The following is a 71,283-nucleotide window of genomic DNA, read 5'->3' as shown; positions in this document are numbered from 1 at the left end:
CAAAATAGGGAAATATAGAAAATCACAAAATTTGAGGGAGAATTTCTACAAAATGTATCTACGTTGGTATATTACCCCAGAAAAATTGGCCAAAATGTATAAGAACAACTCAAATTTATGTTGGAAATGTAACCAAGAGCCAGGGACATTCTGCCATTTTTGGCAGACATGAAGCAAAGCAAAGCAATCCTGGAAGAATATCAATAGTGTTGGAGAAAAGATTCTAGAGAAAAAATACAACTAAAACCCGAATTTCATTTACTAAACACGTGGGGCCCTGAAGTAGAAAAAAAACCACAAAAAAATTGTTTTTATACGACTACAACGGAACAAATATTGTTTGCACAGAATTGGAAATTAAAAATAGTATCTGAAACAATGAATTGGCTGACCAAATTAAATGATATGTTAGAAATGGACATATTGCCCCCCCAAAATGCCCCTAAAACTGCCAGAGGAAGAGTGGGAACCAGTTTTAACATATATGGAAAAGAGAAAGAATATTAACTAGCAAATGATCCTAAAATGTATTTATTAAGAGAATTAGAGAAAATTAAATTGTGGAAAGCATTGGAAGAAACGTAAGAAACTACAAGAGAATGAGGGAGAGAATTTTAGCACGTACTTTCCATATATATATATATATATATATATATGGATGAAAAATTATAGGTCTAGTTAGTCTTCTGTGTTACAATAAACATGTAAACAAATGATTATACAATTATAGTATATAACTGAATAAGGACATAATCCACCATTTTCTTTTCTTTTACAATAGTAGCAAAGATATCAATTGTGGTATTAAAAGATAAAGATAAGCAAACAAAGAATTAAAAACAAGCTAGCTAAATAATACTAATCTTGGAAATCCATAAGAGCAGAGGTTAAGAAACTGTCAAGATTCGAGAAGGAAGTTGGTATGCGAGGAGTTTTGAATGAAATAAAGGAAAGATAGTAAGAAGGTAAGAGTGGAGGAAGAGAATGATTGAGATTTAGTTGATGATGGTTGAAAGAAGAGGCGAAGGAGAAGAAGGATTTAAGTAGGTTGGAGTATGTAAGGAGAAGGTTTGAGAAGGGATAAGAACAAGATGAAGAAGGACGATGAAAGAAGACACCAGTAAACGCGCATGAGATGCCCAGAATATGAAGATAAGAAGAAAACTCAACAAGAGATGTAGTTTACTTTTTTGTCTTCTTAACCTCTATGGACCAACCAAAGACTTGCTTTGTTTGTTTGTTTTATGTGATGAAAGTGATGTGATGTTATTTTAACCAATAAAATTTAAAAAAAAAAAAAAAAAAAAAGAAAAAAAAAAAAGGATTTAGCCAAAAAAAGGAGCAAGGTTTCTTTTCTCCTGCTTCTTGGAATGCCAAAATGGCCACTTTTGTGGCTTCGTTTATTTGTTACGGAATACACACTAGTCTGTCTATTGGCTTATAATAGGTTTATTAGGTCTGGCTGACCTGAATGCAGCCCCCTCCACAAGGCTTTTGGTTGCAACTGTCTGTTCTAGCTGCTTCCCTGAGATTGCAAAAGTGGATAACTCTCTGCAGAGTCATCAGAGGAGGATGGAGGGAGTATCAACCAACTGATGGTATCCACTCAATTGGCGTTTGGTGGTTCTGTGGTTGACTTGGCAGATTCTTGATTAATCTGTTCTCTAGGTCCTCCCACACAACTTTGCCAGAAGTTGACCATAGAGCTGTGCTGGAGAACTTAGAAGTTCCTAGAGAAAACAGTTCTGTAGGCATATGTAGTCCTCCAGCATGATTCTAGGATCAACATCTGCTAAATGTTGACCATAGAGTTTTACTGGGGAACCTGGTGATTCCTAGCGAGTTGTTAGTTTAGGTAAAAAGAACAGTGTTGTTGTTTTTTTGTGTGTGGTTTTTCCACATTCACAGGAGTCCTTCATTCCTAAATTCAGAAAGTGTGGAGGGTCCTGGGCTATATCCCCCCCCCCTATTTAATTTCACACTTGCAGCCCCTTGCAATGTAGGCTTGCTCAAAAGTCCAGGACACTGGCTTCAGCTGACCTTTCCATATCTCTGTCTGATATGCAAACTGCCACTTCACTGCAAGCTCTCACTTGCAATACAGTATTGTGATTTCTCCTCCTGGACTTTTAAAAATTTCACAACAGTTCCCCAAACCAAGCGACTGCCCCTTTAGGACAGGCGTGGGCAACCGTGGTGGACCTAGGGCCCAGTTTTCTGCCAGGAATGCATACCCTCCAAGATTTCACAAACCAAAACCAGGACAACATCAGAGTGTGCTCAAAATGACAAAAATTAACAGACAAGCTATGAGAGTCTACAGCAGTTTGCTTTGGCCTGAGCCTACTGGGAAGGGAAGGATTCTTCTACCTCCCAGCTGCTAAGTGAATTGAGTACAAACTACCTTTGCACTTTGGACTGAAATTGCAGCAACTGAAGAAAGCTGGGGGAAGGGGGGGAGAGGAGAGAAAAACTGGGACACTTTTAAAGCATTAAAATTTGCACTCAGTTACTTAACTCAGGAGGGGAGAGAAGAGGGCAAACTATTTCCCTTCCCTGTACACTCAGGCAAAAGCAAACTTCCACTGGAGTGTCTGTAGAAGCCTGATTCCCTGCAAAATGTTGTGTCTCAGTGCATCGGCTTTTTCATCATCCTAACTCATCTGCAATTAATGAACGACAAGAGCTACCATCTTCTGGATGTTTTTCTCAGCAAGTTCCTTTAAAAATATTAAGCTGCCTACTGTCTCACTGGCACAGAGCTGTCTGTTATGCTGACTGGCAGAGACTGCCCAAAATCTCTGGCTGTTTAAAGGGTGAAAAACTGGAAAATGCAACCAGTTGAGCTTTGATCCTTCTGTGGGCAAAGCACGGCCTCTTGCAGTCAGTCCCATTGGGAGAGAAGGAATGTGTTTCTTGTGAAACTCCCAGTCACTTCAGTGGGACTTAGCACAGCAGAATTTATTGGTGGATCTGGTCCAATGGAAAGAGCGTGTTGCAGGCAAAAGTCCAGATCTGGGAAGGAAAAACATAGAACCAACGCTCCCTTGAGCCTTTTATCTTTTAACTTGAAATGTGAAATGATGAATCATCCCTTCATGGCCCTTAAAATAGATTGTCAGACTATTTTTTTAAGGGCACATTTTAAAATAATCTCTGCCCCCCCTCCCTCCCTCCTTCCCTGGGTTCTGTCTCCATTCAAAATTTTGATGGAGTCAGGAGAACACGCAGGAAGCAAAACAGCTGAAGGCATCGTGGAGAAGATGCTAAAAACATATGATGCATCCCCTTTGTTTTAGCAATGGGAAAACTTGCCCAGGATGTGGGAAAGGTTTGCCTCATGACAGTGTCCAATGCAGACATTTGACAATGTAGATTGCAAGTGGAGTCAAAGGATTCTGCCCTTAAAAGGCAACTTTAAAAAATATGATGACGATGATTATCATCATCGTCATAATAGTTATTTATTTATTTATTTAACATTTTACATGTACATGGGACTTTACAACTGTTATTTTGACAGCTGTCTGCCCTCTTCCAATCTAAAAAGACAGAACGCACAAGAAAAAGGGGTTGGCAGTGAGGGAAGACATAGAGGTCCAGTTGATGCTGGTTGCTCTTTTCTCCCTTCAAGGCCAGGACAGTGGCATCAACATCTTTATCAATGACTTGGATGACAGAATACAGGACATGCTTTTGAAGTGTGCGGATTTGCATGTTGCAATGCATTGTCCTCCTTTGCAGTTATGGCATCTGACCACTCTGTTTCCACTGATAAAGTCCCCCATTAAATTTTTGCAAGCAAGCGAGTAAAATATGGAGTAGACAATGCAACTGTTAGATGGATTTGTAATTGGGTGACTGGCCAAACCCAAAGGGTGATCAGCAATGGCTCCTCTTCTTCATCCTGGAGAGAAGTGACCAGTGGAGTCCCACAAGGCTCTGTCCTGGGCCCAGTTTGCTATTCAACATCTTTATCAGTGACTTGGATGAAGGAATAGAGGGCATGCTTATCAAATTTGCAGATGACACTAAATTAGGAGGAGTAGCTAATACCCCAGCGAAGAGGATCAAAATTCAGAATGACCTTAATAGGTTAGAAAAGTGGGCCACAACTAACAAAATGAACTTCAACAGGGAGAAAAGTAAGATACTGCACTTAGGGAGAAAAAATTAAATGCACAGATAAAGGATGGGGGACACCTGGTTTGACAACAGTACATGTGAAATGGATCCAAGAGTCCTAGTACAGCATAAACTGAACATGAGTCAATCTGTGATTGAGCAGCTAAAAAAGCCAATGTGATTCTATAGAAGTATAGTAACTCTAGTACAGTCATTTTCAGACTTAGCTATAAGCCTCCCTCCCATAGTAAAGGCAGCCAAGGCAGCTTTCTAATGATACAACAAGGTTAGGATTTGGCCTACTCAGTTACACAGTCACCTAGCTCAGACATCACTCCCAAGTATATAAACATAATAAAACCTAAGTAAAGTGGGGAGGAACATCCTTCCATCCAGGAGCCAGAGAGATGCTGCTTTGGAAACAAGCCAGAAAAGGGAGGAGGTATTCCAAAGGGAAACAAACATTCCAGCCAGTTTTCCAGAGATCTTTGGCCTCTTTCCAAGTACGTGGAACATCTGATTTCATTTACAAGGCAGTTTCACTGGGGGCACCCAGCTGGATTTGGAAAGAAGAAGAAGGTCCCAGAGAGAGAGGCAAACCACAGAGAAAGTCTGGGTTTGTGTATTCATCAGAAGCAACTGCTTGGAAACGGAAGGACGCAGGAGCATGGGATTTTGTGGGAATCTGGTAGCCTGAAGCGGCTTTCCGCAGGATCTGGCTGATGTCAGCCGTACAGAGAAACGTGCAAAACAAGTTCACCTCTTTCACAAAACGTAAATAGCAAACAACAACAACCTTAAGGCATCTCCCAAAACTAGGATTTGTTTATGGGTGGTACAAAAATATAACCCACCAAAACCATGCAATGTTGTGTTGAGAGAAGAGTGCACTTTAATTCATACTTTTAAAAGAAAATGGACCAGTGCATAGCATTAAAAACATGTAAAGTCTATAAAAATGTATAGTATGAAACTGAACCAGTGTGGTGTAGTCATTGGACTGTGGCTCTGGATGCTAGGGTTTGATTCCCAGCTTGGCCATGAAACCCACTGAGTGACCTTGGGCAAGTCACACTCTCTTAGCCTCAAGGAAAGGCAATGGCAAACCTCCTCTGAACAAACCTTGACAAGAAAATTCCTTTAGGGCTGAAAATGACTTGAAAGTAAACATCACACACATGAAAGTGAACATTTTTATTGATGCTACACGTCTTTCTACTTTATGCATGCCCTACAACTGTCCTGACTTGGCAGGGATGATCCCCATTAATCCCCTGGCATCCTGCTTTTCAGCTATTTTTAAAATGTCCCAATTTCTTTCTCCTCCTCCCTTTGTCCTCAGCTTCCTTCTAGTTGCTGAAAACTGGGTTCAAAGTTTAAAAAGAGTTTGCAGTCAATTAACTCAGTAGGAGGGAAATGAGAGGCGAGGGAGGAATCTTGCTCTTCCCAGTAGACTCAGGCAAAAGCAAATTGCTGCACCCTCTCCTTGCTTGTGTGATCCTCTTTAATACCGTTTACTATAATGACCACAGAGTGATGTTGTTTAGTCCCATACGTCTCAGTTTTCACCTGTGAAATGTTGGCAGGCATGTTACATATTCCCAGCTTGTCCATGAAACCCACTGGGTGACCTTGGGCAAGTCACATACTCTCAGCCTCAGGGGAAGGCAATGGCAAAACTCCTTTGAGCAAAGCTTGCCAAGAACACGCTATGACTGGATTGCCAGAAGTCAGAAATGAAGGCACACAACAACAACAACAACAACAACAGCAACTCCTATGTATTGGTAGCTGATATTTTTGCACCATCTTCAGAAAGTTCCTCAAGTCAAATGTTTGCATCTCCTTGATTTTGCTGTTTCCTCTTTGCCCTTTTAGCATTGCAGGGCAGGGAGAAGGTTTTGCAATGATATCTTTGAAACTGGTCAGACTATGGGAAGTTTCACATACGCTGCTTCCCATGAGGCACCGTACCCCTTGGGTTTTCATTTTCCATCTGCAATAAGCCATTCCGCTCATGCAGGAATCCAAACAAAGGAAGAACGTGTCAGATGGACTAATGGCTGCCAGGATGGTTGTTCTTCAGTTCATTCCCTCCAGTGACCACAACAATAATGCTATCCTCACAGCTTGTTGCCAAACACACACACTCTTTCCTTCCTTCCATCTCTGCTAAGTATCTTTCTGCCACGCAGCTGTCAGACCTCTAGCAGGAAAATGTAAAACTCCAAGGGTGCGTATGGAGAAAGGAGTGATAGTTTTAGCCTCGATGAAGAAGGGAGTGGAAGTTGATATATCTGATAATGGTGTGGGCTTGCTCTTTAACTACTTTCAGAAATACATATTGGCTGAGTTTCTGCATTGGGTTTGCATAGTTAATGGAATAGCAACACTGTGCAATTGAACCAAGATGCCAAATGTGCAAGTGAGCACACAGTCAAGTGCACATGTGCAGCCCATGCACCACATTACACACCCAGGCACAAATTTACACATCAATGTGTAATGCCCCCCACATGGGCAACTCTACTTCCACAACATTGAACTAATGGCAGCTGTTCTGTAACAAGGCAAAAATATCAAATCGGCTATGTAGGACTTATGCCTGCATTACACACCACTGGCCATTGTGTTGTTGTTGTTGTTGTTGTTGTTGTGATGAGCCTCTGACTTATGGGTAAATTCATCATAGAGTTTCAAGATCTCTTCAGAGGTTTGCTCTTGCTTTTCTCTGAGGCTGAGAGAGTGCCACTTGTCCAAAGTCACCAGGTGGGTTTACGTGGTTCATCAAGGATCTGAATCGTTATCCTCAAGAGTCCTAGTTCAGTGCTCAAACCATGATGCTGTTCTGGTTCTCTGTTTTAGGATTTTCTTGGCCCGACTGCTTCAGAGGATGTTTGCCATTGACTTCCTCTGAGGCTGAGAGAGTGTGACCTGCTCAATGTCAGTGGGGTTCCACGGCTGAGGTGCGTTGAGAACCCTGTTGTTGTTGTTGTTGTTGTTGTTGTTGTGTGCCTTCAAGTTATTTCTGACTTATGGCAACCCTAAAGTGAGCCTATCACAGGGTTTTCTGGGGCTGAGAGAGTGGGATTTTTAAAAAAATTGGAAAGAAATAATTTCAAAATACAACAAAATTAAAATCAATGGAACAGCAGAGATTAAGAGCCTTTGCAGCCAGTTTCTAAAAGTGTATACAGTTGGCCCTCCACACCTGCGGCTTTGACTTCTATGGATTTTATGATTTATTATTTTGATTAGTTTGTTCTCTCTAGGAATTGCTAAGTGCTCCAGCGCAACTTTGCCAGAAGTTGACCATAGAGTTGCGCTGGAGAGCCTAGAGGTTCCTAGAGAAAATGCTTCTTTCGGCATTGGTAGGTCCTCCATCATGATTCTATCAGAGGACAAAATGGGGCCAGTGACGGCGGGAGCACACTGCCATTCAAGCCAATGGGATTGAATATCAGCGACTTTCCATTTTCGCAGGGATGGCGGTGTCCGGAACGGATCCCCCGTGAAAACGGAGGGACAACTGTATATTAAAACGACGGGATGGTCTGGAAATATGGCGGGGGGGACTGGTACTATCTCATTTAAAATGATACATATGGTCAGCTTATAATGAACTGTCCTAAAATTAAAATGCTACAGGAACACTTTTTTAGGGTTTAGAGAGCAATGGACTGGAGACTGGTAAATTTGGGACTGGCCTTCCTGACCTCCCTAGGGGCCAGTCCATGTCCAAGCCATGGGTTTGTGCTGCCCTCTAGTGGCCATGGTACACAACAGAAATGGTGCCCACTCACATCCTGCTTTTGTTAATACAGTATTGTTGTTGTTGTTGTGTGCTTTCATGTCGTTTCCGACTTATGGCAACGCTAAGGCAACCCTAATATAGGGTTTTCTTGGCAAGATCTGTTCAGAGGAGGTTTGCCATTGCCATCCTCTGAGGCTGAGAGAGTGGGACTTGCCCAAGGTCTCCCAGTGGGTTTCCATTCTCGCTTTATTTGTGGGATGCTTTAAATGTGCTTTAATATCTCTTTAATGCCAAGATTAGCCCCACTGTGATAAACTCGCCTCTCACACTTTTGTTATTATATGCCAACAAGTTGACTTCAACTTATGGCAGCCCTATGAAGGAAAGACCTCCAAGAAGACCTCTATTCATCCACAATCCTGCTCAGGTTTTGCAAACTTAGGGCAGCTGCAGTTTCCTTGATTGAATCAGTCCATGCATAATATGGTCTTCCACTTTTTTCTCTCTTCTGCATAGTTTTTAACACCTTGCCTGATGAAGAAGCCAGTGGGGCTTTGAAAAAGCTTGCAACATGTATATTGCGCTTTTTGGTGGAATTCAAAAATATTGCTATGTTATTTGTCTGTAGAATCAGTCTTGTAGCACCTTTGAGACTTACTGAAAGAAAGCAATTAGCAGCATGAGCATTTGTTGACTTCAGTCTACTTCCTCAGGTACATTTATGTAACGTAATGTCCAGATGTACGTAGAGAGACCTTGTAGCGCCTTTGAGACTCACTGAAAGAAAGCAATTGGCAGCATGAGCTTTCCTAGGCTTCAGTCTACTTCCTCAGGTGCATTTGGTGGAGTGGAAGCCAGGCCCTGACATAGATGTGCCATTGGTACAGTATGTGAGGAGGTCAATTCCAATTCAAAATCCTTTGGGTACAGAAATGAAGTAGCAACTTTCCATACCCAAAGGATTTTGAATTTGAATTGACCTCCTCACATACCAATGGCATGCATATCTATGTCAGGGCCTGGCTTCCACTCCACCAAATGCACCTGAGGAAGTAGACTGAAGCCTAGGAAACCTCCTGCTGCCAACTTCTTTCTTTCAGTGAGTTTCAAAGGTGCTACAAGTTCTCTCATTGTGCATTTTGGTTGGCCCAAGAAAGGGATCACTGTGAAGCTGAAGGCTTTCATATTTTTTGTGGGTTTTTCGAGCTATGTGGCCACGTTCTATAAGTTTATTCCTGACATTTCCCCAGCACCAGATGGAAGGGTGGTGACTTTCCATTTAAGTTCACCAAGCAGAGGTTCCTCTTTCATATGGGTGACTTCACAGCCAGGAAGCATAGAATCATAGAATCGTAGAATCCTAGAGTTGGAACAGACCGCAAGGGCTCTGATCCAGTCCAACCCCTTCTTCTGCCATGCAGGAACTCTCAATCTAAGCATCCCTGACAGATGGCCATCCAGCCTCTGTTTAAAGACCTCCAAGGAGGGAGACTCCACTACATTCTGACTCCGAGGAAGATCCTAAACCTCCCCTTTGGTGTGAAGTCAGAGGCTGGCATTTTGTGGGTTTTTTGGCCAATGTGGCCATGTTCTGGAAGAGTTCATTCCTGACGTTTCGCCAGCATCTGTGGCTGGCACCTTCAGAGAAATGCTAAGAAGCGATGGAATATGAATGCAGCATTATAATCCTGTTTGTGTGAAAATGTAATAAATAATAATAAATAAATAAAACTTTTATTTATATCCCGTTTTTCTGTGACAGGACAATCAAAGCGGGTTACAGCACGTTAAAGTCCACATTTACAAATTTATGTCCCAAATTCTCCCCCTTAAAACAGGATTAAACAAATTACAATTAAAACTTCTATTAAAAACACAATAAAATGCAGCGAGGGCAGAGCGGGGGCTGATCCATGATGCGGGGGGCAGTCATTCTGTGGCCGGGCACTTTATTCAGGAAAGGCCTGCCAGAAGAGATCCATCTTGACAGCTTGGCAGACCGTTCCATCGTTTGGGAGCCATTGCAGAGAAGGCCCTCTGGGAGGGAGCAGTTAGTCTGGTCTTTAAAGGCTGCAATGGATTCCTCCCAGAGGACCTGAGGGTGCAGCGGGGCGGATAATATGGAAGCAGGCGATCCCTCAAATAGGTTGGACCCAAGCCATGTAGGGCTTTAAAGGTGATACTGTGACACACACCTTGTTCTGTGCCCGGAAACTAATAGGCAGCCAGTGAAGAGATTTTAAGATGAATGTAATTCGGTCACTCCTAGTTTTTCCGGCGACCAGCCTGGCTGCCATATTTTGCACTAGATGAAGTTTCCAGACTAGGCTCAAGGGTAGCCCCATGTAGAGCGCATTACAGAAATCAAGTTGTGAAGTTACCAGTGAATGTACAACAGTTTCTAGGTCCTTTATGTCCAGGAAAGGGCGCAGCTGGCGTATCAGCCGAAGCTGATAGCAGGCACTCCTGATGGTCGCATTCACCTGATTTCTCATGTGAAGCGATGGATGTAGGAGCACCCCCAGACTGCGAACACATTCCTTTGTGGAGAGCGTGGCCCCATCTAGGACTGGAGGTTGCAACCCTATACCTGGTTTGGGGGCCCCTACTTTAAGTACCACCATTTGGTCTGGATTCAGCCTGAGTCTGGTTTTCCTCATCCAGCCCATTGCTGCTTCAAGACACTGATTGAGGGGAGAAGTGCCATCTGTTGTCATAGCTGCTGATTGGGACATGGAGAAATATATTTGGGTGTCATCAGCGTACTGATAACACCTGCCCCATGTCTGCGAATGATTTCCCCCAGCGGTTTCATATAAATGTTGAATAGCATTGGGGACAGTACGGTGCCTTCTGGGACGCCACATTTAAGCTCCCTTTTCGAGGAGCGACTCTCTCTGAGCATCACCCTCCGGAATCTGCCCAAGAGGAAGGACCAGAAGCACTGGAGCACAGTGCCACCGATTCCTTTAAACACTACTGTAATTAAAGAAGAAGACGAAGAAGCTCGTTGACATGTATCTTGTGCATTTTTTGGTTGGCATGAACAAGGCGGAATAAATGGATATATAATAGTTATAACACAGTTGGATAACACAGGTCTTGAAGAGGAATGGTTGGCCCAACAAAGGGATCTCTCTGTTTGGTGGGTTTGGGAGGGTTATTGGACTTTGGGCTACTTTGGGCTCCCCCTGAAAAGGAAGGCTACCAGCATCCACACTGGAGAATAACTCAGTTTGGTACAGCTCTAACTTGTTGTCTGGCTCAAAGGCTATGGAATTCTGGGAGTTGGAGTTTGTTGTGGGACATAACAAACTCCATCTCCCAGAATTCCATAGCCTTTGAGCCAGAGATAGTTAAAGCGGTGCCAAACCGGGTTATTTCCCCAGTGTGGATATAACCAAACCTTTCTAAGGCTTCGCGCGGCCTACTAGGCCTTAAACTCCTTAGCAACGGAGCGTGCAGGACGGTAACTAAGGGGCGTGGCCCCGGCGGTGTCCGGCGGCGCATGCGCAGTGCGGCACTTCCGTCTCGGAAGGGAACGTGTCCCTGAGCGCTGGCGGCGTCGGGGCCGGAAGTGCGGAGAGCGAGGCGGGGAGGCGATGGAGCAGCAGCAGGCCGTCGAGGCGCACAACGTCAGCGGGCCTGTCTCCGCCGCCGCCGCCGGGGATGGCTCTTCCTCGGCCGGGGCTCGGCCCCCTGCCACCGCGGAGGGCATGGCGCTGGCCTACGGGAGCCTGGTGGTGATGGCGCTGCTGCCCATCTTCTTCGGGGCGCTGCGCTCCGTCGCCTGCGCCAAAGGGAAGGTGGGTCTCGCACAGCTCCAGGTCCGGCCTCTTTGGGACTGGGAACTGGACTTGGCTTTCAGATAGGAGCCCAAGTGGAGCACAAGCGGGACCTGAGTCGACAGTGCGATTCTAGGCTGCAGCAATAGAAGAAGTGTCTAGATCAAGGGAAGTCCTAGTGCCACTCTGTTCTGCTCTGGTCAGACTCCATCTGGGATCCTGTGTCCAGCTCTGGGCACCACAATTCAGAAAGAGAAACGGGAGCCCTGTGTCCAAAGGAGGGCGGCTAAAAGGGTGAAGGGTCTGGAGACCATGAAGCCCTATGAGGAAGGACTCAGGGAGCGGGGGATGTTTAGCCTGGAGAAGAGAAGGTGAAGAGGGGATATGATGAGAGCCCTGTTTAAATATCTGAAGGGGTGTCACATTGAGGAGGGAGCAAGCTTGTTTTCTGCTGCTCCAGAGACTAAGACCCAATGGAGCAATGGATGCAAGCTGCAGGAAAAGAGGTTCCAGCTCAACATTAGGAGGAGCTTCCTGACAGTCAGAGCTGTTCGACAGAAGAACACACTTCCTCAATGGAGAGCAATGGAGTCTCCCTCCTTAGAGGTTTTTAAAGAGAGGCTGGATGGCCATCTGTCAATGGGGATGATTTGATGGAGAGTTCTTGCATGGCAGAAGGGGGTTTGGACTGGATCAGGACCTTCTTGGGGTCTCTTCCAACTCTGTGAAGGCTCACTGTCTCACAGAACTACAAATCAAACCTTTTGGGATTTGTAGTTTGCCATGGAGAGCCAAGGTTGACTGACTGAGGTGTCTCCAGGATCATTCTCATGGTGGCAGGATGTACCAATGGCAAGCAGAGGAGGATAGAAGGGAGGAAACCTGGAAGGTGGCTCTTGGGGTTTGGGAACCTGTAGCTCTGCAAGACACTGAGCCTTCTCTGTCAGAAAGCCCTTGTTCCCCACAGGATTTGGGATTTGAAAGAGAAGGCTCAGTACCTCAGTGAACTACTGATCCCAGGATCCCTTCCAGGGTGACAGGACACACCTGACACAAACACATGACTATGAGTGCTTTTAGCTTTTATGTGTTACAAGGTCGGACATTTTTCTTGAGTGTCCTACATTTTGTGGCACCTTGTCCTCTTTTGTGATTAGGACGTCTGGCCACTGATCCCATAGCACTGACCTATGTCAGTTAAAGCAGGGTCAGACTGGATTATTTAATGCTTTAACTCACTGGAACAGAATCCTGAGAATGTCGTTTGTTGTAGCACCAGATGGCATGACATTTTGAGAATTATAGTTCGTTGTGTCTCTGACAGAAGGTTCATTATATCACAGTACTACAAATCCCAGGATTCCACAGCATTGAGCCATGTCAGTTAAAGCAGTGTCAGACTGCATTATTTGTGAAGTGCGGGTGCAGTTTTAATTTGAATGGCGCACAACAGCATTGAGGGGAGAAGGCAGGAAAGGGGTCCCTTTCACAAAATTGTCTTAATTACCCCCCCCCCCTTCATATACGGAGCAATTATTAGGTTTCCTTCCCCCATTCCATCTGATGGTGTCTCTTTGTCCTGATAAGTGTGAGTCTCTGTTCTGCACATGTGGATGGCATATTCTCTGTGTGCACAGGACTTCACTGCCCCTTTCAAGTCTTCATTTTCATTCCTGGGCATCTCTGGCTGACTTTTGGATGGGCTCACACTTAGAATCACAGAATCCTAGAGTTGGAAGAGATCCCGAGGGCCACCTGGTCCAACCCCATTCTGCCATGCAGGAACTCACAATCAAACCACCCCAATGAATGGCCATCCAGCCTCTGCTTAAAGACCTCGAAAGAAGGAGACTCCATCACTCTCTGAGGGAGTGGGTCCCACTGTCGAATAGCCCTTACTGTCATGAAGTTTTTTCTCATGTTGAAGTGGACTCTCTTCTCATGGAATCATAGAATCCTAGAGTTGGAAGAGACCCGAAGGGCCAGCAGGTCCAACCCCATTCTGCCATGCAGGAACTCTCAATCAAAGCACTCCTGGCAAATGGCCATCCAGCCTCTGTTTAAAGACCTCCAAAGAAAGGAACTCCATCACCCTCTGAGGCAGCATAGAATAAATAGAATAGAACCATAATGTTGGAAAAGACCACAAAGGCCAACCAGTCCAACCTCCCCTGCTATGCAGGAACTCACAATCAAAGACCTCCCTATGACAGATGTCCATCCAGCCTCTGTTTAAAAGCCTCCACCACTCTCTGAGGCAGCATTTCCCACTGTTGAACAACTTACCATCAGGACATTTTTACCATCAGGATTTTTTTCCTTACCAAGAGCATTATTACAATTTAATTAAACTAAACGTTAAGTAGAAATGAGCAAATGATAGACGCACAGAGCTGGAAGAAACCCCAAGGGCCATCCAACCCAGCCCCAGTTTGCCCTGGAGAAAAACACAATCGAAGCCCTCCCTGCGACAGATGGCTGCCCAGCCTCTGCTTAAAAACCTCCAAAGAAAGAGACTCCTTCACTTTCTGAGGCAGCAGACAACTGCTTTGCCCTCCACTGCTGCATGCAGAAATGCAGTCATCTGCCTCCTTGATTGTCTTGGCTTTTTATTTGTGTATTTATTTATTAATTCAAAATATTGTCTGCTTCTCTGCCACCCAGCTTCCCAAAGTGATGGCTTACAAATAGTCTTAAAACATATATAATATATTGTGGCTGAAAATTACATGTGCACACATACAAATATCCAGCCCCTGTTCAGTATGGCATACAGTTTTACAAAGCCTTCTTTCTTCTTCTGTACCATTTGAAGGAACAGGCACTCTCATCGTAGTGTGACTTCAGCCTATTTTTTGCACAGGCTTTCCCCTCCCTTCCCATTTCTTGAGCATGCCCTTTGAGGAAGGTTTGCAAGGCATGAGCTGGAAGAGAAGGAGGATGCCTGACGTGTTCACAGGCAAGTGGGCCAGATTGGGAAACAAGCCCCTCCTCTACACACTTGAATGCTGTCTTGTGCTGAGGCAGGTGCCCTGCTCCTTTCATATCAGTCATATTTTGCATAGGCTATGCCTTTCTGGACTCTCTTACTTTATGAAACAGCATTTACTTCAAAGGCTGAGAAGGAGGAAATGCTCTTCTCCTCTCATAGTGGATGAATGTGGATTTGTTCACTGATGTCGGCAGGAGTCAGTTTTGAGGCTAAAATGTGACTTCGCTGGTGCATAACTAACCTACAGTGTACAATAATATCCCAAATCCACAAAACAAGTGCATTTATTGGGCCAGCCAAAATGCACAAAATACATGTTGCAAGCTTTCAAAGCTCCACTGGCTTCTTCATCAGTGTGTTAGTGCACCAACCAAGCTGTTCTGTGTTGACCACTGACTTAAAAAAATACATGGGCCTATTTCTTGCAAGGTCAGAAATATAGTGGTTTCAGAGGTGCTGGTGTGATGTGACACCTTTACAGATAAATCTGTACAAGTCTCTAGCCTGCCTGGAACTCTGTTCTTTTTTGCATAGAAGAAAAAGTAAGACCAATTTTTCTTCTAAAGTTCTTCTGTTTTAACTGCCTGAAGGCAGTTCTAGATATCTACTGGCCAGTTTTAAGCCTAGTGGAAGCAAGGTGCTGAGTTAAAATGAGGAATGGATTTTGCCATTGTGTCCTACAAAGAATCATAGAGGTGGAAGGGAACCCCAGGACCTGCAAGTCCAACCCCCTGCCATGCAGGAATACTCAGGTATAGCAATCCTGAAAGACCCTTGTCCAACCTCTTTTTAAAGAACTCCAAAGAAGGAGAGTCCAGCCTCCTCCAAGGCGGTTGATTCTACTGTTGAACAATTCTTACAGTCAAGAAGTTGGAGCAACGGGGGGGGGGGGGGGGAGGGAGCTGGCTCCATCTTCTAAACAGCATCCCTTCAGATATTCAAAGATGGCTCTCATATCACTTCCCAGTCTTCTCCAAGCTACACATACCCAACTCCATAAGCTATTCCTCAGAGGACTTGATTTCCAGATTTAAAAAATGATGAAATGTAAGCTGTGACAATAGTGTGTGTGTAACAGGGCAAACCTCTCTGTGGTCTGTTCTAGTAGGAAACCTCTTTTGCCTTTGGTGACTTGAACCTGGGCACATACCAAAGTAGACAGCATTCTGGAGACCTATAAAAGTCAACATGGGTGAGTGGGTGAAATACCTCCCCTTCGTCATAATCATTTTGCTTCCAGTAGGAATCGAGAGGAGGACTTCTCTTCAACTTGCAATCTTCCTAAGGCTCATGGACTAAAATATGGCCTCTTTATTCTCTAGAATGCTTCAGACATGCCAGAGACGATTACTAGCCGAGACGCTGCTCGCTTTCCTATTGTTGCTAGCTGCACCCTCCTAGGACTTTACCTCTTCTTCAAAGTAAGTAAATACACCTGGGTTCTTTCTTTACCTTCCTGCAGGCTCTGAACCAATCCACTTGTGTTATTTTGGCATGCAGAGAAGTGCTGTCATTCTTCGAGAGGAGACATGGCAGGCAGAACCTTTGCTAACAGTAGTTGACCAGTTTGTTCCTGTCAGAAGTGACTATGGTTGTGAGCTATTTTCTAAGTACTGAAACCATTGGGGTCATGGCATAAAGACGTTTGCTGGCTTTAGTTTAATGCTGGTGATACCTCTTTTGTTTCTTGGTGTTCAGACAAGTTCTTCAGCTTCCAGAAAGGATTTGCAGTGTTTTTAAATACTGAATTCTCCTTATACAAGAAGACTGCTTCTTTGGAGATTATTTCCATTTGTTTGGAAACATTAAGAGCAGTGTGCATGATAACGGAAAGTGCAGAGTTAGGAAAATATAATCATGAACCACAAAGCAGCAGCTCTAAAATATGGAATAAAGCAGCAATAGCAAGCTAGACAACTAGACAAAACTCATCAAAACACAAGAAGAAACATTAATAGTTATATAAAATGAAAATGTTCTTACTAGTCTAAAAATAAAGATGGAGCTTGGTGACAACCCAGTGAGGTAGGATTCTAGGGGCCACTGTAAAGTAGTCCCTGTTCCTTGCACCTACTGACTTAACCACACCCAAGGGCGGGACAGAGCCAGGTGAATGTTTGTTTTGTTTTAAAGACTTGGGAGTTGTGCAGTGCAGCAGGATGGCTTCTCTGAAGAGAATGTCTCTCTTTCTTTCTTGGTGCACCTGCTTACCCAAGTTGATCAGGTGCATTGCACGGTGACCTCCTTCCCTGCTGTGCCACACAAGTGGGAAGATGAACCAATAGTTTGTTTTTTTAAAAAATCTGAACTACAGATTTTTTTTTAAAGTAAAAGGTTCACTTTAGAAAGGTTTGTCAGCATGGGAAACAAATTCAGCTCTGGTAAAATATCAGAGTAGATCAGAGCAAGTAGAATGAATTTTGCCATCTGCTCCAGCCATATGCAGACATGTCCAGCATGAGTTCTCCAGGGATGATGAGTTCTCCAGGCCTTGTCCTCGTGGCCAGTTCAGGTCTGGCCTTGTCTTCACTGACTGCATGCTGAACAGGTGATGGTATGGTTACCTCCAGGTACAGGAGCAGATCCTGGTACTTCTCCAGAAACTCGGTTTCAGCAATCGCTATGGTTCTGGTCCTCATTGGCGTGGAAAGTCTCCTACTCATAATCACAAGTAGCACTACTACTAGGAACCTCTGCTTCTGAATCTGGAGGTACCAGCTGTGATCTGGATAAAGTTGGAAGTTCTAGTTTTGGACTTCAGTTCCTCAGATCCTCTAGGCTGTTCATCTAGTGTTGAGAGCAGTCTGGCTGGGGGACTTGGAGAGCTGCAGTCCCCCCAAAATACAGTAGTTTTTTCAGGCTCTGAATCTGAAGCTGTCTATGGCAGTGCATGCAATCACTTATCAATTTATGAACACTTATCAATTTATGAAGGCGGGGTGCAGACCGCCAAAAAGAGGCGCCTTCTCGGCGCCTCTCTTTGCTGCACAGGACCGCCGCCGCCTACAAACGGCACTGTGTAACTGCACAGCAAAGAAGGAGCTGCAAAAAGCGGCTCCTTTTTGTGGCACCACAAAGTGCCAGAGACAGCTCCATTACGTCACAGCTGCGCAGCGCCGTTTGTAGGTGGCGCAGCTGTGACGTAATCATTGCGCATGCCATTTGTATGGCGCTGCGCAACTGCAGCATGCTGACGACGTGCTAGGGTTGTGGGGTGTGTACACGCGCCACCCCAAGGCAATCCTAGCACGTCGTGGATGTGCTGCAAAGGGCCCATCTATACAGGGCCAATCTTAACATTTTATGCTGCTTAGTTGCCGGTTAATGCTAGCCTGGGGCAGCTGGCAGTTACAGTTTGTACTGGCAAGGAAATGTAATGGTTCTACCTGGCAAGTGGTGCTATTTCCTGGGTGATGTTTTTGTCACATGTTTTGATACGTTGTACCTGAGGTTAAGAGAGTTGAGGCCTCTGCATTAGGAAGGATCGACTGCTGAAGTTATTAAAGACAAATATTAAAGCAACTGGCTTACCTTCAAATATAATGAGCTATTCTTTTGTAAATACCACAGTCAACTAATTCTTCCAATACTAAGCTTTTAGAATTGCCCTCTAGTTTTGGGACTGTGTGTCCCACCTGCCCTGGCCACCATAGCCAATGATAAGGAATGCTGGGAGTTGCAGTTTTAACATCTGGAGGACCACATGATTCTCACTCCTGTTTTAGAGTCTCTGCCATTAGAATTTTCAATAGAAGATACTATTACAAAATTCTGGGCAAGAAGACTACACAAAAGGGTGCACAACAGAAGAGCATCAGTTAGCTGGAATGCTGCATACGTGGATATTGTGTCCCAATGGTTTCTTTTCTCTTCTAGATTTTCTCTCAAGAATATATCAACCTGCTTCTCTCCATGTATTTCTTTGTCCTTGGGATCCTTGCCCTCTCCCACACCATAAGGTAAAAACAAAAACAAAAAATGAGAACAGCAGATGGCCTGGCTGCAATGTGCTATCTGTCTGCCCATCTGTCTGTCTTTCTGTCTCTCTCTCTCTTTAAAGAAAGTCCTTAAATCTTGGGGTTGCAGCAAAAACAACCCAAATTTTTCAGCATTTTTGCTGAAAAGTTTATAAAGTCAGAGAGGATCAGGGTTTGCTGGTAGTTCTCAGGTGACATGGCTCCATCCAGTACAGTTCTGTGTTCCTTCTTTTAGCTTTTTTTCTCTTCTTAGAGATATTCCCTCTCTTTCCCCTATACTGGTGGATTCCACTTTGTCAGCATCCCAGTATGGAAAACCAGCTCTTGGTGGCAATTTAAAAAAGCAACCCTCCCACCCCCTGCCGCCCTGAAAACACCGATAAGGATCATGTCAACCCATTTCTGCTCAGTTTAGGTGTCAGCATTTCTAGATACAAGTTCATCTTGCATATCAGATTCAAGATGAGCCCTCAGAAATTATATGCTTCGTCTTAAACTTGGCTTGATCTGATTCCTGAGAATGAAGGGGACCATGCAGGGAACTGAACATAGGGGAAGCAGCTCTAAATGTGTATTTATCTTATATTCCAGTGGGAGATGACACTTCTGTGGGCTGAATATTATATAAATTTGCCCTAAGGCCCCTTAGTTCAGTCCTTCCTCTGAAAATTAAACAAACAGGGAAAGGACTTGGACTGGTGCAGATGAATACACCCACATATGTTCCCAGCTGTTTTTGGTCCACCCATGATTTTCATTAAGCCATTTTGTGCCCCAAAGGGGAGGAAAAAAGCCAACATCTGGATCCCCACATTCTTACATGTCTGTGCCAAGCAGCTGTTCACCAAGCTGGCTTAGCCCATCATACACTTCCTACTAGATATGTGTTCGTTAGTTACATGCCTCTTACACGTATGCATTGGCATTTCTTCAGCTGAACCCAAAGAAAGTGCCAGAGCTCGCTGGGTACTCTTTTACCTCCCCTTCCCCACGTGCACAGTGGTCCTTTTCAGGTCTGCTTTTGTTGTTACTTACACTTCCTAAAGAATGAGTATATTCCCTTCTCTCTCCTGTTCCCCTTCCTACACTCTGATTTCAGCCCCATGATGAACCAATTCTTCCCAGCCAATTTCCCCAACAAACAGTACCAGCTCCTCTTCACTCAGGGCTCGGGAGAAACAAAGGAAGGTAAGTTTACCTGCCTGCCTAGTCTTATGCATGCCGTGCTTTTTTGTACTTGCACTCACCCAGCATGCATCCTTCTTCCCCAGTACTAAACTTAAATTCCTTACTTAAGTACGGCCTACTGTTCCCTGCTTGGGCATGTGGGATCTGCTCAGAGTTTGTCACTTATTTTGCTGAGGTCAAGGTACTGGAATGCTGGCAGGGGCCACAGAGTCTGTGGCTCTTCCTAGTTTCCAACTCTTCCAGCCGCTGTTTTCTTCTATGTCAGTGCCAACAGTGTGTGGGTACAAAACTGTACCGAATGCAGGAATTATGTGAGCATTCTCAAACGGTGTACAGAATGTCTGCACAAACAGTGAGCCCCCAAATGTATGCTGAGAAGCCTCTGGCAGGCTGTAGCACCTGTCTGTTTGGGGGCGAGGTGTTACATTTGGCCTGGTAGCTCATAGGATGTTCTGGTGGGCTGCAGTATATGGAATGGACATAAGAAGGCTCATAAGGTCCAGAGAGAAAGAGTGAGCAATTAATTGACTGAAGGAAGTAAGAGATCCAAAACAGAGGAGAGAACATATGTTTTTACCCCATGTGATAGCACGACTGCGAAATTTGGCTTCTACATGATGTAGCAAAGGCAGCCGATGTGGGTGCTTTTAAAAGGCAATTGGACAGTTTCATGGAGGTTAAGGTTGTCACTGACTACTAGTCATGATGGCTTTATATTTTCTCAGATGTAGCATGCCTCTGACAGCCAATGATACATGCATAAAAACAGTTTTAACAGTTTAAAACAATTGCAAGTTTTAAAAGAGTAAAATTAATTTACTCTTTTAAAATTGGTAAATAATTTGCTCTTTTAAAATTCTAAGTTGTTTTAAACCATTTCAGTTGTTTTTACTCATACCCTTGCCCTAAGATCTCACAATATGCAGGGAGGGCAGAAATATTTGAAATAAAAATGGGGAGAGCAGGTTTTTCGATGCCATCCTTCTCCAATCAACTTGTTAGTTCTTTTGCTTTTTTGGCAAAACTGCCAGGCTGACTGTGCTTTTGCCTATCCTAATTCTTGCTTTGTGTTAAAGAAGCTGTTAACGATGACAACGGCGTGGTGGCTTTTGTTGCAGAGATTGTGAACTACGAATTTGACACCAAGGACCTGGTGTGCCTGGCCATGAGCAGCGTGGTTGGAGTCTGGTACTTGCTGAGGAAGGTATGCAGGGGTGCTGCTGGTAACGCAACCTGCCCAGGTGGTGGATGTAGGGAAGAGCAGTGGCTCAACCTGGGCAGCTTTTCTCACTGTTTGCCTGTGGTGCTTGGGGCAGTTGTGGGGGCAGGGCTGTTGTGGATGCTGAGCTGTGCTGTCCTTCTCCCCTGCACCAGCATTGGATTGCCAACAACCTCTTTGGATTGGCCTTCTCTCTCAATGGTGTGGAGCTGCTCCACTTGAACAACGTCAGCACTGGCTGTATCCTCCTTGGTGGCCTCTTCATCTATGACATCTTTTGGGTAAGATCACACTGACTGGGTGATACTTGAGGGCGTTAATGTGGATACAGTGGGTTCATAGAACCAAAAGAGTAAAAAGTGAGGTTCAAAGGAGGTTCCTTGCCTAAGACAACTGCTGTCAAGTTGACTTCAACTTATGATGACCCCATGAATGAGAGACCTCCAAGGCATCCTGTTATTAACCACCCTACTCAGGTCTTGCAGACACAGAGCAAGTCTGGCTTCCTTGACTGAGTCTATCCACCTGGAATTCAGTCTTCTTTTCCTACTGCCTTCTACTTTGCAAAGCATTATTGTCTTTTCTAGTGAATCATCCCTTCTCATTATATGCTCAAATTAATACATTCTATCTTAGTCATCTTGGTTTCTAGGGAGAGTTTCAGTGTTGCTTGATCTAGGACCCCTTTATTTCTCTTTTTGCAGTCAATGGTATTTGCAGAACTCTCTTCCAGCACCACACTTTTCAGATTCAGTATTGGAGGCAAGAGAGAGAGGAGGAAGGGAGCTGGGTATTTCAGTTACACATACTTAGGCAGAATTAACAACTTTCTCTAGTTAAATTCTGAGTCCTAGTCTGGAAAAAAAGAGAAGCAAATTAATGTAATAACAATAATATCATAATTAGACTTGTTATTTTTAAATGTTTGTATCCTCCCTTTCTTTGTCAGTTCAAGGTGGTGGGCATGGCTCTTCTCGTTGCCACTTTACCCTTACAACTAATCTGTAGGATAGGTCAGGTAGAAAGTGACTAGTCCAAAGTCATCTGATGAGTCTCATGGCTCACTGGGGACTGGAATCTTGTTATCTCAAGTCCCAGTCTAACCCCTAACCACGGTATCACGCTAGCTTTTAGATGCAGCCTTAGGGACAGTGACTAAGCCAGTTTGGTATTCTCCAAATGCTTTGGACTTAACTTGTGCTAACAGTCAAGACTTTTGGGAGTTGTATTCCAAAATATTTGAAGAGCTTTACATTAGGGAAGGCTGGACTAATGCGTGGTTGTCATTATTATACTTTTCACCTTTTCCTCAGATATGGTGATTGTGTATTCGTTTCTTTTTAATGATATAATTTTTAATGTTATTGATAGGTTAATTACATTTTAAACTTTTGCATGAGGTGAATTCTTTAGCTATTGGTCCACTGTCTGAATAAATCTTGCCAGGAAAGCTCTGGGTGTCATAAGTCAGAGTTGATTTGAAGGCACATAACAACAACAAAGGAGGAACCTACAGGATTATAGCCTGTTTGCCATGGGTTGGCTATAGTGATGTTTTGTTTTGTTTTTATTAATCAGCTTTGCTTCCTCCTTCATGCTGCTCTCCTTTTCCCTAGGTCTTTGGTACCAATGTGATGGTGACGGTTGCGAAATCATTTGAAGCCCCCATCAAATGTGAGTAGCTGGCTTAGACCTCCAACAACATTCTGGTGGACATGAGCAACACTGTAAGCAAATGGCTTATGCTTTGAGCAACTGAGAATTTTTCCCATAGGGCATCATTAACAGAGCTGTGAAATACAAGTTCCTTTCACTGAACTGCTGCTCTAGGACCCAGTTCTTATTGCAGAAATCGAGGGCTTGTGGTTCAGCCACAGAAAGTCTTTTCCCTTACAGAACTGTACAATGATGACAGAGGGTGGGAGGTTCTGTTGGATGTGGCCCATGACAACACTTAAATTTGAAGAACAGGCTCCCCAAGGAATAGAGCTTTGTACCACTACATCTGTAGCAGAAGGAGGTGCTTTCTGAGACCAGCTGCTGCAGTGGTCTTTACAAGATGTGGCTGTAAATGTGGTCTGGTAACTTTAGTTTAATGTTGGGAGGCATATGATCCTCCAGATGTTGTTGAACTACAACTTCTATCTGTCCTTGCTGGTAGTGAGGGATGATGGGCATTGCAGCCCAACAGTATCTGGAAGGCCACCAGGGATGTTGCTTTCCTAGAAAAGGTAGAATGGGGGGAGGGAATCCAGTGCTTTCAATCTTATCTAATTTAGAATGTTTGGCTTTAACATTATATTCAAAAGCATTCAAAGTTTTATCTGGAAATTATTTTATTGGAATTCTTTTAATAGCACAAGGAGAATATCATACACAGGTTTGTTTGTTTGTTTGTTTATCCCGCTCTTTTCCCAGGACTGGGACTCAGAGCGGCTTCACAGCAATTAAAAAACAAACAAACAAACAAAAAGTACAATTAAAACATTTAAAAAATAAATAGATAAATGACATGCATTAAACAGGATGATTAAACTAGTCCAACATTCCTGCCTGTTCTTATAGTGATTCCTTAAATGCCTGTTTGAACAGGTAGGTCTTCGCCTGCCGTCGGAAAGCCATCAAGGAGGGAGCCGTTCTTATCTCCCTGGGCAGGGAGTTCCAGAGTCTAGGGGCAGCCGCTGAGAAGGCCCTCTCTCGTGTCCCCACCAAACGTGATTGTGAAGGTGTTAAGATGGAGAGAAGGGCTTCTCCAGAGGATCTCAGAGTCCGGGCAGGTTCATACCAGGAGAAACGGTCTGCCAAATAATGTGGACCTGAGCCATGTAGGGCTTTGTAGGATATAACCAGTACCTTGAATTGTGCCCGGGAACGAACTGGCAGCCAATGAAGCTGTTTCAACGGGAGTTGTATGGTCTGTGTAATCTGCCCCTGTTAACAGCCTGGCAGCAGCTCTTTAAACCAGTTGAATTTTCCGAACACTTTTCAAAGGCAGTCCTATGTAGAGCCCATTACAGTAGTCCAAACGGGATGTAACCAAGGCATGTACCACCGTGGCCAGATCTGGCTTCTCAAGGAACGGGCGCAGTTGGTGCACAAGTTTTAAATGTGCAAAAGCACTCCTGGTCACAGTAGAGACCTGGGCCTCCAAGTTTAAAGTTGAGTCCAAGATTACCCCCAAACTGCGAACCTGTGTCTTATTTGAAATGCTTGGAGTCGGAACTGTTTTGGATTTTTCTGGATTTTGAAATATTTGCATATATATGAGTGATCCTAAAGATGGGACTCAAATCTTAAAATAAAATTCATTTGTTTCATATACAGCTTATAAGCATAACCAGAAAGCAATTTTATACATATTTTTAAATAATTTTATGCATGAAACAAAGCATGACCCATCAGAAAGCAAAGGTGTCACTGTCTCATCCACCTATTGGGACAATTTTGGATTTTGGAATATTTCAATTTTTGGAATTTCAGATAAGGGATACTCAACCTGTACTTCCTTCTTATTTAACAAAAAATGGCTGTAATGAACGAACGTTATTTTTTTAGGACTCCTGCTTAAAGCAAGCTGTGCCTGATATAATTCATATGAGCAGTGTCCCTTTCTTTGGCTGAGGTATAACTGTAGTAGTACCTTCAGCTTCTCTTTAGCTTTCTGTGCTACTTACCAGTACCATTCAAGATGAGGAAAATCTGATTGAGTACAACTGGTTAAACATTCTGTTTCACTAAAGGGTCGGTGTGAAACTGTGAGCGTAGGCAACTTAACTACATACTTGTCTTGACTACTTGTACTTCTGATTGACTGAGAGCAAGAGATTGTGCAAACTAGAAACAAGCTTAGCAGTATGTTAATTGATTAGTCTATTCCTCTGAGCGCTAGGGTTTATCAATGCTTGTCTCCTTAGAAGACTGTCTAGAACAGTGATGGCAAGCCTTTTGAGGTTGCCGTGCCGAGGGTGGAGCTTCCGCCCTCCGGGGGCAGGGGCCCGTGCCAGAGGCGGGGATTCCACCCTCCAGGGGCGGGGATTTCCCTCGCGCCCTTTCCCAGCCTCCAGCTGTCTCTCAGAGACAGCTGGAAGTCGGGGGAAGTTGGGGGAGGGGTGACAGGCGTGCGCCTGCTCCTCTTGCCCTTCCCTTGGCCTCCAGCTGTCTCTCAGGACACCTCCGGCCTGGCGAAGCCCCGCGGGGAGGAGGAGGAAGAAGGCGGCGGCCCCTGCTCCCGTCCTCGGGGCTTCACCAGGCCGGAGATGTCCTCCGCCCCGCGGGGAGGAGGAGGAGGCTGCCCACCCTTTCTTCCTCGGCCCTTTGCTCTGCGCCAAAGAGCTTCACGGAGCCCTTTTGCGCAGAGCGAAGGGAGGGAGAGGGGCTGGGCACGCGTCCCAGCCCCTTTCCCTTCAGCCCTTCCCTCCGTGCGAAAGGGCTCCATGGAGCCCTTTCATGCGGAGAGATGGGAAGCCGGGAGGGAAGAGGGCTGGGAGGAGGAGCCAGACGCGTGCACCTGTCTCCTTCTCCCAGGCGCCATTTTCTGGCTTCCCGTTGTCTCAGAGAGACAGCGGGAGGCGGAATGGGCACGCACGTGCCCATTCCGCCTTCTCCCTCGCCCCGTGCCTGGCGAAATGGCTACGCATGGCACGCGTGCCATAGGTTTGCCATCACGGGTCTAGAAGTTCCTGCAATCATGTAACATGATTGATTGCAGAACAAGAGCTTAGACACTGTGGATAAACAAATGTAGACAAATGTATGGAGTTGAAAATTTTCCATTGAAAAATTAAGCATTGAGAAATTTTCCACCCTACATTTTTGAAAGTCACTTATTCTGTTTCTCAGCATTAGCTGGGACAGAATACTTGTTCATGGTCTCCTGGTGAAGACATAACAAAAAGCACAGAAGATCCTGCTTGGCCAGTTCTGTAGCAAATTCTGGGCCAACTGCATTGAGTTTCTAGTATGTTTTCAGGCCTGTTTCACAGTGCTAATTTTAACTTTCATACTTTGAGCATTTTATGCTGCGTGTATCAGCCAGGGACTTGTCTACATGGGTGATTTACCCTGATTCCCTCCAGGCTTTCTGCATCCTGCTTACACAAATCAGAACCAAAACTTGAATTGGGTCCAGACTGTTCATGACGCTCACGCCTGATTCAGGGCTTCTTTCCCCATCCCATGTTTAAAGAGTTCACCATATATTGTGGGCTTTCAGCAGCAACTGTGGCTGCCTTTTCAGTAATGGTCCCTGTGAATTGCCCAGTGCCACCACTTTGGACACAAGTCGCTCTGAAGTCAGAACAAGCCCAGCAATGATAGCATAGCTGGGTGCCTCATTCAGACCTCAGCAGTAGTGCTGGCTGATGAATGGGGACTTTGTGCAAAAGTAGCCACCCATCATCACTGGGAAAGAGAGTCAAAAACCCACAACATAAGGGCCGAATTTGGGGGGAATTCATGGCCAGACTACCATGGGGGCAGTCTGGAATATTCTAGCAATTGTAGATGTGCCCAAAGACACTTAGTGTCTATTATGGGAGGCTAGAAAAATGCCTTGACAGTGGTAGCATTTGGGATCTTGGGCCCATGTGACTTGAGAGCAGGGATATTATATACATTTTGCTCTTCTCACATTTAGGATAACTGTTTCATTCATTTCTGCTTTTGCGTTAACTGGTTTTGGTTGGAAAGGTGGCCATTTGATCTCCTGGCAATGTTAGTTCTTAGTTGTTGCTGCTTCCTTTTGTCTCAATGTGAAATGCGACAGCAGGGCAGGATTAGAGTGTGTGTGTGAAAACTTTATTGACATTTGAAGACAACACTCTGTTTCTACTCATGGTTCCAAAACTACCTATCCTTTTTGCTTTCTTTTTTCAGTGGTTTTCCCTCAAGATTTGCTAGAGAAAGGTTTGGAGGCTGACAACTTTGCCATGCTGGGTCTGGGGGACATTGTTATCCCAGGTAAGAGGAAGAAAGCGGGGGCATTCTCCTTCTTCAGGGTTTGTGTGCCTCAGGCCAATGGGAGGGTTGCCAGATTGAAATCAGGAGAGGGCTCCTGGTCATTCATCATCATCATTATTATATTTATTTCTGTAATGGCTTTTTCACAGATTAGGACTAAAAGTGGCTTAGAATGATTAAAAAATATTGTTAAAAATCCACAAAATATAAAAGTTAAAACACAAACAATTTAAAAAAACAACGAAGTTAAAACTTATATTAAAATACACACATACACCCCCGCACAGCAGTTAGTAATATCCAGCTCATTGTGTAGGTGGGTCTTATATCATAATTCTTTGAATAGCTGTCAGAATAGAAATGTCTTTGCTTGTCTATAAATAGAAAATCAGGAGGGTGCCTGTTCAACTTCTCTGGGAAGGGAGTTCCAGAGCCTCTGAGCAGCCATTGAAGAGGCTCTGTCTCCCATGTTCTCTCCAGATGTACCTATGAGGGAGGTGAGACAGACAGAAATGCCTCCCCAGCTGATCTCAGAGCACAGGCTGGTTTGTAAGGGAGATAACCTGGACAAGAGCTGTGTTTGAATTGTGCCCTGAAACAGATCAGCAGCCAATGGAGCTTTTGCAACAGGAAAGTTTTGTGCTTCATGTAGCCAGCACCCATTAGTAATCTGGCTGCAACTTTCTGGACCAGATGAAGTTTCCGAACACTCTTCAAAAGCAGCCCCACTTAGAGTGCATTGCATTAGTCCAGCCAAGATGTAATTAAGGCATACAGTATGTCACCATGGCCAGCTCTGACATCTCAAGGAATGGGCACAACTAGCATAAGAACTCTAGCCTTGCAAATGCACCCCTAGCCACTGCTGAAATCTTAGCTTCTAGACTCAGAACTGAATCCAGGAGCACACCCAAGCTACGAACCTGTGTCTTCAGGAGGAAAGTAAAGCCATCCAGCACAGGCTGAACCCCTGTTCCCTAATCTGCTGTGAAGTCCACTAGGTGACAGTGGGCAAATCACACTCTCTCTCAACCTCAGAGGATGGCAATGGCAAACCTCCTCTGAACAAATCTTGCCAAGAAAATCCTGTGATAGGTTCACCTTGGGGTTGCCATAAGTCAAAAATGATTTGGAGGTGTGCAACAACAGTTCCTTCCTCTCCCTTGCAAACATTTCCATTGCACAGCCACCAGGGGGTGTTGTGGCCTTGAGAGTGGCTTGAAGCAGTGCAGCCCAGCAGCTCTGTAGAAAGCCTGTAGGTGCGCTGTTGATCCTGTTGTCCTGACACAGTATTTCTTCTTCCTTCCTTTTGCAGGAATCTTCATTGCTTTGCTGCTGCGCTTTGATATCAGGTGTGTCTTTCAATGGGTTGCAGTCACATATTCACTAAGTGACTCTGTGTAAATCCTGCAAAGGATCAGTTGGTCATGGACCCAGCATGAGCAGGGTGGGAAACAGAAATGCCCTGGGTATTTTTTCTGCCTTTGAGGACCTAGTGGCACCTCTGGATCTCTGTCCATGCGTTAAGTGGACGGATGTGCTGCTGTAGGCCTCTAGAGTTCCATAACAACCCCCTCTTCTGTTTTGTCCCTTGCACAGCCTCAAGAAGAACACGCACACGTACTTCTACACCAGCTTTGTGGCTTATATTTTTGGTCTCGGCCTCACTATCTTCATCATGCATGTCTTCAAACATGCCCAGGTGAGCTGCCTTTATCTGTGGTAAAAGGAATTGAACTGTGGTTTGTAGTTTTGCCTAGGAGCTGGAAGGTTCTTGGCACTGGAGATAGAAGTTTCCAGGTCTCCTCATGCGAACACAAGGCATGACGCATGACCCCAAGGATTTAACATCCCTCAACTGAGCCACTCCATGGGAAGTCCATAGGAGGGTGACCAGGATGCTCAGAGGTCTGAAAACCAAACACTGTAAGAAACAGCTTAGAGAGCTGGGTAGGTTGAGTTTTTAGAAGCTTTTTGTCTTAATATCAGGAATTTTTTTGGTTTAGCCAGATTCTCTTCCCTTGGGGTTTGAATCCATTGGTTTGTTTCCTGGCCTCTTGCCTTTTCTAATGAGTCATGCTTTCTCATGAGAAGACACAGTCAAAACACTCCCATTGAGAGATGGTCATCCAGCCTCTGTTTAAAAACCTCCTAAGGAGGAGACTCCACCACACTCTGGGGCAGCGTATTCCACTGTTGAACAGCTCTTACTGTCAAGAAGGTCTTCCTAATGAGTATTAGGAAGTTCAGCCATGCATGTGGATAATTTTGGGTTTTGGAATATCTGATTTCAGAATTCCGGATAAGAAAGACTCATCCTGTATCCCAAGAACATTTCCAGTCTAGGTACTTTCTTTTTTTATAGGCATTACATATTCTAGGGGGAATAGCTAATACCCCAGAGGACAGGATCAAGATTCAAAATGACCTGAATAGACTAGAAAGCTGGGCCAAAGCTAACAAAATGAAATTCAACACAGAGAAATGTAAGGTATTGCACTTAGGGCGGAAAAATAAAATGCACAGATATAGGATGGGTGACACCTGGCTGAACGAAACTATGTGTGAAAGGGATCTAGGAGTCCAAGTAGACCACAAGTTGAACATGAGTGAACAGTGTGATGCGGCAGCTAAAAAGGCCAATGCTATTTTAGGCTGCATCAATAGAAGTATAGTGTCTAGATCAAAAGAAATAATAGTGCCACTGTATTCTGCTTTGGTCAGGCCCCACCTAGAATATTGTGTCCAGTTCTGGGCGCCACAATTCAGAAAGGACATTGAGAAACTGGAGCGTGTCCAAAGGAGGGTGACAAAAATGGTGAAGGGTCTGGAAACCATGCCCTATGAGGAACGACTTAGGGAGCTGGGGATGTTTAGCCTGGAGAAAAGAAGGTTAAGAGGTGATATGATAGCCCTGTTTAAATATTTGAAAGGATGTCATATTGAGGAGGGAGCAAGCTTGTTTTCTGCTGCTCCAGAGAACAGGACCCGGAACAATGGATGCAAGCTACAGGAAAAGAGATTCCACCTGAACATTAGGAAGAACTTCCTGACAGTAAGGGCTGTTCGACAGTGGAATGCACTTCCTCGGAAGGTGATAGAGTCTCCTTCCTTGGAGGTCTTTAAACAGAGGCTGGATGGCCATCTGTCAGGGATGCTTTGATTTGGATTTCCTGCATGGCAGGGGGTTGGACTGGATGGCCCTAGTGGTCTCTTCCAACTCTACGATTCTATGATTCTATGATTCTAGGTATACATCTTATAAGGACTGTCTTCCGTACTAATAAGGCACAATTTACTGTCGTTCAGACTTTTGAATCAGGGCCAGCAAAGCAACAAGTTATATTATTACTAGTACTGCTGGCAGATCATAACAGATTTCCCAAGACAATCTGCCTCTGAGCTTTCCTTGCAGTCTACCTTTTCCATAATGCTACTTCTTGATTTTCCCTCCCATTACAGCCAGCTCTGCTGTACCTAGTCCCAGCTTGCATCGGCTTCCCTCTCCTTGTGGCTCTGGTGAAGGGAGAAGTGGCAGAAATGTTCAGGTGAGCGCTTTTAGCCTGCTGAACTGCACACAGATATTTGATAGACTACACAGTTGGCAAAATGGGCTGCAATGTTGATCATACTTGGGTGGATCAGGGTGGGTGGGAAACATTAATTTTGCTTTCACTATTTTACCTCAATGAAGTAAGGCCTGTTGCTGGGGCTGGAGAAGGGATGATCGGCCAAGCATCTTCCCAAGCAAGTGTGTGTCTGGGCCAGGAAACCAAATGTCACCTTTGCACTACTGGAAACTGATACTTTCTCTCGAGTCCTCGAAATGGATTATCAGTGCTGGGCTGTCATGAGCCAGTCATGTATTAAAGCTAGTCTCTTTTTTGCTTCTTGCATAACCTAGTTCAGAACATGCTGTGTCACCCTGCAGATGTGGGCAACCAAGGTTGTTCATATGTTGCTGGACCACAGCTCTCACAATCCCTCTCTATTGACTGTGCCTGCTAGAGCTGGTGAGAGTTATAGGCCAACAATATCTAGAGAGTGACAAAAACATCTGGCGAGCTACAGTAGTCACTTCCTTTTCATCTGAGTGGGCACCCCCACGTGAACTGTATCCTAGTTTTACCTTGTGGCATGCTGGAATGGATTGTGTTTGCTCAGCGTTACGCTATCCCTGTAACTTAGATACTGCCCTTCACCTGGGAGAGATTTACCACAGCCACTTCTTGTGGTCCAAGGCCTTCCCAACTAGATGCCTGTTTTCTGTCTTGTAAGGTGATAAGTTAAAAAAAAATCAGCCTAGCCTCTGAGATGGGTTTAGGGTGGTTCTGGACAGGAGTGCAGAGACCTGGCAGTGGGGTGAGATTTGTGTTGTGGTCTGCACTGTTTATGGGCATTTCCACTTCTATCCTAGATCAGTTGGCTGAAATCTGGGGAGGGTGAGAGGGGAAGAAAAGGAACGGGCAGCTGGAGGCTGAGGAGGATTGGAAGGAACAGACACACACCTCTTCCTCCTCCTCCTTCCGCCGCATGCTTGGGGGAAATGGCATTGTGTGCCACCTCTGGCAGCGTGCCATAGGTTCACTTTTCTGAATATAGAGACGTGTGGTGTGTGCCTCCACCCTGTGGGACCACACATCTCTGGGCATGAAAGCCACTGTATGACTTTGGGTTCTCGAGAGGAGTATTCTTTCTCAAGTATAGATGTTTTAAAAGCTGCCTAAATCCATATGTTTATCTGTGGGGAATTGTGTTTTATCCTGCTGGCCGTTAGCTGACACCATGATGTAGCCCAGCTTTTTCTACCTGGGATCCTCCCAGTGGGTTGGATGGCAGCTGCTGCCTGGGGGATTCTGGGAGTTGCCTTCTAACCCCATCAGGAAGGTTGGAAGATCCCTGTATTCCAGATCTGAGGATGTTTCCATGGCCAACGCCAAAGGGCCAGTGTTTGGTGCATAATTCAGTCTGCTAAGTGCATGAGCCAAGGCATCTTCATAGTCTTTGCCATTGGCAAAATGGGCCTAGTTCTCTCTCAGATGTAGGAATGACAGCAGTAGCAGCTTTGTCCCTCCTCACATAGGGCAGAAGTGCTCCACGGAGAGGTGTACTGCAGTGTCTTTCTCCATTCCATAGGCACCTTGAAAGTGCTGTGGTAGTTAGAAAGGGAGAGAGGCAGGAAGTGTGGAGGGGGGGACCCACACAGATAAAAGCGGCTCACCCAGACCAAGCGGAAGGCTCCCCACCCCAGGAATCTCGGCAGGTGTTGCTCAGCGTCCCTCAGTTCCCATCCAGGTTGCTTTGATGTGCAGCCGGTTCCTGGGAGCGCTGACAGGAGATGACAAGAGGCCTCACACACCTCTCGGCTGCCCTGACCTTCACCCGGGCAAGTGCCTCCAGAAGAAGGAGGGATGGAGGTGCCCTTCTTTTGGTCTCACATGGGGGCATTTCTGGCCCTTTTATCTTCACGGCACAGGCTGCAAACTGTTTTGCAAGGCTTTCTTCTTTCCAGCCACATGGAAGCAAGAGTTGGAATTGTCCAGGGGAGTCCTCCGCAACAAGAAGTGGAGGGACACAGTAGGGCCCTAAATGGCAGAATTTGGGGGCCTGGACACTGTGTTGTTGCACAGTAGCAGAGGAATGGCAGTTTGAATGTTGCTGTCCCAGTGCTCCTCACCCTTGGCTGCGCTGACTGGCGCCAAGGATGGTGAATGTTATTTATTTAGAGCCTTCCTTTTTCTCAGCTCTGGGTCTCAAGGTGGCTTACTAAAGTTAAAACAGATGCAGATAAAAGTGCATATCATATTCATATTAAAATGCAGTTAACAGTAAATTGTCAATGGAATCACAGAATCATAGAGTTAGAAGAGACCTTAAGGGCCCCCTGCCATACAGGAATACATAATCAAAGCGCCCCTGATAGATGGGCATCTAGCCTCTGTTTTAAAACCTCCAAAGAAGGAGAGTCTACCACACTCTGAGGCAGCATCTTTCATGGTCAAGTAGCTCTTACTCTCAGGAAGTTCTTCCTAATGTTGTGGTGGACTCTCTTTTCATGTAGTTTGCATCCATTGCCCCAAGTGATATTCTCTGGAGCTACAGATGATCTTGACTAACAGTCAAAGACACATAGCTTCAGTAGGATTGGTTAGAATAAAATCCTATTCTTTCCCACATTCAGCTTTATTTCATTGTTTACTCTAGACATACTGCTGCAACTCAATATTGAAATTCTGTGTTTGCACAACCCTCTTCCACCATTCTCATAATGCTGATGCTGGTAAAAAAAAAATCCTTCCAGTTAGACAGAGGACAAGAAGAAAACAGGAACCTGGGTAGTTACAAAAAGCAGCTCATTTGTCAAAGGCTTTGTTAACTAGAAGAAGCATAATCGGTGGCCTGGGTGTAGCAGTTAGAAATGTGAAGTCTCCATTTTATACAGCTCCAAGAATTGGGACAGGTTGAGCCAGGAAGGAATAGGACAGTGTGTGTTGCGTGTTAGTGAAGAGTTGGTCAGCATCTGGTTTCAGTGAGAGCTTGAAACAGCATTTGAGCTTTCTGTTGCTCGCTCAACTTGGGGCTAAAATTGTCCATATTCAAAGCCTTGCAGGGATGCCAAGTGTGGCAATATCTAAAGTCCTTGGGCTTCTTTTTCCAGGATTTTCAGTCCTGGGATGCTTGTGTGGAGTGGAACAGGTAAACAACAAGGGCAAATAATTCCTGTAGTTTCCTCTCTGCTGCAGGACAAAGCAGATATCTCTGTATAGTAGTCGCACACCCTGAAGTGTTTTGGGATGTCACTGCATACAAATGCACATGGGGATGTCATGCTTTTCCAGTGAAAACTTTGTTTCCAGGAACATATGTGGGCAAAATTGGTGCTTTTGTGCAAAAAGATGTGATTTTTGTGCAGAAAACCTCAAGCGAAACCCACAATTCTTGCACAAAGAACACTTTCCAGAAAAACGTATCTTTCTGTGTGGGGAAAACATGTCTTTTTGCATGAAAACCATATGTGATTCCCCCCCCCTCAAAAAAAGTCTATAACTTTCACATGAAACCACCCACACATATTTATGCAGTGAATAATTTCCTGAAACATTTCAGGACGTGCAAATGCTAGGTGAGAACTGCACAAAATTCTCACTTATTGAGAGTTGGGAAACACATTTTTTGTCCAGCAAAGGAATAACAGCAAATATCCTATCCATCCCTAGTAAGTGCTCTCTGCCACTGGGTGCCACCACTCCTAAGCCTTTCTCTTTCTCTTCTGCCCTCCCCCTTTCCTCTCTGCCCTGTCTGTGTCTCTCTCTCCTGCAGCTATGAATCTTCTACTGAAATCTTGCCCCATACCCCTCGGCTCACCCATTTCCCTAGCGTCTCCGGGTCTCCGTCCAGCCTCGCTGATTCCATGCAGCAGACATTCTCCTGTTCCCACAGACGCCGGCAGCAAAATCCCAGCGCCATGTAGCCCTCTTGGGCAAGGCCCTGCCTGCCTTGCTGGCCCATCCGCCTGTATGTCTCTGGCCAGGTAGGGGGAGAGCCAAGCTTTAGACCACAGGACCCCTGGGGGAGGAAGAGAAGAGGCCTTGCCTGTCCAGCTGACATAAGCAATGATTTGGAAAGGGTCTCCAAGACCTTCATTTTGAAAAATGAGCATTCAGAATGCATGCAAGCTGCTGCTCTATGTCCAGAGGTATTTTTTGGGCTGCAGGACCCAGAATCCCCAGGGAGCTCAGCTGTGTTCCCTGGCAGATTCATTGAACTATGGTCCTAAAAAGTAACTTTTCTGAGTTCTCTTAGTGTCCTGGAAAACAGTCCTAATGTAGTCAAGCACACACTTTGCAAGTTACTGTATCCCAGGTTCGGTTATCTGGTATCATAGATCACTGTGAGAGCTGGGAAACCCTTGGATAGAGCTACTACCAGTCAAGAAATATCATTAAAAAAAAAAAAAAAGCAAACCCTCTTCTTCTTGCATTTGCCACAAACCAGATCTGCAGAGCAGCTTGTGAATGGAAGGTAATGCATTATAAATAAAACAGCTCAAGAGAGGAACACGAAAAGCCAAACCCATAATTCACAGAGACTACCCTCTGAAATAGAACTCTTTTTCAACAACTGGGGAAACCCGTCAAGTGCAGAGCAACCTGGTCCGTGAGGTTGGCTCAGCTGCAGGGAGGAGCAAGGTGGCTTTGGACAGGCAAACTTCTCTAGTTGTGTTGTTATGTGCTGTCAAGACCGTTTTGGCTTAGACTGACCCTGTGAATGAGAGACCCTGTTGTAACAGCCATACTCAATTCTTGGAGATTCTGAGCAGGCATGGAATCAGTCCACCTGCAATGTGGCCTTCCACTTTTCCTACTACTTTCCATTTTCCCCAGCATTATCATCTTATCCAGTTTCCTTTCTCATCACAATATGTCCAAAATGCAATAACCTCAGTTTAATCATTTGGGCTTCCAGTGTTTTCTCAGGCTTGATTTCATAGAATCATAGAGGTGGAAGAGACTCCAAAGGCCATCCAATCCTCTTCTGCTATGCAGGAAACCACAACCAAAGCACCCTTTGACAGATGGCCATCCAGCCTCTGTTTAAAAACCTCCAAAGAAAGAGATTCCACCACTCTCCAATGCAGCATATTCCACTGTCAAACAGCTCTTGCCATCAGGAAGTTCTTCCTCATATTTTGGAGGAATCTCTTTTCCTGTAGTTTGCACCCATTGCTCCATGTCTTATTCTCTGGAGCTGCAGATAGGTCAAGGAATTGGACCAAGAATCTACTAGATGGAGAAGGCAGCCAAACTCGTATTCAAAACTGAGCTTAAGGGAATATTTTTCCTACGTTGGTTTAGTACCCAGATTTGGTCCTACCTATAACAAGAATGTGGATTTAGAAGTTAACTTCTCCAAAGCAACCTGAGAAGGAAGGCACAACTCCCCTCCTTCATTCAGAGGTTCAGGTTTTTAACATTTTAAAAACGTGTATGCTTGAATCCGTGTATAAAAAATCCATGTAGATTGTACAAGGAGCACAGAAGAAACATAAATGTTAGAAGGGACCCCAACGGCCATCTAGCAATAGCAGTAGCGTTTACATTTCTCTCCCACTTCATAGTGAATTCAGCACTCTAGGTGGTTAGTAGCCCCATCGCCCCCAACAAGTTGGGTACTCATTTTACCAACCTGGGAAAGGATGGAAGGCTGAGTCAGCTTTGGAGCCCTGGGATCAAACTCACAACCTTGCGGCTGCCAAGTCCAGCCCCTTGCCAGTGCAGGAATCCACTGCTAGGTAGGCACCCAACTTTAAAAAAAAATAACTCCAGTGAAAGAAAATCCATCACCTGCCAAGGCAGGCTATTCCATTCTCAAACAGCTCTTACCCATGGGCAGTTCTTTCCTAAAGTTCAGTCAGAATCTCCTTTCTTGCAATTTGAGTCTGTCACTTCAGGTCTTCTGAAGCTTATATATAGTGTGTGTGTGTGGTGTGTGTAGGTGATGGTGATGGAGATAGACCAACTGAGTACTAAAGATTGGCACTTTAGTATCTGTTTCATGGGAAGTCCTAGAGGAGAGGTGTATATTTAGTAGCAGGCAGACTACCTCCTGCCTAGCCCTACCAGATGCAAGCAAATGCTCATCCTGTCCAACATCAGTGGCCCAGTAATGGCTATTGGTATGAACACAGTAAAGTGGAATCATAGTGTTCTAAATGTGTAGTGTGGAAGGATGTAGTGTTATGCTAAAGGATTCAAAAACATATGCATCACTTCCTCTGTAGTGGATTTATTTATCTGCTTGGTTAAAGAGACAAGCAGAAAGTAGATTGTGGTGGGATTCATGTGGCCATGTTGTTGGATTGTAACTCCCAGCATTCCTTAAAAGTAAAGGTAAAGATTAAGGTAGTCCCCTTGAGATGAATGTCTAGTTGTACTTGTCTGTAAGGGGTTGTACTCATCATTTCTAAGCCAAAGAGCCAGCGTTGTCCAAAGATGAATCCAGTGATCATGTAGCCAGCATGACTGCAATAAACGCTGTTACCTTCCCACTGAGAAGTGGTACCTACTTATCTATTTGGATTTGCATGTTTTCGAACTGCTAGGTTGGCAGAAGCTGGGACTAGTGATAGGAGCTCACCCCATCATGCAGCACTTGGGCCTTGAACCGCCAACCTGCCGATCTTCTGACTGTCAGAAATGGTGTCTTAACCACTAAGCCACCACATCCTTACACAACATTCTTTACCATTGACTTTATACTGGCTAGAGCTCTGCATGTTGCAGTTCAGTAACATCTGAAATACTGCACAGATCCTACCCTTAAATTAAATTATCCTTTTTCTCTGGAAGCCTTCTGAAAACCCTCCTAACTGCTCACATGCCTGTCTTTCTATACTGAAGATATAGAAATGTACACATTATTTTTATTCAAAGGAGGGGAGGCGGTGGACACTTTCAAAGTGTCAGGATGCTGAATCCTGGACACAAGACCAATATTCCTCCTTGTGAGGCATGACTAGGTTGCCTGCTGCAGTGCCACCATATGTGGAGGGCTTTTGTGACAAACCTCCTGCCTCTTCTGCTGGCAAGGCAAATGTTGAATTGTCATAATCTTTTATCTTTATATTCTTTCCCCTGGAATCCAGACTCAAAAAGGCTTATTAAAACAAATCCAGTACAGTTAACATATAACAGAAGATCAGCGTTGAAATGGACTTAAACTGTGTATTAAATTAGTTTTATTATCATTACCATTATTATTATTATTATTACTACTACTACTACTACTACTACTACCACCACCAGTGTGGCAAACAGCGCCGCATGAATGTCATCATGGTGCATGAGTGTGCCAATGGCGTCCTGTGCACGGTCTAAACAACCCGTCGGAGCGGGTTCTTTTTAGGCCTCCTGGAGGCTGCAGCATTTGGTTGCCACAATCTCCATCCGGGGCAGAAAGGGGTGGCATCTTGCCACCCCTTTCTGCCCACCTGTCCAGCCCCTCAGCCTGTAAAAACAATTTTCTCTAGGCATTTGTAGGTCATCCAGTAATCTCTGGCAGGTGTTCACCATAGAGTTGCACTGGAGGACTTGGAGGTTCCTAGAAAGGTATTCTCTTAGGTAAAAAAGAATAGTGTGCCTGGCAAGATTTGTTCAGAGGAGGGTTGCCATTGCCTTTCCCCGAAGCTGAGAGCATGTGACAAAGGTCACCCAGTGTGTTTCATGGCCGAGCTGGAAATTGAACCCTGGTCTCCAGAGTGGTAGTCCAGCAAGTGCTTGCAGGGAGCCTTGGCATTGGGGTGTTCTATTTTTAACTTTTTGTATGCTCTTTGATGAATTTATACTCTTTATGACAGTGGTTCCCAACCTTCCTAATGCCACGACCCTTTAATACAGTTCCTCATATTGTGGTGCCCCCCCAACCATACAATCATATTTCATCGCTACATGCAAACATGTGTTTTCTAGTGGTCTTAGGCGACCCCTGTGAAAGGGTTGTTCAACTCCCAAAGGGGTCCCGACCCACAGGTTGGGAACCACTGTTTTATGCGCTGTGGTTTTACTGTGACATTTTAAAAATTGTGTTTAAATTTGATTATCAGCTTTTTCCTCAGATTCTGTTCTGTTTGTGAACCCCCTTGAGCCCAACACCAGAAAGTGTTGGTTATTAGCTTTAAAGTTCTATGTGGTTTGGGTCCAGGTTACCTATAGGATCACCTCCTCCCATATAATCTGTCCCATGTGCTCAGGTCTTCTGATGGACATTTACTCTGGTCAGCCAGGACTATATTGGCAACTGTCAGCCAGAGGACCTTTTCCTTCAGCTGCCCCTAGATTGTGGAATGGCCTGCTGAAAGGGACTCAACAGCTGAATACGCTGTCTGCATTTAAAAGAGCATCAGAGACTAGTCTCTTCCAACAGGCTTACCCAGATGGTTTTTAAATTAAATTTTCAGTGATGAATTTTAGATTTTAATATGAGCACATCTTATTTGTCCTTTTAAACTGATGTGTGTTTTAACTGATGTTGTTGTTTGTTAATTGTTGTTGTCCCTTGCCTCAATCCATGAGGAGAGGTGGGAAATAAATAAATAAATAAATTCTTTAGAAACATAGAGTTCTTACAAGCCCATTGGAATTAAGAAACAACAGAACCTGCCACCAGAAGAAGAGTAAGGAAAAGGGCCATTCACATGCCCCTAGAAAGATAGTAGCCATTCTGAGGCAGCCACCCAGGAAAAAGATGGCATATAAATAGAATACGAAGAGGTCTCTAATATCAAGCCACCAAGAGATCTCTATCTCACATCCCCACAAGTTATGTCTGCAGAGATGCTTGGACTGCAGGAAGGGCCCAGGCTCACATGGGGAGATCACAGCCGCTCAAATAGCTGGGTGCTAAGCAATTTTGAGCATTCCAGGTGAAAAGCAGCACAATTAAGAATTCACCTGCCACCCTTTTGTTCTGTCGCCCCCCAGCTACGAGGAGAACACCACTCCCAAGGAGGTGCCGGCGGAGGCCAAAGAAGGGAAGACGGAGCTGGACAAGAAGGAGAAGTGATGTTGGAGCGCTCAGCCGGGCTGGGCATCGTCTGCTTCACCCCCTTCCCCATCGCAAGTGTTTTTCGTTTTTCAAGAGGCAACTGGATCATGTAACGGCCATGTGTGTTTGTTCGTGTACGCGTCTGTCCGAACTGTGGTTGAGGGGGAGGGAGAGGAGGCAGCAATGGCAGCAACGGGGGTCCTTTTTGACCCTCTCAGCCTGTATGAGCAAGTCCTCTTCCTCCTCCTCTTTTGGGGGGGGAGCACAGTGGCAAAGTGGTTCCACCCCCTCTTTTCCCCAAAATGCCTTTGTGAGCCCCTTCCCCAGTTTTTATTCATTGTCTTGGTGGGATGAAGGAAATGCAGAGGGTGGAACAGGGAGGGTTGCTGGGGGCTGATTTTTAAATTTTGTATCGTGGATTTGCTTCTTCTCATATTAAATAAAAACAGATTATTGAAGGACCAGCGTGACTGACTGTCTCCTTCATTTATGCTATCACCAGGTTTTTACATTGGCAGGAGTCTGTGCCCCAGATCCTGCATCAGGAGGGCAGAGCATAATGCTTTACCTGCAAAGCTCTGTATCCTCCCCATGCCTTGGCAGCTCTCAAGACCTGGGAGATGCCACTGCTGCTTACTGGTGTAGCAGGGAGGCATATTTTGATGAAGAAGTGTCTGGTCTTGGCTCAGAGGGGGAGAGAAACAAGCACAAACTCCAGAAGGAGTGCATCCTCCTTTTCTTTCCTCTCAGAGCCCAGGCTGGACACTTCATTGATGCAATTCTGGGCTGCATCAATAGAAGTATCGTGCCTAGAGCAAGGTAAATAATAGTACTACTCCGTTATGCTTTGTTCAGAGCTCACCTGTGTCCAGTTCTGGGCACCACAATTCAAAAAGGAGGTTGAGAAGCTGGAACATGTCCAGAGGAGGGTGACCAAAATGGTGAATGGTCTAGAAATAATAATATAATAATAATAATAATAATAAATTTATTTCTACCCCGCCCTTCCATAGATATGATCAGGGCGGCTTACAAAGTTTAAAAACAGTACAATAGAAAAGAAAAATTCAAATATAGAAGTTAAAAACATTACTACAAAAACAGGAACAGGAGATCAATAAAATACGCGTGTCAAGGGCAGAGAAAAAGAAGAGTTAATTTACAGCAAACCGGGGTCAAAAGGGGAAAAATAAGGGGCAGGAAAAAACAATCTAACTAAGGCGGGAAGGCCAACCGAAATAAATACGTCTTCAGATTTTTCTTGAAGATAGCTGGTGAGGCGGCGGAGCGAAGCTCTGCGGGGAGCTTATTCCAAGATGAAGGGGCAGCGATGGCAAAAGCCCTCTGAGAGGTCCGTACAAGGTTAGACCTAGGGACCTCCAACAGGTTTGTCCCGGATGTTCTGAGTGTGCGGGGCGGATTATATGGGGAGAGGCGGTCCTCCAAGTACCCTGGGCCCAAGCCATTTAGGGCTTTATAGGTCAAAACCAACACCTTGTATTGAGCTCGGAAGCGAATAGGCAGCCAGTGAAGATCTTTTAGAATAGGTGTTATATGGTCTGACCTGGAACTACCAGCGACCAGTCTGGCTGCCATGTTCTGCACCAATTGCAGCTTCCGGGTTTGGTACAAGGGTTGCCCCATGTAGAGCGCGTTGCAGAAATCCAATCGAGAGGTTACCAAAGCATGTACGACAGATTCAAGGTCCTTACGGTCCAGGTAGGGACGCAGCTGGCGTATCAGCCGAAGCTGATAACAAGCACTCCTGACCGTCGCATCCACCTGAGAAGTCAGCTGGAGCGACGAGTCAAGGAGTACACCCAAGCTGCGCACCGAGTCCTTCAGGGGGAGCGTGACGCCGTTCAGGACCGGGTGACAGATCTCACTACCCGAAGCCGGGGAACCTATCACTAGTACTTCCGTTTTCCCTGGATTCACACTGAGTTTGTTCTCCCTCATCCAGCCCATTACCGACGCCAAGCAGGCATCAAGAGGAGAGATGCCATCCTTAGTTACTGCATCAGTCGGAGACATAGAGAAAACTATCTGGGTGTCATCAGCGTACTGGTAACACCTCGCCCCATGTCTCCGGATGATCTCTCCCAGCGGCTTCATGTAAATGTTAAATAGCATAGGGGACAAAATCGCTCACTGAGGGACACCAGATGTCAGGTCCCTCCTGTCGGAGCGACAGTCCCCCAGCTCCACCATCTGGGATCTGCCCGAGAGGTAGGAACGGAACCACCGCAAAGCAGTGCCCCCAATTCCCAACTCCCTCAGGCGTCCCAGAAGGATACCATGGTCGATCATGTCCTATAAGGAACAACTTAGGGAGCTGGGGATGTTTAGCCTGGAGAAGAGAAGGTTAAGAGGTGATATGATAGCCCTCTTTAAGTATTTGAAGGGATGTCATATTGAGAGTATATGGAACTTGTTTTCTGCTGCTCCAGAGACTAGGACATGGAGCAGTGGATGCAAACTACAGAAAAGAGATTCCACCTCAACATTTGGAAGAAGGTCCTAACAGTAAGAGCTGTTTGACAGTGGAGTCTGCTCCCTTGGAGAGTAGTGGAGTCTTCTATGGAGGTTTTTAAGCAGAGGCTAGATGGGCCATATGTCAGGATTTGATTTAGTTGGGGATGCTTTGCTTGAGAGTTCCTGCATTGCAGAATGGGGTTGGACTGGATGGCCCTTATGGTCTCTTCCAACTCTATGATTCTAGTCTTTTTGCATGAACTGGTTGGCCTTTGGGACTCTCTTCCAACTCTACAATTCTATGATCATTATTTTTATTTTTGTAAGGTCAGGATGAGTTACAAGAGAGGTCTATCAAATCTAGGCAAACATTGCACATTGTATAAATAAGTTTCTGATGTTGTAACAGAACTGTTCTTTTCCCTTCCTTCCAGCCAATGTTTTTATATACCATCCTGAATGTGAGATCTTAGCTTTGAGGCATCCCAGGAGTTTGTGCTCTGAGCAAATGCAGATTGCTTTGCCTTGCTATCTGCATAAACACAGCATCAACTACCAGTGATTTTGGACATGGAAACCAGCTTTTAGATCCATTTGGTTGAGAGTCTACTCAGGATTGGAACCTGAAAGTGGCTGTTCATAGCACAGGGGTCCAAGAAGAAAAGGAATTTCCCTGCCTGTAAAGATGCGGATCTCACATCTTATGTCTTCTGGAGTGAGGTTCACTTCCTATAAATAGCATTGAGCTAATTGTAGATAGCAATTACCTTTGAGAGATTCAGGCTCCCTTTCTTAAACACATTGATCCTTTTTCATGGGTGCTTTAGCATGGGGCCATCTGTTTGCACCAAAGAGCTAGTGTAGTGTAGTGGTTTGGTCTAGGACTCTGTGTGACCAAGGTTCAAATCCCTGCCCAGCCATGGAAACCCACTGGATGATATTGGGCAAGTCACACATTCTCAGCCTCAGAGTATCATGATGAACCAAGTTTTATTTGCACAGCCTTTACTACTATCATGTAGCAAATGTCCACAGACTACAGTCCATTTTACCATATGCAAAAGGGCTGCAAACCCTGATTGCACGGACTGTTGGGGTAGGGAGAGGCCAGAGAGCCTGGGTCCAAAAAGAGAAAGAGCAATTGAGAAAGCCACTGCCCTGAGTTTGCAGGACCTGTTGACTTGGAGGCCTCTTACTCATGAGTCACCAGAAGTCACAAAGGCATATAAAACTACACCGTTACCATGCTATTATTCCATTTTAACTGCTATGGTTGTCTCCTGTGGCATTCTGGGGTTTGTAGTTTAGTGAAGCCTAAGAGCATTCTGGCTGAGAAGTTAAGTTGGAATAATAGCACTATAACAGCATAGTGTGATAATGTCTAAAGTTGACTTTATGGCAAATAGCAGCAACAACCTTTCATATCCAGGGCTAGCCAAGTTGGCCATGTAGCAACGTATAATAACATCCCAAATCCAGAAAACATTACGTAGAGATCTTGTAGCACCTTTTAGACTAACTGAAAGAAAGAAATTGGCAGCATGAGCTTTTGTCGACTTCAGTCTACTTCCTCAGATACAAAACAGTGATATCTTTATTGGCCAACCAAAATGCACAAATTACATGTTCAAGCTTTCATAGCTCCACTGGCTTCTTCATCAGGCAAAGATGTTAAAAATCACATAGGAGATGACGTTAAAATCATCTTTTCCTGTATGCTTTTTAAAGAAAAATTAAGCAAATGATTAAAAAACACAATTTCATTTATCTTTTTTCATTCACTTTTTGGCACATGGTTGCTATTCCCAGGATTACCAGCAGGGGGAGCCCCGTAACCTCCTGGCCCTAAAAATGCAGCCATGGCTGTGTTCAGTGTGCAGGAATTTGGCTGCAATTTTGAAAAACAAATGATCAGGACAGCCCCGAAGCAGGCCTGCTTAGCTTCCCATTCTCCTTTTGTATCGACCAGAGAAAGATGGTTAGGTGGTATTTCCCATTGTTGTTATGGCTTTGATTTATGGCAGCCTTATGGATGAGTGTCCCTAGTCATCCATCGCCCTGCTCAGGTCTTGCAAACTCAGGACAGTGGCTTGCTTGGCTGAACCAATTCACTGTTATTGAAGCCCTCCATTTTTCCTACTGCCTGACTTTAGGAAGCATTACCATCTTGTCCAGTGAGGCATGTTATCTGATATATCCAAAATAAGACAGCCTCAATTTACATATCCAAGGGTAACCTGGATACATGATGCAAGCTTTTGAAGCTTCACCGACTTCTTCATCAGGCAAAGGGGTTAAAAGTCATTAAGGAGAAAGAAAAAGGTGAAGATGTTAGAGTCACAGGCCTACCTACTCTCAGGATACTGTTCTCAAAGTAGAATCGCATCCAAAATCCACAAAACAGTGATACCTTTAATCAGCAAATCAAAATGCACAAAGATACATGATGCATGCTTTCGAAGCTCCACTGGCTTCTTCATCCGGCAGTGGTGTTAAAAATCATACTGAGAAAGAAAATACGACAGTGTTAAAATCAGCCCTCTATGCTATTTTAACTGAGACCAGGAATGTCTTGACAAAATGTAGGCCTGACACTAACATCTTCATATTTTTCTTTATGATTTTTAACACCTTTGCCTGATGAAGAACCCAGGACTCTGGAGACCAGGGTTCGAATCCCAGTTCGGCAAGGAAACCCACTGAGTGACCTTGGGCAAGTCACATTCTCTCAGCCCCAGAAGATGGCAATGGCAAACCTCCTCTGAAGAAACCTGCCAAGAAAACCTCATTATAGGTTTGCCTTAGAGTCACCATCAGTAAGAAACGACTTGTAGGCACACAACAACAACATCCATAAAGATGGGCCTGATCTTCAAGATATCTCATTATGCTTGTGTATACAAATAAAGGTATTGTGAAATCCAAAGCAATCCAAAAAAACATTTCGGATAAGGGGGGACCCCGTCATATCTCCCAGGTTCTTAAAAAGTGGTTCACTGTGTGCTTTCCGCCCTGCGATGTTGACAAAAAGAGAAGAATGCTGCCAGCAATTTCCAGAGCAAACAGCGACAAACGGCAAAGCAAAACAGAGCAAATGGCTTCCTCCAGTTTGCAAGAACAGGGTTGCCTTAGATGGAATACAGGAGGTTGGTGCTAAAGTCGCCTTTTCAAACTCCTCTCTCAACACCAGCCTTCAGCCAGGAGCAGTGCTTAACAGTTTGGACCAAGAAAGCAGAAAACCCACTTCTTCAGCTCTGCTCCGGGCCCACAACAAACTCCAACTCCCAGAATTCCGTAGCCTTGAGCCAGGGCAGTTAAAGCGGTGCCAAACCAGGTTATTTCTCCAATGTGGAACTGAAGAAAGCGCTTGGAAAATATCTTTTTTGGGGGACTCCAACTCCCAACATCCTGCTTCTTGGACTAAAAAAGGGGACTGCAACCTCTTTTTTGGACTATGTGCTGCCTGGGGGATTCTGGGAGTTGTAGTTCACAAAGCCCCCATCCAACTTGTTCCTTCATTTAATATAATCTCCTTTTCAGGACGGGGCTAGAAAGGGGACTGTACTCCTCTTTGTGGACTACAACTCCCACTGACCATGCTGACTTGGGGATTCTGGGAATTATAGTAATCCACAAAAGGACCTTTTTGACCTATTCTTTCAAAGGTACCCATCTGATATATTTTTCTCTGGGCAAGAAAGAGGGACTAGGATGCTGTTTGTGGACTACAACTCCCAGTGACCATACCGACTAGAGGATTCTAGGAGTTGTAGTAGTCCAAGAAAGGGTCTTGTCTGATCTGTTCCTTCAAAGGTACCAATTTGATATATTATTTTCTGGACTAGATAGGAGACTAGGCTGCTCTTTGGAGACTACAACTACCAATGACCACGTCAACTGGAGGACTGTAGTTGCAGTTGTAGTCCAATCCAATCCAAAACTAGTAATCCAATAAAGGACCTTTTCTGAGCTGTTTCTTCAAAGGTACTCATGTGTATTTCCATCCCAGTTTCCATTTGATATGTTCTCCTTTTCTGGACTAGAAAGCGGGGCTAGGATGCTGTTTGCAGACTACAACTCCCAGTGACTGGAGGATTATTGGAGTTGTGGTAGTAGTCCAAGAAAGGCCCTTTTCTGAACTATTCCTTCAAAGGAACCAGTTTGCTACAGTCTTTTTTAATATACTACAAAAGGAAATACAAATGCTCTTTTCCTGCTAGACTGGAATGCCTGGTGGCAATGGGGGATAGGGGATACTGAGAACTGTCATCTTTTAAAAATGGCCCTCCTCTGCAAACAAACAAACAAACAAACATCTGAGTGGAAGGCTGCTTTTTGGAAAGAGGAGGAAGAGGACAAGGAGGGGAGAAAAGCATCTCCCATCAAGTCAAGCTGGATGCAAGACAATGTTAAGATCTGCAGCTGGCGAGAGGAGGGCCCCAGCTCTCCAAAGCCAAAACATCTGCAGCTGGGGCCCCCTTTGCTCCCCACATTGTGACCCAGCAGGATTTCGGTGTCTCTCCCCCCTCCAAAATCCTTCCCCTCGTCCTTTTCACACTGCCCCTTCTGTTTCTCCCCATGCAGGTGGATGGCTTGCTTCTGGCCCTCTATTGAAGTCCTTTGCCCTCCGGACAAGTGTTCCTGCACGGCTTGTGTCGGATCAATGCGGCCTCCTGTTGTTGGGCTGTTTCCAAGTGACCGTCGCTTGCTGATGTTGGAACTGGTGTGGAGCAGGGCGGGGGGGCACAAAAGGAGATGTCCTTTGAGCCTGGGGGTCTCTGGCAGCCTCAGCTGTGCAACAGGCCTGGGACTGAAGGGGTCATCTTCCTGACCCCGGCGATGCCCCATGGCCAAGAAGGGCTGCATCCCAGCCCACTGAACCAGTCACCAACAGACCTGCCTAAACAGTTTTGCATGCTAAAATATGGAAGCTGTTTGGTCCGCAGCCTTGCCTCCCCTTGGAATGGTCCCCCATGAACAGAGCTCGAAAATCATCCCTTGAAAAAGCATGCCTAGCATCCCCAAGTGAGCATAGCCAGGGGACATACAGTGGGTCCTTGGTATCCTCTGGGTTTTGGGTCCAGGACCCCTCATGGATATCAAAATCCATGGATATTGGATGGCCCGAACAGACAGGCCAAAATAAAGCTGCTTCGGGTCACTTTGGAGGTATGCTGTTTAAATGATGCATGTGTCCTAAAAGGCCGGAAGCTGCGCCAAAGCCATGCTCCAGTCCTAAGGACTCTAGTGCAGCTTTGGTGCAGTTTCTGGCCTCTTAAGTTGTGTGTGTCATTTAAACAGCATACCTCCAAAGTGACCTGAAGCAGCTTTATTTTGGCCTGTCCGTTTGGGCCCACTGACTATAGAATTGTGCAGGAGGAGCTACAAAGGCCTAGTGGAGTATTCTCTCTAGGAATCTCTAGGTCATTCAGTGTGACTTTTCCTTAAAGTTGACCATAGAGTTGCACTGGAGGACCTAGGTATTCCTAGAGAGAAAATATTAATAAAATCCACAAAAGTCAAAACTGCAAATGTGGAGGGGCGAGTGTATCTTTGCCCTTTAGGATTCTGTCTAGTTCTTTAATAGCTGCCCTTTCCAGTCTGAATCTTTGTCTGATTTCTTGACTGTAGTCTCTGTTCTGGTCGGTTAGGGACCCAAAATATGAGAAATCTGGGATTCCTCAGACAAAACCTGAGACTACCCCACAAGGAGCATGCCCCAGTGATGCCACAAGGGTGATGCTTCAAGAAGTGGTCTCTTGATTTCTTGGATTTCCAAGTAATCCAAGAGTTGGTCTCTGGTCAATGATGGATCCAAGGTATGAGAAATGTGGATTTCTCATATAAGTAAATTAAAAAACATCAAGTCTAATCAGATGAGGAAAATGCATACAGTATATACACACTTTTCAAGGTAGTAGCCTCACTCTTGCTATGAGGATTGGAGGGCAGGGACCAGGTCCTGAGTTCTGGGAACCCTTGTTGTTGTTGCTCCGTGCCATTACATTGTTTCTGACTTTCAGCAACTTTGGGGAAGGAAATCTTGCTGAACCCCCTCTGAAGAAATTTGCCAAGGAAACCCCATGATGACATCCTACATTGAGGGTTGCCATAAGATGGAAACGACTTGAAGGCACACAACAACAACTACAACAAGCAGGTTTTCACACACAGTGGTCCTGAAAGCAGTGGAGCTCCATCTTTTGGTGGTGGGTATGTGTGTAGTTAGAGTGGCAGTGACAACCCAATGGCTGTGGCTTTCCACGGGTCTGCCAGCAGTGCCCCCTCTCGCACTGGCGGGGTGGCACTGGGTGCTCACCATCATCCCAGCCATGGTGCCCGATGCCAGAATCAACAGGCAGTCTTTGCTGGCTTGGCTGCCCATCCACAAAAGCCTTATTGAGGCCTTCTGCCCCACATCGGCGTGGAGCACTAAAACTGGCGCCGCGCGCCCTGCCATCTAATGACCCCTTCGCCTGTCTCTTGCAAATGGTTTCGATGACTTGCAGCAATTTTTGCTTTCTTTCTTGGTTTTTTTTTCCAAGCGGGCCTCCTCGCCTGTCCGCACGAAAAACAAGAGAGGCCACTTTAATTCCAATTAAATACCTCCAGCTATGCAAACAGAGTGCAGCAGGGGAATGGGCACCACCGAGCCGGCAAGCCCGGCCCACCGAGCCACCGAGTCTAGACTCCAGATGTGCAAAAATGACACTCGGTTTTCAAAAGGGCCCGGAGGAGAAGACGGGAGGAGCAAGAGGAAAGGAAGGGAAAGGCCGCACGGTCTGTAGAGCTTGGTGGCTGCCTGGCATTAGCCTGGAATTGGCTTGACACAGCCCCCCTTGGTGTAGGGTGCCCATTTACTTCTCCTCGCCTCTCTTTTCTTTACTTAATGATTGTTCCTCATAGGCTGTGTCACTGAAGAAAAAAAATCTGGGACAAGATTGCATAGTGTTTTGAGCGTTGGACAATGACTCTGGAGACCAGGATTCAAATCCTTGGTCAGGGATGGAAACCCACCGGGTGACTTTGGGCAAGTCACACTCTCTCAGCCTCAGGGGAAGGCAAAGGTCACCCAGTGGGTTTCCATACCCAAGATAGGTATCGACCCTTGTCTCCAGAGTTGTAGTCCACTCAAGTCACTATGCCACCCTGACTCTCTTCGTTATGTTGGTACACCTGGTTGGGGTATCCTGGCCCTGGGTTGCCTTGACCTCCTACATTACAAAAGATTATTCCATTCCAGTGCCATGCAGCTGTTTGCACTCAGGTCCCACTGTGTCGCCTGGTGGTGGCATGACACTTGGCTGTGAGGTCAGAAGGAGGTGCCCAGCGTTATTCACATGGCTAGACACTTCACTCTGACCTCAGGGTGAGTGATATCCGGCTGCATTGGGTGGCACAGTGGGATGTTTTAAACAGCTATCCAGTGTTGGATGATCCTGGAGAGAAGTGACCGGTGGGTTGCCACAAGGCCCTAGGCCCAGTACTATTCCACATCTTTATCAGCAACTTGGACAAAATAATAGAGGGCATGCCTATAAAATTTGCAAATGGCACCAAATTAGGAGGAGTAGGTAATACTCCAGAAGAGAGGGTCCAAATTAAAAATGACCTAAATAGATAAGAAAGCTGGGCCAAAACTAACAAAATTAACAGGGAGAAATGTAAAATACTGCACTTAAGTAGGAAAAACGAAATGCATAGAAATAGGATAGGGGACACCTGATTTAACAAGACTACATGTGAAAGGGATCTAGGAGTCCTAATTGACCACAAGTTGAACGTGAGTCAACAGTGTGATGCGGCAGTTAAAAAGGCCAATGCGATTCTAGGCTGCATCAATAGAAGTATACTATCTAGATCAAGGGAAATAATAGTGTCATTCTATTCTGCTTTTGGTCAGGCCTCATCTGGATTACTGTGTCCAGTTCTGAGCACCACAATTAAAAAATGATATTGACAAGCTGGAGCATGTCCAAAGGAGGAAACCAAAATGGTGGAGGGTCTGGAAAATGGTGAGGGGTCTATGAGGAGATGCTTAGAGAGCTGGGTATCTTTAGCCTGGAGAAGAGATGGTTAAGGGGTGATATGATAGCGCTGTTTAAATATTTTAAGGAGTGTCATATTAAGGATTGAGCAAGCTTGTTTTCTGCTGCTCCAGAGACTAAGACACAGAGCAATGGATGCAAACTAGAGAAAATGAGATTCCACTTAAGCATTAGGAAGAACTTCCTGACAGGAAGAGCTGTTTGACAATGAAAGACCTTGCCTTAGATTAGAAAGTGGTGGAGACTCCTTCTTTGGGGGGTCTTTGAACAGAGGCTGGATGGCCATCTGCCAGGAGTGCTTTAACAGTGCCTTCCTGCATGGCAGAGTGGGGTTGGACTGGATAGCCCTTTAGGCCATAGATTCTATGATCCAGGGCAACTAGTTAATGTTTAACATTTTAAAGGGATTGGTGCTGAACAGGATGGATGTTGTCCAGACTGTTTGCATCAGACTCAGGGATAGGGTCCTGTTTTGTCTGGCAGGACTGGGTCTCTGCCATGGAAAATATGGCATTTTGCAGACAATGGCATGGTGGGCATCCATGACGTGTTGCCCCATCCTGTGAGCATCCATCCCATGGACCTTCAGGCACCCATGAGGCACAGCCCCATCTTGTAGAGTCCTGGGTTTGGTCTGTGCCAGGGGTGGGTAAAGTGTGACTCTCCAAATGTGGTGGGACTGCAGTTCCCAGCAGACTTAGTTAGCACAGTGGTGATGGAGGATGAAAGGAGTTCTGCTATGTGCTTGGTCAACTTGTACCAACTGTGCATCCTCCATATATCTCCGTCTCCAACTCCTATAAGCTACACTTAGACTGGCTAGGGATGATGGGAGATGGAGATAAATTTGCAGGGTGCATGGAGTGGCTGTGTCTGGCTGTGCAACCAGTGTGCATGCTTTAAAAAAAGCAACCTGCCTTCTCCTAGTTGGGGAATAGTGAAGCACCCTGTCAGGATAGGGGATTCTGGGATTGGTAGCCCAAAAGGTCAGTTCCCTGCCCTGGCTTTGGAAAGTGAAGTTGCATTGCAGCTGGGGATGATGGGGTTTGTGGTCCACAAATTTTGTGGTCCACAAACCTTCCTTCCCCACTCTGGTTGGGGGACAGTGAAGTGGCCCCATCAACATGAGATTGGTAGTTCAAAATGTCAGTTGTCCATCCTGGCTGGAGGAAAGCCAAGCGACCATGGCAACTGGGGGATTCTGGAAGCTGAAGTCCACCTCCCCACTCTGGCTGGGGGAAAGTGAAGTGAAAACATTATCAGCGCTAACATTGCTTTGGAAGGACTGCTGTTGACCAGTGAGCATCTTCCATGGGCATCCTCCAGGATGCATTTTGAGAGAAAATAAAACACCATTTTAAGGGGGTGCGGGGAGATTAAGGGAGCCTGAGCCCCCCAAGGAAAGGGGTCTGGGGCCTTGTTCTGAATGGCCATTCGCAGGGCTAGTGTGGGCGTCCTGGGTGCACCGGAGAGAGAGGCCCTGGGCAGTCCTCTTCCCTTCCTCCCTTTCTTCCTTTCTTTCTTCTGTCCCAGTGCCAAGGCAGGCCTGCACCTGGACTGCTCCAATAACAGCCCTTCCCAGGCTGGGTCGCCTACAATCTCCCCCTGCTCACCCCCTCTTGCAACTCCCCCGCAAGGCTGGCTCCAGCCTGTCTGGCCAGCTGTTCGGACCACCTTCCTGCTCCCGGTGGGGTCCCTCCAGATGGGGAAGAAGAAGAAAGGGGGGGGGGCCTTCGCAGAGGAAACCCAATGCCTCTTTGGCCAAGAAAGGCTCATTTTGTGTGCCTTCTGTGCAAAAGAAGCCCAACGCTGATGGACCGAGAGAAAGAAATGCTCTGCCCTGGACCAGAGTGGGGCCCTTCCTCCGAAATCTCATAAAACCCTGCAAAACCTTGGACACGACCCCGGCTTTGCAAGAGCCACCCTTGCTCAATGGGGTTTTGGGCTGCAGAGAGAGGAGCTTTCCTTTTGTGTTTTGTCATATGATGATGATGATGATGATGATGATGATGATGATGTCTGCCTTCAAGTCTTTTCCTTGAATCCCTATATTGGTAGAATCACAGAATCATAGGAGCTTATTGCATGAACTTCAAAGGCAGGATATTAATAAAATAAACATTAAAATGGATTTGATCTCCAGTATCTCTTTTCTAAGGACACATTGGTACTGCCTAGGTATCTTGTGTGTTGTGCACCTTCAAGTCGATTCCTTCAGTCCCTAGATTGGTAGAAAGGCAGGCTTTGAATAAAATAAAACAAAACAAAAGTTATTTAATCTTCTGCATCTCTTTTCTGAGGACACTTTGTTACCGTCTAAGTACCTTGTGCGTATGTGTGTGTTGTGTACCTTCAAGTTGTTTCTGACTTATGGCAACCCTAAGGCGACCATATCACTGGGTTTTCTTGGCAAGACTGATCCAGAAGAGGCTTGCCATTGCCTTCCTTTGAGGCTGAGAGAGTATGACTTGCCCAAGATCACCCTGCGGCGGGCTTAAAGGCTGAAGAGGGAATTGAACTCCGGACTCGTAGTCCAAGACTCAAACCACTGCACCATGATGGCTCTCATGATAATAAATTTTATTTCTTGCCCTCTCTCCCCAAGGCACGAAGTGGGGTACAATCTAGGTTAACTTAACACATAAAACCATTTAAACAGATTAAGTGAAAGCACATAAATATCATCTTCATTTCACTTCATTACCATGGCTTTATCCTAAGGAATCCTGTGATTTGTAGTTTGGTGATGTACTTAGGGGAGCCGGCATAGCATAGTGGTTTGAATGTTGGACTACAGTTCTGGAGAGCAAGATTCAAATTTCTGCTTTACCACGAAACTCACTATGGGACCTTGGGAAAGTCATACTCTCTCAGCCTCAGGGAAAGGCAATGACAAACCTCCTCTGAAGACGCTTGCCAAGAAAACCCTATGATGACTTTGGTTTAGGGTTGCCAAGTCGAAACGACTTAAGTCACAGAACAGCAACACCAATGCTCTGGAATCCCACCTGTTTGATTGTGAATTGGATCTGTACTATAGAGATAATGCAGTTTGACATTGCTTTAAGTGCTGCAGGTCCAGGCTATGGAATCCTGGGATTTGTAATTTTACAAGGCCTTGAGCCTTCTCTCCCAAGAGTGCTGGTGCCACAGATCCCAGGATTCTGTAGCATGGAGCCAAGGCAGTTAAAGTGGTGTCAAACTGCATTCTTTCTACAGTGTAGATGCATCCTAACTCCTCTTGTCTGCCTTGGAGTCCCTGTACTGGGAGACAGGCAGGATATAAGAAAATAATAATAATAATAATAATAATAATAATAATAATAATAATAATATTGTCCCTGTGCCGTTCCAATGGAGCTGCTTTGCCCTTTGGTGGTGGGGGTTTGGTTGGATGGATTCGGTGTAGGAATCAGGTCCTGGTGCAGAAGTAGGAAACAGGCATGAAGTCTGCAGCTTGTGCAAAGGAAGGGCAGGAAACTGGAACAAATCCCAGGAAAGGATGCTTGGCTCCAGCTGGTCTGGGCCCAGGCGGATGTTGGGGTCGTGGAAAGAAATAAAATGGGGAGTGGGGTGGATGGGGCTTGTGTGTGATGGATACTACTCCAGGTTTGGTTTTGGGTTGGGGCAGACTCCAGGTCATCATCATCATTATCATCATCATTGTCATCATCGTCATCATTTTATCTCACTGGTCAGGATCACAGTGTGGGAAATTGTTCTTTTGGACTACAACTCCCAGAATTCCTCCAGCCCATATGGCCAGTGGCCATAGTGCCTGGATTAGCATTCCCAAACTCACTCAAAGAAAGTTCTGGGGGTCGTCATCTATTATTATTATTATTATTATTATTATTATTATTATTATTAATTATATTATATTATTTTTATACACACTATATATATTACACATACACACACACTATATTTATTATATTAGTATTTGTTATATACTAATATAATAACTTGATCCAACCGGAAAGGTGGGATATAAATAAAATTTATTATTATTATTATTATTATTATTATTATTTGTATCCCACTTTTCTCCCAAGATTGGGACCCAAAGGGGCTTACAGTCCTAAAAGCACAGTGCAATCAAAAACATACAGAAATGACCATTAACATGGTGTTAAACATTACAATATTAAAACAGATCATTCATTTAAAAACAGAATATAGTTTAAAAAAATGAAAGCACTTAAACAAAATATATACTTTACACCAGTCTAAATCTTTCTAAACTCTAGATTATTCCCTGGATGGTATTGCTTGAGTCTGTGCCACCAAATCCTCTTGGCTAGGGGATTCTGGGAGGTGCAGTTGCATTTTTCTGAGCTTTCCTATTATATTCTTAGGGGCGAAAGGTACAGATGTGAGAGAAGCTGGTGGATGTTTCAGTGGAACATCAGAATGTTTGTTCTATGAAATCAAATGCATGATGTTCATGAATCTTCTGACTGACTGGATTCTATACCTGTGAGAAGGTGAACCCACTCCAGATTTTAAAGGCGCTGCCCCAGGTGCTGCGGCCCCCAATCCCCCCCACATAGTTTCAGCATCTTTGACAGATCCTTAAATTTTTAGACTAAAACCCAGAGCAGACACATAGTCTCATTGACATGGATGCTAAGAGCTGCCATAGGACTCAGGTAAGCAAGCCAAGCCACACATCAGCTTCAGTCATGGTCAAATGCTTCTGTGGTTGAGGAATTGTGAGAGTACTAGGGTCTGTACAACAGGCAAGTCAGTATGACATAGTGGTTTGAGTATTGGACTACAACTCTGGAGACCAGGGTTCAATTCCCAGCTGGGCCATGAAACCCACTGGGTGACCTTGTGCAAGTCACGCTCTCTCAGCCTCAGGGGAAGGCAATGGCAAGCCTCCTCTGAACAAATCCTGCCAAGAAAACCCAGGATAGAGTCACCTTAGGGTTTCCATAAACTGGAAACCGCTTGAAGGCAGACAACAACAGCAAAGACCCTTTTGTAGTGACTCCATCCACTAAATTGTGGTGCTGTTTTTGCAAATGGGGTTTAAAGTGCAAAAGTACTTTGCACTCCATTAAGCCAGCAACTGGGAGAAGAAAAATGGAGGAAGCTGGATCTTGTCTCCTCCATTTGCAAAAGCAAACCTCCGCACCCTCTCCAAGGCTGCATACGCACTGTAGAAATAATCCAGTTTGGCATGGTGCCATGCTGTGAAATGATATTGTAGTTTGTTTCCACAACAAACTACAGTTTCTAGAATTCCATAGCATGGTGCTGTGGCAGTCAAAATAATGCCAAACCAGATTATTTCTGCAGTGTGGATTTCTGTGGTGCTTTGCTCTGGTGCCACAACTAACTACAATTCCCAGAATTCCATAGCATAGCACCATGGCAGTGAAAATAATGCCAAACTGGATTATTTCTGCAGTGTGGATTTCTACAGTGCTTTGCTCTGGTGCCACAACAAATTACATTTCCCAGGATTCCATAGCATGCTTAGCCATACATTTCCCACTTTTCTTCTGCAAAACATTGCATGGTGTGAGGAAAGGTTATTACACATGAGTGTGCAAGGGTCATCGGAGTTAGTTCTGCTGAGTTTTAAGTCATTTTAGGGATCACTGGTGGTTTTAATTATGTGGGCATATTACATGTGCAAGATTCCAGCTTCTGTGCGAGACAGTCTTTGGGGAATATTGGAGACACTCTTTCCAAAGTTATATTTGTGCTCCTTGGATTACTGGAAACTCTGTCCAGTGTGATACATCTCGATGGTGCAAGAAACATTTTTAAAGGATTACTTTCAAAACCAGAGGGAAGGCCATTGACCTGCTTTGGACAAGGGCCAGTAATCCACTCACTTGTGACTGTGTAGTGAAACCCTCATCCATGCTGGATAAATCACATTTATTTGGTTTTTCCCTTCCTCTCAACTCCACAGACATGAAAAGATGTATGTTTTTCCTAGGTAAGCTATACGGTGCAATCCTACATAAGTCTGCTCAGCAGTGGCGTCATTAAGGGGACCGTCACACTTACATTTTTCTGGATCTCTTCACTGATGCAATACAGGATCAATGTTCCCACTAGATTTAATACAACTGAATATCTCCCACGCATTTAAATCCTCTCCAGCATTCACACATGCACTGCTTTGCTTCAACATGGAGGTGCCTCCATGTCCAGGAACGATTGCAATGATCCGGGTCAATTCAATAGTGTACTCACACTACCGAAGATCCAGATTGCTCCGGACCTTTAAAAAATATCCACTTAAGGACCCAGAGTCGAATACATTGGGTTAAGTGGGTTTTTCCGTGGCCTTCCCGCAAACAGTGCCAGGTGCATTTGGGGCCAGTGGGAGCATTGGGGAAATAATCCGGTTTCACACTGGGCTATTTCTGTAGTGTGACTGGGGCCCGAGTGCGGGCGCCTGGAAAGGGCTGTGGGAATGGTTCAGAGTGGGTTTGCACCTGCCTTCCTCTGAGGCTGAGATTTGAACTGTAGTTTCCAGTCACAGTCCAATGCTCAAACCACTATGATGTGCTGCCTTATGTCAACAATCCAAACATGTCTCTTTCCCAAGCTCTGCTCTCCTCTTTGGGTGGCTCATTCATGCTGCCAAATTCAAAGGGGCATAGGGCCTTGATTCCTTGTGAGGACTGCAGTCCCCAGAACCCTGGCCCAACCTGGCTGAGGATTCTGGGAATGGTAACTTGAAAAAGATCCACTTTCCCAAGCTCTGTTCTTTCATCTTCAGGTAGCTGGGTCATGCTACCAAAATGCATCTGGGGATTTGAATGCCCCCACCACTATTGCCCACCTAATCTCCTCCATAGAAGAGCTCAGCCCCCTTTATGGTCCCACAAGGCTGGGCCTTTGTCATGCTAAGAGGGGCACTAACTCCGCCATCTGCATCTGAAGGACCTGCAATAGCTGAGCAGAATGGAGCACCATCTGGAGCCAAGCTGGCCAACAAGACTTCCTTCTCCCCCTCCTTTGCAAAGGACCCCCCTCCCCAGGAGGACTTTTCAGAGGGTCCCCTGAAAAGAACAAGAGGGAGGACAAGGAAAAGGAGAGGGAGATAATGGGAACAGGAAAGAAGAGGGAAAACCCTGCCCAGGCCATTCAGCCTTTGGGTTGCAGCAGCTGTGTCCCCCCTTGGAGGCAGACAATGACAGATGCAAAACAGACCAAGAGCCCATTGCTTCTTCACACACACAGCTGGCCTCTTTTATCAGTCTAGCAGGGTGCCTGGATGCATGCAAGCTTCGGAATGACACAGGATGCTTCTGCACACATGATGGAACCATAGAATCAGAGTGGGAAGAGACCGCAAGGGCCCTGCAGTCCAACCCACTTCTGTCATGGAACTCTCAATCAAAGTGTCCCCAAGAGCTGGCCATCCAGCCTCTGTTTAAAGACTTCCAAAGAAGGAGACTCCACCAATCTCTCAGGGAGTGTGTTCCACTCTTGAACAGATTTTACCATCAGGAGGTTCCTCCTAATGCTAAGGTAAAATCTCTGTTCCTGTAGCTTGCATCCCTTGTTCCAGGTTCTAGTCTCCTGAGCAGCAGAAAATAAGCTTGCTCCCTCCTCAATATGACATCTCTTCTGGGCTATCATCTTACTCCTTAACCTTTTCTCCAGGCTAAACATCCACAGGTCCCTAAGTCTCTCCGCATAAGGCATGGTTTCCAGACCCTTCACCATTTTAGTCGCCCTCCTTTGGACATGCTCCAGTTTCTCAACATCCTTTTTAAATTGTGGTGTGTCTTGGTCAAGGGAAGTAATAGTGCCACCTGCTTTGGTCAGGCCCCACCTGGAATACTGTGTCCAATTCCTGGTGGTCCACAATGGAAGACGCTGCCTTGGAGTATTGTGGGGTCTCCTTCTGTGGAGGTTTTGAAACAGAGTCTGGGTGTTTTTTTTCCAAGGGGGGGGGTTTCGGGCTATGGGGCCGTGTTCTAGAAGAGTTTGTTCCTGACCTTTTGCCAGCATCTGTCAACTCTACCACCATCTCTACTCTCTGCTGTTGAGTGTATTGCAAACTGTCTGGTTCATTTTATTGTATAATAAGGAAATGCCATTACCTTTGCCCCAGCTCCCCAAGTGACAACTGTTCTAAAGGCACAGCACAGAATACTACAAAGCTCTGGTGCCACAACAAACTACCATTCCCAGAATGCCCTAGCATTGAGACGTGGCAGTTAAAGTGGCGTCAAAACCAGATTATTTGCACAATGCGGATGCAGCCCTTGATTTGCTTACACAGGACTTTTTGTTCATGTTTGGCCCAACTTTGGAAATGTTTCTTTTAGGAACATTCCCAGGCTGAGGACTTGGGGGTCTGGACTTCAAAAAAAGCTGTATTTCCAAACTCTTCTTGTTAGCTCTCTTGGGAGATTATCTGAACTGTTTAGAATTCATTCAGAGATCTTTCTTACCTACTCAGGTAGCCTTGGTAACAAATAGATAGCCATTTACACATCTGTTTTGGGGAAAACCAACAGGACTTTCTGATACCTTAAAGATTAACACATTTTATTTCTTATACACTTCGCCAAACTTTTTGCCTAATAAAATTTGTTAGTCTTTAAGATGCCATTAAATTATTTGTTTTGCTTTTTCAAGGTAAAGATAGCTATCTGTGAATGGATTTGTTTCCTGTTGCAAAGAAACCTACAGTTTTGCATGCACCCCTTCTGCTCTGATTTCATGAATGCTCTTCATTGTGTGCTTTCAAGTCCTTCTGATTTAAGGGGACGCTATCACAGGTCTTCTTAGCAAGATTTGTTCAGATGGAGTTTGCCTTTGCCTTCCTCTGAGGCTGAGAGAATGTGACTTGCCCAAGGACACCCAATGGGTCCTCATGGCTGAGCCAGGATTCGAATCCTGGTCTCCCAGTGTCCAACACATTCAAACCACTACATCACATTGGCTCTCCAAATCTCTTCCGCCAGTAATCTAGACCTAAACTCAACTGTTTCTTCCAGTTAGTTTTACTCTAGTTTTAACCCGAGTAGTAACTAGAGTAGTGGTTTGAGTGTTGGACTACAGCTCTTGAGACCAGGGTTCGATTTCCAGCTCATAGAGCCAGCATGGACAAAAAGGAGGAATGGCGTCTGCCTACATGTATATCCTTTAGTATCATCTTAACAGAGAATAACTATAACAACACCTTGATAAAACGCAGGCCTGTGACTCCAACATCATCCTTTTTTCTTTCTCCTGTTTGATTTTTAACACCTTTGCTTGATGAAGAAGCCACTGGATCTTAAAAAGCTTGCATCATGAATTTTGTGCATTTTATTTGGCCCAACCCTGTTTTGTGGATTTTGGATTTTCTTGTGCAACTGTGTGAGTGTATAGTTTTGCTACATGAATGCTGAACTGGACCTCAGCAATAGCCAGTGGAGGGTTAACCAGTGTTAAAATAGACATTGCAGAGGGTACTGGGAATCGGAAGGAGGTTTCTTCTGTCCTTGTTAAGTCTCTATTCCTACTTTATGGGGACAACCATCCATTTCCAGCATGAAATGCAGGAAATGAGGCAACATGTCAATGGATAGTAATTTACTACAAGGGTAATTACAGTGAGCGGAAGAAATAGCAGCAAAGTATCTCTCATGGAGTTATGGCTGGATCAGATCAGATGCAATTTCTCAGGGGAGGAGAGGGAGAAATGGACGGGTGCTCATCCTAGGACAGCTGCTATTCTACCAATGAGGGAGATGTCACTGTAATGGTTCTTGATTTAGAGACACTGGTCTGAAACTCTTCCTTCCCCAAGGATTTGCTACATAAAATCCTAGAGCTGGAAGGGATCCCAAGGGTCATCCCGTCCAACCCCCTTCTGCCATGCAGGAATACACAATCAAAGCACTCCCGAACAATGGCCATCCAGCCTCTGTTTAAAAGCCTCCAAAGAAGGAGACTCCACCACATGCCAAGGAAGCTTCTTCCATTGTCCAACAGCTGTAACCATCAGGAAGTTCTTTCTAATGTTTTGGTGGAATCTCTTTTCCTGGAGTTTACATCCATTACTCTGGGTCCTAGGGCCTGTGCAGACCAGCCATTAAGGCTGCCTGGGAGCAGAGTCGCGGAATGACATCCACACGATGCATACCCTGACTCCGCGCCCGTGGCGGGGTTTCGCTGCAGACCGCACCAAGTGGCATGTTGCGTCACAGCACTCCTCTGGCGCTGCATTTAGATGACGCAGCACCAAAGGAGCCCCGTAAAGCTGTGGCGCGGTGCCTACGGTGCCCATTCCAGGGTGCAAAAAAGAGCCGGGTTTTGTGGCTCCTTTTTGCACTGTGGGAAGGCCAGATTGGGGCCACTGTGTGTGGTTGCTGCAGGCCTGGCCTGGCTCTAAAAGCTCCTTAGTTTCTGGAGCAGCAGAAAATATATTGTGAAGCTGAAGGCTTTCATGGCTGACATCCATAGATTTTTGTGGGTTTTTTGGGCTATGTGGCTGTGTTCTAGAATAATTGATTCCTGACGTTTCACTTGCACCTGTGGCTGGCATCTTCAGAGAATGATGGCATGGAGGTGTGTGGGGTGTACATACTGTGTGACCCTTGGTTGAGAGGAAGTGATTTACATGTTAATCTGTGTGTTGCGAGGAGGATTGGATCCGTTGTCTGCTGGGAAACCCCCCTGACCCTGGTGTTTTGGGTGCTTTTCAGGACTAGTATCCAAATGTTGTTTACTTTCAGGGTTTCTTCTTTCCTGTTGAAGTTGTGTTTGTGGATTTCAATGGCTTCCCTGTGCAGCCAGAAAAATCGGCAGTAGCAAAACACGTTATAAACCACCCTGGGCATAAAATGCTGTTTGAAAACACTTAAATTCTGGACTGTGCCAACAACTATCAATGCACAGGGAAGCCACTGAAATCCACAAACACCAGGGCAGCTCCAACAGGAAAGAAGTAGCCCTGAAAGTAAACAAAGCTTGGGTACCAGTCTGAAAAACACCAAAATCAAGACCCAGCACAAGGAAATGAGAAGCACCCAGGGTCAGGGGCTTTCCCAGCAGACAATGGATCCCGGAAGGTGATAGAGTCTCCTTCCTTGGAGGTCTTTAAACAGAGGCTGGATGGCCATCTGTCAGGGATGCTTTGATTTGGATTTCCTGCATGGCAGGGGGTTGGACTGGATGGCCCTAGTGGTCTCTTCCAACTCTACGATTCTATGATTCTATGATTCTATGATTACATAGATACCCCGGAGCCTTGGCATTCAACACAGACCAACATGGATTAACATGTAAGTCACTTCCTCTCAACCTAGGGTCATACAGTATATATATATCCCCCACTCATTCCCATGCCAGTATTCTCTGAAGATGCCAGCCACAGATGCTGGTGAAACGTCAGGAATAAATTCTTCCAGAACACAGCCTCCTAGCCCAAAAAAACCCACAAAAAGCTATAGAAAATATATTGCTCCATTCTCAATATAACATCCCTTAAAATATGTAAGCATGGCCATCGTGTTGCATAGCATTACCATCTACGATGGGCCTAAGGTATCTTGCCAAGATTTGTTCAGAGAGGCCTTCTTTTTAGGATGAGAGAGTGGGATTTGGCCAAGTCACCCAGTGGGTTTCCATGGCTGAGTCCAACACTCAAACCTCTATACCACACTGGAGATTAGTTCAGAGGAGGTTTGCCATTGCTTTTCTCTGAGGCTGAGAGATTGAGACTTGCTCAGGATTACTCTGGATTTCCAATCGGGATTCGAACCATTGTTTCTAGGCATCCTAGCCCAACACTTGAACCACTGTGCCATGGCAGGTCACCTCATGTTTAAATACTAGCACATAGAATCATGGAATCATGGAGTTGGAATTGACCACAAGGGCCATCCTGTCCAACCTTCTGCCATGCAGGAACTCTCAATCAAAGCATCCCCGACAGATGGCCATCCAGCCTCTGTGGTGACCCTAAGGTTCTTGGCAAGGTTTGTTTAGAGGAAATTTGGCATTTCCTTCCCTTGAGGCTGAGAGAGTGTGACTTGTCCAAGGTCACCCAGTGGGTTTCATGGCTGAGCTAGGAATCGAACCCTGGTCTCCAGAGCCATAATCCAACACTCAAACCGCTATGTCACACTGGCTCTACTACCACATAAAACCAGTGATTAATATTTAAGAAACTTGGTTGATACTTTCAGAATAAAGGCTCGGCCTGGTTTTCTGCTATCAAAAACTAAGTGGGAGTGATAAAGTTTAAAATACTTCCAGAAATAGTAGTACAGGTTGAGTCTTCCAAAATCTGGACCACTCCCGAAATCCAAAATTGTCCACATGGGTGTCTGAGATAGTGACACGTTTGCCTTCTGTACACAAATTTGTTTCATGCAGAAAACTCTTTTAACACTATTGTGTGCAGACAATTGTCTTCAGGCTATGTGTATAAGTATATAAATAAACCTCATGTTTAGACTTGGGTGCAATTTCCAAGATATCTCCTCATGTATATGCAAATATTGCAAAATGTGAAAAGCTCTGAAACCAAAATGCTTCTGGTCACAAGCATTTTGAAGAAGAGAGACTCAACCTGTTTGTTGCTGTTGTTGTGTGTCTTCAAATCATTTCTGACTTATGGCAACCTCAAGACAAAGCTATCAGGGGCTTTTCTTGTCTAGATTTGTTCAGAGGAGGTTTGCCATTGCCTTTCCCTGAGGCTGAGAGAGTGTGAGTTGCCCAAGATCATCCAATGGGTTTAATGGTTGAGCTAGGAATCGAACCCTGGACTCCAGAGTCGTAGTCTAACACTCAAATCTCACACTGGCTCTTTCAACCTGTAATGTAGTATTAATTCAATTGCATGTCAAATATTGGTAATTTTTTAAACTTTTGTAATCAATGTTTTAGCTCTGTCTTTTTAAATTATTGCAGTCTGCCATGAATCCCATTGTGGAAGAAAGGCGGGATATAAATCCCAACAACAACAACAACAACAACGTATTTCTCCAAAGACTCAAGACATTATGATAGAATACACAAAAAAGCAGACCTTGGAGGTGGTGGGTGTGATATTATTATAACTACTACTATTATTATTATTTGAACAAAAATCCACCAAACAGTGATACCTTTATTAGCCAACTGAAATGCACAATATACTTGTTGCAAGCTTTAGAAGCTCATGGCTAGCAACAAATATATTGTGCATTTTGGTTGGCTAATAAAGGTATCACTTGTTTTTTGTGGGTTTTGCGGGCTATGTGACCATGTTCTAGAAAATGTTATTCCTGACTTTTTGCCAGGAATAAACTTCTAGAACATGGCCCCATAGCCCGCCCACCCCCCAAAAAAACACAATGGATGCTGGCCATGAAAGCCTTTGACTTCACAAAGGTATCCCTGTTTGGTGCATTTTCGTTTTAATTTACTAAATGGCCAACACAGATACACCTGCCTGTTGCTGTTGTTGTTGGATTACAACTCCCTGATTCTCCCAGCCCAACCAGGAGATTCTGGGAGTTGTGGTCCATGCAGCAATGTTTCCCACACTCTGGATAACCTATGCAAACATTTAAAAGAACAACACAAACTATGGCTCAACCTTTCGTTCTTCCTTCCTAGCAAAGGCGCCCAAATGATAGGGAATAATCGAGGGGAGCCTAAGGATGGCATCTTCTTTTTTTGGTTTTGTTTAATGGAGGTGTCTTTATTAAACCCCCCAAACAAAGCAAGAGGAGGCACATCTGTGCCTCTCTATGGGGCTGGAGCTTTGGGGGGAGAAGGCTGTGTGGTCTCTTCAGAAACCCTGCACTGAAGTGCCTATACAAGGCGGGGGGCTTTGATATCTGCCGCTGCTGGGCAACCTCAGCCAAGGCTCGGAGGAGGCGCCCAGCCCTTCCTGCACCATATGGCCAGGGATGCTGGTACCAGAGCCTTCTCCGCTTTCCCAGAATTCACATGGTAATGAAGCGGGTGCCTCTCTATTGCTGGCCCTGGGACCCAGGTCGATCTGGCCCGTCAGGCTGGGAGGGGCACCGGCTTTTCAGGCCCCAGCCACAACATGCTGTCAATAGCCCTTTTTAAAAAACCACCTGTTTGGTTTTCCCAGCGTTGGGCGCATAAAGGGGGACTAAAAGGGGGACTTTGCAAAATCCTTTGCCTCTGTTCCTCTCCCAATTTCTTTCTCTCTCTGCCAAACCCATCTGGCCAGTTGGCTTTCCATGAAGTTCTGCATCCTCTGCCATTGACCTTTGCCAGTGGCAAAGATGTACAGAGGAGCGTCTCAGGACGGTGATGTGACAGGTACTTGGGAACGGGTTCGACATGGTCAGTGTCATTGCTGTATTCACAAATGCAAACGCGGCAATGCCACTGACCATGTCAAACTCATTCCAAAGTACCTGGTGCATTACTATCTTGAGACTCTCCTCTGTATATCTTTGTCACTTTATGCCCAGGTGGAATTGGAGGCTCAGAGTGCTTTGGGTCAGCCTTGGCTGGATGTTATGATCCCTATGGTTGCTGTTGGGGAGTGACACCTTTGCCAAAGGCTTTTGTGTTGTTGTTGTTGTTGTTGTTGTTGTTGTTGTGTCTTCAAGTTGTTTTCCGACTCATGGCGACCCTAAGGCAACCCTATCACAGGGTTTTCTTGGCACGTTTCTCCAGAGGGGGTTTGCCATTCCTGCCCTCTGAGGCTGAGAGACTGTGACTTGCCCAAGTGGGTTTCTTTTTTTTATATGTATATAATTTTTATTTGGTCTCCATATAAGACTGCAATGTTTCATACAATTATCTTATATCAATATATAGTATCTTATAACAATCTTAATTAACTGCTTCAGCTATTTGTCTAATGTTACATTTTTCCACTTATGCATTCTCAGTCACTCTTTACTTGTCTTATGTCAACTTCTAGTGCCTTTTGTAGATACAGTTGTAACATATCTTATTTGATATGTGAGGTGTGTTTTTTTTAAAAAAGTATGGGTTTTGCTTATATAATGCATCCTCATTATATCTCTCATTTCTTTTCCTCCTCCCTCCCTATTTTCCATTTCTTTCCCATTTTTAAACTTCATTCCTGTCCATTATCATCCCCTCCTTATCAATTCTCCATCTTGCCTATACCCCTTCCTTTTTCCTTCTTCATTTAATGTCCCATTGGGTTTCTGTGGCCAAGATGGCATGGCCGTGATGGCATTCAAACCCTGCTTTCCAAAATCTCAGCCCAAGGCTCAAACTACTACACTAAAGGCTTCTGTGTGCACAAAACTAAACTGAGATTTAAAAAGACCCATATTTTCCTAGAGCCTACCACAACGTTACAGCATATGGCAGTCTGGTGCACCATGGTAACTGGTGGAGTCACGGATGTGCTACAGCAAATGAAGAATGGATATCAGTTTGCACCTGGGATGCTCTAAGTGTGCATCAGGACACCAGCTAAGAAGTGCTGGAGCATGTCAAAAGTGCCTGATGTGCATTGGAGCACTCTAACCCAGATGTACATCTTTGCAATTCACTAAGAAGGTCTCTCGGTCTCAGCCTGGCCTACCACAGAGGATTGTTGGAAGACAGTAGGGAAAAGGAAAGCCATACATAGTGTCTTGAGTTCATGGGAGGGAGACTGGCTATAAATGTGATTCAATAACTAAACTGAAGCCCTGGTGTGATGTAGTACTTTGAATGTTGGGCTACAACTCTGGAACATTAGGGTCACAGAGTCCCCCAGCCAACATGATGCCACAAGAGTTATAGTCCGAGAAGTAACTTTTCTAAGTTGCGCTCCAACTAAAGTTCATGAAGCATCTGTGGCAAAGTCCAAGTGACTGAATGCAGAAGCACGTTTAGGGTGTACAATGCTATATGCTGTCCTAGAAGTCAGGCAGCTCTCCAGATATCGTTGAATTGCAACTCCCAGAATTCTTTACCATTGGATATGCTGCCTTGGGCTGATGGGATTTGCAATCACAGGATTTCTGCCATAAGCTGCATCAGGTGATTTGCCCATTGGACATTGTATTGTTTTTGCGGGCTCGCAGAACATCTTCTCAGCTGCATCTACACTGCAGAATTAATGCAATTTGATTCCACTTTAACCACCATGGTTCCATCCTATGGAATTCTGGGATTTGTAGTTTTGTAAGATATTCAGCCTTTTCTGTCAGAGAGCTTTGGTGCCCCAATGAACTACAAATCCCAGACTTCCATATCATTGAGCCATGGCAGTTAAAGCAGTTTCAAACTGCATTAATTCTGCATTGTGGCAGCAGCCTCAGTCAGCAGATCCAAGGCACAGAAAAGGAAATCTGTAGACAAATCTGACCTCTGACGGCTGTCATGTTTCCATCTGGATCCATCCCCCTTTTCTCCCCACAATGCAGCAGAGCTTGGAAAAGTTTATTTTTTGACGTACGGTTCCCAGAACCCCCCTCAGAATGACCAGTGGTGGCTGGGAGGATTCGGAGAGCTGTTGTCCAACAGAAATTAAACTTTCCAAACTCTGACAAGGACATTTGGGCATGACAATTCTTTGGAGATTTGCGGTGACATGATGGGAATGCCACTTTGAAAAACATTTTCTAATCAGGTGCCATCCTCACCTGTTCCTTCCACAGATTAGTTTATACCCTTTGGCACTGTTCCTGTCTGTTCAGTTGCATAGGAAATGTACATGCCTCCTGAAGGCACTTTGCACTCTGCATATGCTCAGAAGTCCTCTTGACCTATTCCACCAGCTTAAGGGCTTGTGGTTTCTTTCCCACCCACCTGTTCACAATGACAAGATGTCACTGCAACTGCAAAAGAAGGACAAGGCACCATCAAATGTAGAAGATTACACAATAAAAGCTAAAAACATGAGTGTAAATATAAATTCATGTTTGTTAGTCATGCTCAAAATGGAGGACATTTGGGAATTTGTCCTGGACAGAAGGTTGAAATGTAGGACGTGTCCTGGGAAAAGGAGGGCTTCTGGTCACCTGCTGGACCTTGCAACCCTCCTTGGCATTACTTGGCATTCCTTGGCATGCTACCCAAGGTGGTGAGATGCCAACGAAGCAAGAAGTCACCTTCTGCTGTTGCCCACTGGGCTTAAAGCGGACTCATATTGGACACCAGGCCAGTCAGCCTTGGGGTCTTGGCTTGCGCAGAAGTGCTGCTGCCTCTGCCATGGCTTTTTTAGGTCTGTCACCTCTGACCCCAGAAGCCCTGAGCTTTGACATGGGGCTAATCGGCCAGAGAGCCCAGCTACAGATATAAGCGGAGGCGGCCAAGGCTGTTTGCAAAGGCAGCCGGAGGGTGGAAGGGGGGGGAAGATACATGCAATGGAGGGCCCCTCAAATTGTTCTGCGCACCGGCTGCAGGGCCTGCCAAGAGAAAGGCATTCCAGCGCACAAAGCCTCTGGCTCTCAATAGAGCCTCACATGCCACTGGTGGTGGGGAGAAGGCAGCAGATGGGGGCTAATTAGCCCCATTGAGAGCCCTGTGGGAACAGGACTGTCCACCAGACCCACTCCTGGAAGGGGGGCTGGGAGAGGGGGGTATCTCTGAATGGAGAAGCCAACCTGTGGCTAGTGCCCACCCTGGGAACCTTTTTGTCTGCCAGAGAGTGGCAGTCAGGGAAAGCTGGACTTCACAATCCTCCAGCCAGGGATGCAGCAGGGTGACCCCACAGCATCTCTGCCCCTCTGCCAGCCACAGGCCCATTTTGAGGCTCTGTTGGTGCCCAGTCATCTCAGGGATGTGCCCCTGGGGGATGCCATGAAAAACACAGTAGGTCCTAGGGACCCTCTGCGGTTTGGTTTGAAGACCCCCCGTGGGTACCAAAATCTGTGAATGCTCAAGTACCATTCAGTAGAATGGCATAGTAAAATACTGTCCATTATATAAAATGGCAAAAACAAGGTTTGCTGTCTGGAATTTATCTATACTGTATATATATTCATGTTTAAGTCTAGAATTTTTAGTCAAAACATTGATACCCCCAAAATTGAGGGGCTATACAGATTGCCCCTAAGGGGTGACATGCAGCCACCCCTTTCCTGGCCAGACTGGGGCCACAGCAACCTTCTGCTGCAACCCTAATCCAGCCTCTGGAGAACGCAAAAAGCCGCAAAAAGCAGCTCCTTTTTGCGCCCTCCAAAGGGCACTATAGCCATGGTGGCACGGTTTTATGATGCCCCTTTGGTGCTGCATCATGTGGATACAGCACCAGACTTATGCCATGATGCTGTGTGCTGTTTTATATCACCAAATGATATAAGGTGCATGTGCCAACATGAAATACCTGCCTTTTGCAGGAGTCAGCCTATTACAGGAGTCTGACTGTTGGTTCCCTGCACAATTCACTGTTTTACTGAACTGATGTAATGACACAATCCTGGCATTGGAAGGGACTCCAAGGGTCATCCAGTCCAACCCCATTCTGCCATGCAGGAACTCACAATCAAAGCATCCCTGACAGATGGCCATCTAGCTCTTACTGCCAGGAAGGTCTTCCTAATGTTGAGGTGGAATTTCTCTTTGTGGAGTTTGAATCCATTGCTCCATGTCGTATTCTCTGGAGCAGCAGAAAACAAGCTTCCTCCATCCTCAAAATGATCAGTGTCACTGCAACTGCAAAAGAAAGGCAAGGCACCATCAAATGTAGGTGATTACACACACAAAAACACGAGTGTAAATATAAATTTATGTTTCTTAGTCATGCTCAAAATGGAGGACATTTGGGAATTCTTGCTGAACAGAAAGTTGAAATGTAGGATGTGTCCTGGGAAAAGGAGGACATCTGGTCACCTGATAGGCATCACAACCCCGCTTGGCATTCCTTGGCATGCTACCCAAGGTGGTGAGGTGCCAATGAAACAAGAAGTCACCTTCTGCCATTGCCCACTGGGCTTAAACCGGACTCACCTTGGAGGCCAGGCCGGTCAGCCTTGGGGTCTCAACTTGTACCCTTTAAATATTTAAACAGGACTATCATATCACCATATCATTTGTGGTTGTTGATTACCTTCAAGTTGACCTGGACCCATGGTGACCCTATGAATGAGAGACCTACAAGTCACCCTGCCCTGGCTGAGGCATCTCTGAATCCATCCGCTTGGGCCTGATCTGCTGTAGAACTCATTTATTGGTCTTTTTAGCAGTCTATGGTATTCTGAGAACTCTTCTCCAGCTTCATATCACAAATTAGTTGATCTTCTGCCTATCAGCTTTCTTCATTCTCTAGCTTTCACAACCATATATATAGAAATAGGAAATACAATGGCATGGACAATCCTAACTTTGTATTTTAATTATATATTTACCCTTCAGCATCTTGTCTAGTTCCTTCATAGTTCTAGTCTTCTTCTGACTTCTTGACTGCAGTCTCCACTCTGATCAAAGACTGAGACCAAGTATGGAAAATCTTGAACTTTTTTCAATCTCTTCATCATCTGCTTTAAAATTATGTAGATCATTACTGTCATAGACTCCTAGAATGCTATAAAAGACCCCCAAGGGCCATCCAGTCCAACCCTATTCTGCCATGCATCCAAACTCTTCCTGTGACAGATAACCATCCAGACTCTCTTTACAAACCTTCAAAGAAGGAGACTCCATCAAACCTCCAAGGCACCAGTGTGTTCTAATGTTAAACAGCTCTTACTTTCCTAATCTTTAGGTTGAATTTCTTTTCCTGTAGGGAGAGCAGAAAACAAGCTTGCTCCATCCTCTACATGACATCCTTTCAGATATTTAAAGATGGCTCTCACATCTCGCCTTTGCCTCTTCTCTTCTCCAGGCTAAACACACCCAGCTCCCTCAGTCATTCCTCAGTAAACTGGGTTTCCAGACCTTTCCCCATTTTGGTCGCCCTTCTCTGGATACGTTCCAATTTGCCAATAACCTTCTTGAATGATTTGAAGGTCCACAACGTACGTACACCCTGCAAATCCCAGCATGCCATTGGAATCAGAGGACTATACTGTACAGTGTGAATGGGTCCCTGGCAGACTGTGAAATGGGTACTTTTTTGTGGGTTTTTCGGGCTATGAGGCCATGTTCTAGAAGAGTTTATTCCTGACGTTTCGCTGGTGAAACATCAGGAATAAACTCTTCTAGAACATGGCCACAAAGCCCGAAAAAAACACCAAAAACTATAGATGCCAGCCATGTGAAATGGATAGATAAGAAATCCATTAGCAAAGTCGCCATGAATTGCACCCCATCTCTCCCAGGTTTTAAATTTGCCCAAGTGAAGGAAGGTGGATTTGATAACTAACTCTCCAGTTTCTAGCCATGAGTGAGAATGGATTCATTTTGAAACCCCACATGCCTAGTAATGTTCTCTGCTTTGTAATTGAACACTCCCCCTGTTTCTCTGTTCACAGCCTCGGCGATGATAAGGCCGCCGGCTTCAAAAGATGCTCTCTATGCACAAGGGTGCAATTAAACCTCTCCCGCCAGCTGCGCCAGATCCACCTTGTTTCCTTCCTTTCCTTGGGATGCCCCAGTCCGGGGGCTAAATTTGGCCATTGCAAGGTGTGTTGTTGGCTGCTTTCCCCCAACAGAGACGGTTCCCACTGCAGCTGGGCTCATCACGCCAAGGACATTGCCTCCCATGCCACCGAGGCCCTCTCATCTCCATCCGGCTGGCGGGCTGATAGGCATCGCCCAGCCGGCGGCAGGTGTGCGAGCCAAAGGAGCTCAGGTGTGAGACTGTGGGAAAACTCACCTCCTTGTCACTGAGCCAGAAGAAAAAAACAACGGCCAAGAGGATGGGGAAGGAAGGGGCCAGGGAGGCCGTGGTGGAGAGCTTATTTCTTTTCCCTTCCTTCTATGGCTGCATCCACACTGGAGCAATAACCCAGTTTGGCACTGCTTTAAGTGCCCTGGCTCAAGGCTATGGAATTCGGGGAGTTGAAGTTTGTTGTGGGGTCCGGAGCGGAGCTCTGCTCCGCTCCGGACCCCACAACAAACTTCAACTCCCAGAATTCCATAGCCTTGAGCCAGGGCACTTAAAGTGGTGCCAATCCAGGTTAGTTCTCCAGTGTGGATGGAATCTGAGGTTGTTCTCTGGCACAAGTGAGCTCTTTGTTGTGTGTCTTTCAAGTTCTTCCCAACATGTTGTGATTGTGGTTGTGTGCCTCTAAGTCATTTTTGACTCATGGCGACCCTAAGGGGGACCTAACATAGTTTCCCTAAAATGCTCACTATCTGAATTAATGAGTAGAGGTTTGAACATAAGACTATGGAGTTTATCACATGGGGGGA

At 45.3% G+C, this 71,283-nt stretch overlaps 1 protein-coding gene across 3 annotated transcripts; it reads left to right on the top strand.

Moving 5' to 3' along the window:
- The first annotated feature begins 11,403 nt into the window (after nucleotides 1-11,403).
- On the top strand, nucleotides 11,404-40,005 carry LOC149315451 (signal peptide peptidase-like). Of its 3 annotated transcripts, none has more exons than XR_016280368.1 (13): nucleotides 11,404-11,685; nucleotides 15,979-16,077; nucleotides 18,533-18,615; nucleotides 19,733-19,821; nucleotides 20,940-21,025; nucleotides 21,196-21,321; nucleotides 22,657-22,714; nucleotides 26,915-26,998; nucleotides 28,314-28,350; nucleotides 28,598-28,700; nucleotides 30,461-30,546; nucleotides 34,319-34,529; nucleotides 39,478-39,561. XR_016280368.1 is itself a non-coding variant. In XM_089513485.1 (12 exons), exons 1-12 carry the CDS (start codon nucleotides 11,482-11,484, stop codon nucleotides 39,557-39,559), a joined length of 1,179 nt encoding a protein of 392 aa, XP_089369611.1. In that variant the 5' UTR covers nucleotides 11,409-11,481; the 3' UTR covers nucleotides 39,560-40,005. The 3 variants fall into 3 exon arrangements, 1 of the variants encoding a protein (XP_089369611.1); XR_016280367.1 differs by having other exon boundaries at nucleotides 20,901-21,025; XM_089513485.1 differs by lacking the exon at nucleotides 34,319-34,529 and having other exon boundaries at nucleotides 11,409-11,685; nucleotides 20,898-21,025; nucleotides 39,478-40,005.
- The last annotated feature ends 31,278 nt before the right edge of the window (nucleotides 40,006-71,283 follow it).

The sequence above is a fragment of the Sceloporus occidentalis genome, unplaced genomic scaffold (assembly GCF_023333645.1).
Source record: "Sceloporus occidentalis isolate IW3139 unplaced genomic scaffold, rSceOcc1.0.p SCAF_3, whole genome shotgun sequence".
NCBI classification, from domain to species: Eukaryota; Metazoa; Chordata; class Lepidosauria; order Squamata; family Phrynosomatidae; genus Sceloporus; species Sceloporus occidentalis.
This window is presented reverse-complemented; position numbering and strand designations above follow the sequence as displayed.

Excerpts from the sequence above, each read along its gene's own strand:
- LOC149315451 (XM_089513485.1), top strand. The coding sequence starts at position 11,482 with ATGGAGCAGCAGCAGGCCGTCGAGGCGCACAACGTCAGCGGGCCTGTC. Across the intron at positions 11,686-15,978 it reads TCGCCTGCGCCAAAGGGAAG|AATGCTTCAGACATGCCAGA; the intron begins GTGGGTCTCGCA and ends TTTATTCTCTAG. Across the intron at positions 22,715-26,914 it reads ATTTGAAGCCCCCATCAAAT|TGGTTTTCCCTCAAGATTTG; the intron begins GTGAGTAGCTGG and ends TTCTTTTTTCAG.